Genomic DNA, 72,089 nt, shown 5'->3' with positions numbered 1-72,089 from the left:
GATTTCACATGTCACGAAGTTTGATAGGTAATATGTGTTGAAACACCTTTCCACATGATTTTAATTTGACAAAATTATTTAAGTTAATCCATGATTAAGACAATTAAATTTATGTGCTTTGATTTAATTGTACTAATGTGTTTGTTCAATGTTGAGTATAATTATAAATGAGTATAGAAATAAAAAGTAAGAAAGGACAAAGTCAGCATGAGACACAACACAAGCTGAGTAGAACACAACTCAGCATTAAAGAAGATAAGTCTTCCTCAGAACAAACGCTTGTAGACAAAGCTGACCGAAGACGCTGAGTGAAACGTTAGTCAGTCTCCGATAGAAATAAAGAATAGAGGCAACGTCAATAAAGTCAAGTTGAGTGCTCGTCAGGACAGTGCGAATGATCCGTTTGCTAAAAGACAAGATCCGACAACTATCTACGCCAATACAGAAGCTTTGGAATTACGCCCAAAGACCTTTTCGAGATACATGGGTCAACTGGCATCTGGGTAAAGGACGAAACTGGCGCTAGAAGACGAACCTGGAGGAAGAAGACAAGTCTGACGCCTGCCAATTTCAGACGACAGGATTGGCCTACAAAATCTGTATGGTAACTAGTGAATGACGCAAAATGACCGTTTGGATTCAACGGATAGATCCGAATTCAAATGATTAAGCCATCAGATTTCACTATAAGAGGACAAGTTCATCTATTGGATCCTTTGCCGAAGTACAAAAGAAAAAGAGCATACATACAAAGCACATTCAAACAAGAAAAGAAAATCTTACACCAAATTCCTATCTCTGTGTAAAGTTCTAGATTGAATTTGTATTCATCTAAAGTGTTCTTCATCTAGAAAGAACAAATTTGTATCAATTGTAGAAATTGAGAGAGTGGTGCTGAGTACTCGGTTTTAGTACTCAGCGGTAGAGAAAATCTAAGTGTTCGGTTATAGCGCTTAGTGGGGTTGAGTAGACGAATAGAGGACGGTACGCTTGCATACTCAATTGCTCTGTAAACGGTTTGTGCTCTACCTTTAAAGAGCTCATTATTGGATTGAAAAAGCCCAGAAGGATTCTGGGGACTAGACGTAGGCGGTGAGGCCGAACCAGGATAAGTCTGCTGAGTAATTTCTAACCCTTTCTCTCAATATATATATATATATATATATGTGTGTTGCTTGCTTAAATTACTCAGGATATAAATTGTTTAAGCTGACACTGAGTAATCAGAGTGCGGAGTTGGAAGCTGCGGAGTTGGAAGCTAACCTAAATGTTAATTCCCAACTTGCAAGTAAAACGGTTCTAGTCAGCCTCTGACTAAAGCTGCCTTACATCTCTCTCGGCCGTGCTGACCAAAACTGAGTTAAGTAATTTAAAGAATTGAATAAGTCAGTATAATTAAGCGAAAAAGTTACATTAGTTCCTAACCCTCCCCCCCTTGGAACTAATTACACGGGACCAACAAGTGGTATTAGAGCTTAAAAGCTCACTAATCAAAGATAAAACTATCTTGAGCTGATCCCTGTAAATGGATGAGAACAACACTCGTTTCCTTCCAGGAAATCAGACAACACAGATACTCCCTGAGGGATTATCAATTATTCGGCCTCCCTTGTTCTTCGGATCAAACTATACATTCTGGAAGAACATGATGAAAAATTTTATTCAAGCCACAAACATGAGTGCATGGCTTGCAATAGTCCAAGGCCCGTTTGTGCCTTTCAAAATGGTAAACAACGAGAAAGCGTTAAGAGTGAAACTGAGTGGTCAGAGGATGACCTTAGAAAACTACAAAATAATGCTTCGACTATCAATATGCTTCACTGTGCGTTAGATGCTATAGAGTACAACAAAATTTCAGGTTGTGAGTCAGCATAGGAAATATGGAAGAAGCTGGAAGTGACCTATGAAGGTACAAGCAAGGTCAAGGAATCAAATGTGAACCAACACATGAGATTATACGAGCTGTTCGAGATGAATGACAATGAGGACATCTCTGAAATGAACGCTAGATTCACCAACATCATAAATGAGCTGAAAAGACTCGGCAAGAACTTCACAGAGGAAGAGCAGGTGAAGAAAATCTTGACAAATCTACCCAAGAGCTGGCAAGCTAAGAAGACAGCTGTGGAAGAGGCTCAGGACCTGACCACATACAAATATGACGAGCTGATCGGATCTCTGCTGACCCATGAGATCTCAATGAAGAACTTTGAAGCTAAAGAAAAGTCAGAGGACAAGAAGCAAAAATCACTTGTCATGAAAGCTGACTCAACAGAAGCTGACTCATCAGATGATGAGGAGATGGCCATTTTCACAAGAAAGATGAAGAAGCTGTTCAGAAAGAATGACAAGAACAGCAAAAGGCCATTCAGAAAAAGAGATAAGTACAAAGCTGAGTCCAGTGATAGCAGATACAAAAAGGACAGCTCGAAACCTGTCACATGCTTTGAATGCCATCAAACTGGGCACATTAAATCAAGTTGCCCCACACTGAAGAAAGATAAGAAAGGTAGCAGAAAAGCTATGGTGGCAATGTGGAGCGATAGTGATGAGTCAACCTCATCAAAAGCTGATGCCACTGAGTCGGCGAACATATGTTTCATGGCTGACGAAGCTGCTGACCTATGCCAATCTAAGCAAGCTAACCCCTCAGATGGTTCTGACCAAGAGGAACACTCCAACGAGGTAACATCTCTTCTCTTGCTTAGAAATGAAATGGTTAACGCCCTGAGTGATCTATATACACTGACTAAAAAGTGTAACAAGAAAATTAAGGCACTCAGCAGGCGATGTGATAAGATTGAAGAGGTCAAACTGAGTGACCTCCGACATCTTCTCTAAGACAACACCAGGCAAGATGAAAACCTAAAAATCATGCATCGGTTTGTCTCGGAAGTCCAATCAGACTCTAAGAAGCTGAGAAAGGACATCACAACTATACAGAACCAGCTGAGTACATTGGCTAAGAAAAGGTTCTATCCTCATGCTGAGTATCAAGGTACTGGTCAGCATCAACAGTACACTCAGTAGAACAGTCAGTGTGACTATTATGGAAAGAAAGGACACTGTAAAAGTGTGTTGGTATGCTCAGCACCATCGTGCTGACCAAAAGAGGAAATACCCTCAAAGGGTAGTGTTTTGTGACTATTGTGGTAAAGATGGTCACACCATAAATGTATGTCGTCACAAAATAAACTATGATGCTTCACATGTTCATGCTAACCAACGAGGACCCAAAAAGAATTGGGTACCTAAAGATGAATAGTTTAAAATGCAGGTGAGCCTGAGGTGCACGGAGAAGTCAAAGCTTTGGTATATTGACAGCGCATGCTCGAGGCATATGACTGGTGATGAAACTCAATTCATCACACTTGAGCATAAACGAGGTGGAAGTGTAAGCTTCGGAGGCAACAAAAAGGGTAAGATAGTAGGTTCAGGTACTATCGGAGGTAACCCTACTATTGAGTCAGTCTCCTTAGTCAGGGGTCTCAAGTATAACCTATTGAGCGTGGCTCAACTGTGTGACAGCGGTAGAAAGGTTGTATTTGATGCCACTGAGTGTCGGATACTCGAGGGAAAAACAAACGATTTGATTTTAACTGCCCCTCGTGTTGACAATGTCTACATGTTGAGTTTAGAAAAGAATTTTTCGAAAAATATATGCTTAGTATCAAAGGAAGATAATTCCTGGCTATGGCATAAGAGACTTGGTCATGTAAGCATGGACCTCATTGCCAAATTAGCAAGAAAGCAATTAGTTCAGGGTCTGCCCAAACTTAAATTTGAGAAAGATCAATTATGTAATGCTTGTCAGCAAGGTAAACAAACCAAAAAGTCTTTTCAAAGTAAAAACATTGTCTCAACCAAACGTCCATTGGAATTACTACACTTGGATCTTTTCAGACCTGTCCAGCCACTCAGCTTGGGCGGTAAGAGATTTTCCTTGGTCATTGTAGACGATTTCTCTCGGTACACTTGGGTCATCTTGCTGAGTAGCAAGGATGAAGCTTTTGAGACGTTCTCAACACTGATCAGAAAACTTGAAAATGATAAAGATTTAAAATTAGCTCACATCCGTAGTGATAATGGTGGAGAATTCAAAAACCAACAGTTTGATGAATTCTGTGAAGTTGGCGACATTGACCATAATTTTTCTGCTCCTAGAACTCCTCAACAAAATGGGGTTGTTGAAAGGAAGAACAGAACACTAGTTGAAATAGCTAGGACAGTGTTGAGTGAGAATAGGCTTCCAAAGTATTTCTAGGGAGAAGCTGTCAACACAGCATGCTATATACTCAATAGGGCTTTAGTTAGACCTATTCTTAAGAAAACCCCCTATGAACTTTGGAAAGGACGAAAGCCCAATATTGGATACTTTCGTGCTTTTGGTTGTAAATGCTTTATACTCAATACGAAAGACAACCTTGCCAAATTTGATTCTAAAGCTAACGAAGCGATCTTTCTAGGGTACTCAACTAACAGTAAAGCATATAGGGTGTTCAATAAACGAACTCAAGTCGTAGAAGAGTCTGTTCATATCAAGTTCGATGAAACTGACCCTACAGGTAAGTCAAGTCAGTCTGGCGAAGATGACCCAGGCTCAGCTTCCGTTGACCAAAATGGAGCCGCTGAGTCATTACCACACGGGCTGACCAAAGGTAAAAATGAACCTGAAATTAACTTTGCTGACCAATCTAAAACTGTAGAGATTATTGAAACACCTGCCGCTGACAACTCAACATTACCCAAAGAGATCAAAATTCCAAGAGGACACTCGGAGAAGTCCATTCTTGATGCTGCTGAGAACAACCTGATGACAAGAAATCAACTCAGGAGATATCTTAGCAATGTTGTGTTCGTCTCAGTCCATGAACCAAAGAATTTCACTGAAGCTGAGCACGACGAATTCTGGATCAATGTTATGCAAGAAGAGCTTGATCAATTCAAGAGAAATGAGGTATGGAATTTAGTACCAAAACCTAGGAATCAAAAGACCATAGGAACTAAGTGGGTCTTTAGAAACAAACTAGATGAGCAAGGCAATGTAGTCAGGAACAAAGCCCGACTTGTAGCCCAAGGCTATAGTCAGCAATAGGGCATTGACTATGGTGAGACCTTTGCTCCCGTTGCTAGGTTAGAGGCTATACGAATATTATGTGCATATGCTAGTTTCATGAACTTCAAACTATATCAAATGGATGTCAAAAGTGCTTTTCTTAATGGACTTATAAACGAAGAGGTATATGTTAGTCAGCCTCTAGGGTTTGAAGACCCAAAATTTCCAAACCACGTTTATAAACTCAAGAAGGCCCTGTACAGCCTGAAACAAGCACCACGTGCTTGGTACGAGAGGTTGACCAGTTTCCTGCTGATCAGGAACTATGTCAGAGGCAAAGCTGACACAACTTTATTCATTAAGAAAAAGGGTAAAAATACACTGCTGGCACAAATTTACGTAGATGATATAATCTTTGGTGCTACTGATTAAACTATGTGCAAAGAATTTAGTAAACAGATGCAAACTGAGTTCGAGATGTCAATGATGGGGGAACTCAACTTCTTCCTTGGACTAAAAATTAAGCAAGGGAAGAGAGGCATCTTCATCAGTCAGTCTAAGTATGCCAAAGAAATGTTAAAGAAATTCGATATGGAAGAATGTAAGCCCATATTTACCCCAATGGGTACTGATATTGTCCTTTGCGCTGATGAGAAAGGTAAGTCAGTAGACAGTAAGTTGTACCGAGGTATGATTGGCTCTCTACTTTATCTTACTGGTAGTAGGCCTGACATTCAGTACTCAGTATGTTATTGTGCAAGATACCAAGCTGATCCTAGGGAATCTCACCTTATTGCTGTAAAAAGAATTTTTAGATATTTGTAGAGCTCAGTTAATGCAGGTTTATGGTATCCAAATACAAATGATTTCACACTCATTGGATACACTGACGCTGACTATGGACGAGATAAGCTCGAGCGTAAGAGTACTTTAGGAGGGTGTCACTTCCTTGGAAGCTGTCTAGTATCTTGGTTCAGCAAGAAGCAATCGTCACTGGCCCTGTCAACAACTGAAGCTGAGTACATTGCTGCTGGAAGCTGTGCGGCATAAGTCCTATGGATTAAGCAACAACTGGAGGATTATGGAGTAAAAACTGAAACAATCGAAGTCAAATGCGACGACAAGAGTGCCATTGACTTATCCAAGAATCCAATCCAACACAGCAGGATGAAGCATGTCAGCATTCGACATCACTTCATTAGAGACCATGTACTCAAAGGAGAGATCAACCTGACGTACGTACCAACCGATGAACAGCTTACGGATATCTTTATGAAGCCTCTGGCTCGTGAGCAATTTAACATACTAAGGGAAGCTATTGGTATGTCTAATCCTCTTCAATAAAATTCTATGTTTAAATGAATGTTGAGTGATTACCATGCTGAGTGATTTGTGCAAAATTAGTAACTATTGCATGCTGAGCTAATATGAATTACATAAAATCACCTTATGCTGAGTAGACATACACACTGAGTGGTTATCATAAGCTGAGTTACTAAGCATACAAATACTTCCTCTACGTTAAATGGTGCACTCAGAATGACAAAACACTTAGTATTCTAGACACTGAGTAAAACCAGTTGCACAATAAATGCTAGCACGCACATTAAGTAGCCACCTAGGATGATGTAAGCGCAATAATTAGAAAACACATGCGCCGAATGTGTCATAAATGCCAGGGATAACTGTCGATTGATCATCTCGAGGTCAAACCGCCATTCCGACGTATCAGATCAACTCGGCATCTCTATAAATAGTGGACGATTCCCCACTAAACTCCCTTTACGCTTGAAATCTTTGGCATTCAATCTCTCAAATCCCAAAAATCCTCTCAAATTCTTTCAAAGAATCATGTCTAACGATTCTCAGAATAACTTCGACCGTGATTACGATGAGAATAACTCCGATCTAAACCCTCCGTCTCCTGCTCAGCAGGACTATGAGGAGACTTCAACTGAGTCTCAAGGACATGGTCAGCATGACCAATCTAAGGTCAGCACTTCCGGTAAAAACCCTCAAGCTGAACAAGCAACTCCATCAAAGAAACAAAAGAAGGAGAAGAAGCCTAAGGAGAAGGTATTCCTCCCTGTATACAACAGCATTAAGGGTTGTGAGGTACTCCACTGTCGTTGGTTCTCTAAAGGGTTCGTAGAGGCTGAGAAACCCTTATGTGAATGGATCTCCAAAAACGGCTGGTTTGAACTCTTCTCTCTCCCCGGAAAGACATATCCACAGTTAGTAAGGGAATTTTACACAAACCTCAGGGTTAACGAGGAAAATGTTGACCACTTATTGACCAGGGTCAAGGGCAAGGACATCACGATCACTCCATCCTATCTCGTAACTCTGCTAAAGCTACCGGCCAAAGGTACAGAATTCAGGACCACAAACGACCACGCCAAAATTGACTATCCTGTTGAGTTCTATAAGCTAAAAACCCACAAAGGAGAAATAGCCAGCACGTGCATGGGTCAGCCTCAGAAAATGGCTCATTACATCCTCACCAACTTTCTATTCCCAAAGGTCAACTCCTCCTCATCGGCCTCAAACTTTGAGCAGTGCTTCATCTGGCACATGCTAACCTACAAACCACTCAACATGCCTGTATTATCGGCGCACTCCAACGGAGCATTGGGAAACTCAGGATGGGCTCCCTCATCACAAAAATTCTCCAGGACCATAAAGTAAGCACGGTCGAAGAAGTTGAGACTTGGGGAACAGAAATTACAGCGGCACTGCTATTTGGGTAGCCTATAACCAGCCGATTAAATCCAAGAAAGGGAAAGGTGCAGAAGAAAATGAAGAAGGGGATAATATGGTTAAAGAAGCACAGGATGTGCCAACCAAGAAAGGAAAGAAGGTAATGGTTGAACCCGCTGACCGAACTAGACATGATAAGAAGCAGAAAGCTGACCAATCCGCAAGGGATGTCAACACAGCTCCCAGGAAGCTGAGAATAATATCTAGTGGAAAAAAAGCTGCTGCTGAGCAAAATCAAGGGGAATCTAAGTCAGCGGAGAAACTAAAAAAGCTAGTTGAGCCTGAGGAAGAAAGTGAGGAAACCCCTGAGCAACCTCTGAAAAAGAAGAAGAAGACTTCTGGGTTGAAACCAATTGATGCACCTCCTCTTGACTTTGTAGTCTCTGAAGACTCACCTTTTGTGAGAAGTCAAGAAATTGATCTTGAGAAAACTCCTACTAACCAAGGAGAAGAACTGGGTAATATTGAAGGTCAGCTTTATGCTGACAAGACGGGCTCTATTGAGCCAAGTGAGAAAGTTGCTGCTGAGCAAAATAAAACAGTTGATGCTGAGCAGACTGAGAATCAAACTGAGTGACAAGTAAAGGACAAGGTTGTGGATGGCCTTGATACTGACCTTGGTCCTATCTCTGCCTCTGAGTCACTTGACTCTATTGCTGCTGACCCCCCTTCTCAAACCAAAAAGGACAGCACAGGCAAACGACTCAAACGAGAGGCTCAGAAATCTCCAGTCATCGACCTTCTGGACGATTCTCCACTAAAGGAACCAATCACTGACCTCACCAAACTCCAGTTTCAATTCTTCTCCACTATCATTGAGCCAACTCCAGACCAACTCAAGGAAAAGCAAGCCTCTATTTCTCAAGCAGAGGAACAAGCCGATCCCAAAGCTCCTCAAGGTCCAATTTCTGCCGAGCAAGTGCTCGAAGTCCATGCTGCTCAAGACAACGAGCTAGCAAAGGACACTCCTGTTCAATTCAGCTCTGAATTACCTAAACCTTCACATTCCACTAAACTTCAGACTGATACTGAGCATGTCAATATTTCTGCTGATCCTCCTCTTCATAGTCCTTCAATGCAGAATGACAACCAGCCAGTTCCTGCTAGTAACCTGAATAAAAGTCCACCACACTGGCACATCTGTTTCTGGACAGCACCAAACACCTCCTCCATCCGGTGCTACTCATATTCCGGCATCTGAACCACAAAATGATGAATCCTATGCTTACTTACATGCTACTGAGTCTGGACGAAGAATCATTAACTCAGCTCAAGCCTTACTTCGGGATATTCATCAAACTAATGCCGATGCTACTGGGTCTGTTAATGTTGAGCCCACACAACTCTCTTCTGTCACTCAACTTTTAACAGAAATCAAGGGTCTCAAGGACTTAATGAGTGTCATGACATCTTTTGCCTCTCAACAGTCCAAGCAAGAATCAATAGTGAAGCTGGCTGAACTCCAGCTGATGATGGTGAACCATATGAACTCCATCCAGGGTCAACTTCATACCTTATCAGCTGCGAACTTAACCTATGCAACCTCTGCTGAGGTCAATCAACTCTTCACCCAGCTAACCTCTGAGCTGACCAGGGCTTGTGAACTAATCTCCTCCTCCTCTCAATGCTCCATCGAACAAATTGGTGAAGCCATTCGCCTACTCAACCTGAGCAAAGAGGAAATGGACACTGACCAGGTAAAGACAAATGAGATTCTGAAGTACACTCAGTCCACATTTGGGCAAGTTCGGAATACCAATGCTCAATGTCAGTTCTATGATGCTGCATTGCTCAAAATGTATCATCAATCATATGCCAAGCTGACAGAATCTATAACTTAGATCGAGAAATCCCAAGAGTTTCTCTTAAGTATGCTCAGTGCCAACATTAGGATCCTTGCTTCCACTATGTCCGATGGGATGGAAGTCTTCAACGGTCTTCGGGAAAGTACGAGTCAACTCCAGACGTACTCAACCAAACTGACTCATGCTATTCTTCAAGGGACATTTACTCCTCCTTCATCTCATGCTGCTGGCAAAACGGGGGAGAAAGAAAAGCAAGCTGCTGGAACTCAGCAGAAAATGGGTGAGGCATCTGGTTCTGGAACTCAGCTGAAGCCTAGCTCAACTTCGGCTATCCCGGGAAATCAGGGTCAGCAACAAAGAACTGCCAAAGGCAAAGGGTAAGCTAACCTAGCTCAAGTCAACATGAAGAAATAGTTTAGCTAGTTCTAGTTCTTGACTTGTAACTTTATCTGGTGTGTTCTATTTTGTTAAAGCTGACCATCTATATATATATATATATATATATATATATGCATCTTTGTCTCAAACTGACCTTACATATGCGATGCTTACCAAATGTGGTTATATGCTGATCTGTCATACTCATTGAACAACAAATTAAAATCTTGTGAACATAAGGAACAAACAAGTAAAATATACTCAGCACACATAACTCTGTACCTATATGATAACTCTGATATCAATGTGCAACTCTGAGTAACTATTATATGTTCCAAGCATTGAACTCTTCTGAAAGCAGACCTAGGCTCATCTGAATTAGATCTTGGAAGGTCTAGAATTGAACTAAGTCAGTAAATGCATGTCTTAACTTCACTCGATTAAATCTTAGAAGGTTTAAAGTTAATTTAAGTCAATAAGATGCAACCCTTACGGGGGAGTAACTTCAGAAGTATAAAAGGAATTTCAATCATGGGGAATCTCAATGTTGAGTTCCATAATTAAATATTTTTGCTAACATCAAAATGGGGGAGTTTGTTGAAACACATTTCCACATGATTTTGATTTGACAAAATTATTTAAGTTAATCCATGATTAAGACAATTAAATTTATGTGCTTTGATTTAATTGTACTAATGTGTTTGTTCAATGTTGAGTATAATTATAAATGAGTATAGAAATAAAAAAGTAAGAAAGGACGAAGTCAGCATGAGACATAGCACAAGCTGAGTAGAACACAACTCAACATTAAAGAAGATAAGTCTTCCTCAGAACAAACGCTTGTAGACAAAGCTGACCGAAGACGCTGAGTGAAACGTTACTCAGTCTCCGATAGAAATAAAGAATAGAGGCAACGTCGATAAAGTCAAGCTGAGTGCTCGTCAGGATATCGCGAATGATCCGTTTGCTAAAAGATAAGATCTGACAACTGTCTGCGCCAATAAAGAAGCTTTGGAATTACGCCCAAAGACCTTTTCGAGATACATGGGTCAACTGGCATCTAGGTAAAGGACGAAACTGGCGCTAGAAGATGAAATTGGAGGAAGAAGACGAACCTGACGCCTGCCAATTTCAGACGACAGGATTGGCCTACAAAATCTGTATGCTAACTAGTGAATGACGCAAAATGACCGTTTGGATTCAACGGATAGATCCGAATTCAAATGATTAAGCCATCAGATTTCACTATAAAAGGACAAGTTCATCTCTTGGATCCTTTGCCGAAGTACAAAAGAAAAAGAGCATACGTACAAAGCACATTCAAACAAGAAAAGAAAATCTTACACCAAATTCCCATCTCTGTGTAAAAGTCTAGATTGAATTTGTATTCATCTAAAGTGTTCTTCATCTAGAAAGAATAAATTTGTATCAATTGTAGAAATTGAGAGAGTGGTGCTGAGTACTCGGTTTTAGTACTCAGCGGTAGAGAAAATCTAAGTGTTCGGTTATAGCGCTTAGTGGGGTTGAGTAGAAGAATAGAGGACGGTACGCTTGCATACTTAATTGCTCTGTAAACGGTTTGTGCTCTACCTTTAAAGAGCTCAGTATTGGATTGAAAAAGCCCGGAAGGATTCTGGGGACTAGACGTAGGCGGTGAGGCCGAACCAGGATAAGTCTGCTGAGTAATTTCTAACCATTTCTCTCAATATATATATGTATGTGTTGCTTGCTTAAATTACTCAGGATATAAATTGTTTAAGCTGACACTGAGTAATCAAAGTGCGGAGTTGGAAGCTGACCTAAGTGTTAATTCTCAACTCGCAAGTAAAACGGTTCTAGTCAGCCTCTGACTAAACCTGTCTTACATCTCTCTCGGCCGTGCTGACCAAAACTGAGTTAAGTAATTTAAAGAATTGATTAAGTCAGCATAATTAAGCGAAAAAGTTACATTAGTTCCTAACCCCCCCTTGGAACTAATTACACAGGATCAACAATATGGTTCACTACAATTTCAAACTTACCATATGTTTTTTTTTTTTTTGAAATTAGCTCTAGAAACATTTATATTAATACATTTAAAGATGGTATACGCATTTACTAATTAATAAAATATGAATTATAAAAATTCACTCTTCAAAAAGAGATAATATTTTAATCTTTAGTTTGAGAAATACATAAAGTTTGATAATTTCATCCTAAAAGAAAATAAAAATTAATAATAAAGGTATACTCAATTTTTCCCTTATTTGTCTTTTCTCTTTAGAGAAAGAGAGTGGAGAATTTAGGTATTTAGTTATAGGGAATTCGTGTTGGCCAAAGTAGCATTTTGTAAACAAACGTCTAACTCATCCCAAAAGGTACTTTAACGGGTATGGATTGTCTCACATATTTAAGGAGCCATATAGCTTCCTCATTTAGCAACGTGAGATGTTTAACACATTTTCTAAAAAGAGAAAAGACCTATTTTTCCAACAAAGTTAAACAACAACAACAAGTAAATCATATTACCTATCAAACTTCGTGACATATGAAATCAAGGAGTCAATTGTAGTGAAGCGGAAGCAGAGTCGTTCCTAACCTTTTAGAGGCTCGGGGTGAGATGATAAACTTGGACCCCTTTATATATACATTCTTTTTTTTTTTAAGTTGAAGGCTAGATGACTTTTTTTTATTACAAGTGATAAGGTACAAATTTAGCCATATGGTTAATTAGCATCAACGCAGAAAATAGCGCAATTTTAAACCTAACGTTTCTAGTAAGAATAGTTTCAAGCTAAATTGACGATAATGATATTTTTTTATGTCTAATTTCATGTTTTATCCTCGCTCCGACCGCCACCGTTTTGGTCATTCAATATGGCTTGAAGTTGTGAACTTGTCAACATCCTTTGTTGTCAATCTTAGTGTTAAAATTACACTATTTTAAACATTAAGGGTAAAATTGCTACTGACCGCTAACGTTAGAGGTATTATTGCACCCTATCCGTTTAAGAATCCAAGCTCTTATTTGAGAGGAAGTTAATGGAAGTAAATGAGAGTAATTGAATGTTAAATATCCTATTAATTTTGTTTGAGAGTTGTTTTGGAGAGTTAATGGAGGTTAATGGAAGTTAAATATTTACTTCCTTTAACCTCCAAACTTTAATTTCCAAATCATGGGTTACTAGAAGTAACAGAAAGTTCGTTAAGAAATTTATGTCTTCGGAGTAAAATGAACCTTTCTTCCGTTCCCTATAAATGTCCAAACAAAGTTAAACTTTATACCTAATTTACATTCTATAAACTTTGAGACATTCTATAAGCTCTCAAAAGAAGGTTTAAAATTAAACTTGTGTTGGCTCTAATCTAACTCCTATTTCACAAAGGCCAGTTATTTTAGAAATTAAACTGGAATCAGGATTCAGATCAGTCGGCAATCCAAGTCAGTTTCCGATTACAAGAAAAAGAAAAACCTATCAATATTTGATCATCAGATTTCAGTTTTTCAATGGAGGAAAAACCAGTAATCATACGAGAGGTTTGGGCAGAAAACTTGGAATTTGAATTTTCACTAATTGAAAATGCAATTCCTCACCATCCTCTAGTTTCTTTGGATACTGAATTTCCAGGTACTATTTTCAAATCCATTCTCACCTCTTCAGCCTCTCCTCATTACATCTACTCTCTCGTGAAACTCAACCTGGATGTCTTGAAAATCGTCCAACTCGGTCTCACTCTTTCTGATCGAGACGAAAACCTCCCCAATTTCGGCACAAAATACTCCTATATCTGGCAGTTCAACTTCTGAGATTTCGACATCAACCAAGATCCATGCGATGAAGAGTCAATCAAACTGCTTAAGAAACAAGGGATCGACTTCAACAAGAACAGAGAAAAAGGAATTGATTCTCAGGTTTTTGGTGCTAGATGGGTTTGGAGTTTAGCCATGAGTCGTTACAAATCTTCATCGACATGGATAACATTCCACGGGGCTTATGATATAGCTTTCTTGATCAAGATTTTAACGGGACAAAACTTACCGTCTCGGCTGGAGTGGTTTCTGAAACTGGTAGAGTTTTACTTTGGATATCAAGTTTATGATATCAAATGCATGAGCTATAACCGTGGATTGCATGGTGGATTGGAGAAATTGGCCAACAGTTTAGGTGTTCATAGAATTTGTGGAAATAGTCATGAAGCGGGTTCAGATAGTTTATTAACTCTCCAAACATTCATCAGATTTGTGCATTTTTATGTTCATCTTTTCAATTTCAATGTTTGCCGAAGAAAGTTGTATGGACTTGTCTTCAAGACAAGATTTCCACATCCTTTACATATCAAATTCTATGCCAATCTCTCTAGGACTTCCGCTCAGGACTAGCCCTGGGTGATGATTTGAGGATGACTGTCCAGAGCTTGTAAAAATAAGGGATTCAGAAAAAAAAAAATAAGTAAAATTTCAGTCATTTTTCAAATTTTCTCTTTTACTTTCTTACTTTTTCTTTTCTTGTTTGTTTGTTGTACTTTAGTTTGATAGTGTTAAAATCAATTAGTGAATTTTGTAATTATAGAAACATTAAAAACTTCGATTGAATTTTTCATTTTTTGTGGTATATATCTATATACGTTTTTATACTTTTAGCCTAGTTATGCAAAAAGACCAATAATTATGATTTATTTTTTAAGCCTTGTAGTATAAATTTAGCATTATGAGTTTTTGAGGAGAATGAATTTATCTTTTATGTAGAAACATTGCATTTTTAAACATCACTTATCGTCAATTAAACTTGAAACTATTCCAACTGAGAAACATTATGTTTAACGGTGAATTTGCTCATTCACCGTTAGATATAGGCTTATTAAATCTAAGCCTCAAGATGCTTTGAATCTCCATCTTAGGATTCTAATAAGCCTAGATCTAACGGTGAATGAGCAAATTCTACGTGCTCATTAAGGTGCATGTGATCAAGACTGTTTGTTTAATATTGCACTATTTTATACTAATTACTCTCTCATAATAACTATATGGCTAAATTTTTTACCTTATCTCTTAATAAAAAAAAAAATTCATCTAGCATCCATCCAAGTTTAGGAATTTATTCGAGACCCTTTAAAAGTTTAGATGATAAATCAAGATTTATAGACAGGTTCGAGCACAAATTATTACATATAATTAAAAGAGAACGCTGAAATTAGATTGGATTTCAATTGCAAAATTTTCCTTTAACCATTTTGCCCTAATATACTTGCAATTATCACAGCCAACAATTCCACAAAACGGCGCAGTATTAATCAGTGAGACTTTCACAGTGCAATGGAAATCAATTTCAGTTTCACGTTGAATTCAAACATCTCATTTTTTTTTTTTTTTACAAAACATCTCATGAACATTCTGGTGTTTGATTTTATATTGGCAAAAAAATATTATTAAACCCTCAACTTTTATTTTTTGGTTCATTAAGCTCTTGATCTTTTATTTGTATACATTAAATCTCTAATCATTTATTTTTTGTCTTATTAAACTCTTGATGATAAAAAAAATAATAATTTTGAACATAAAATTTGGTTAATAGACGGTTATTCATTCCACCTGCATTCGAAATTTATATTTTTTCATTGTTTAAAAACAGTTTTTGATGTGTAATGTGGCTATAGAAAAACTATAAAAGCTTTATTTCAAACTTTAAAAAATATATTTTTTAATAATTTCAAAAACAGATGAAGTTAATAACGCATTTTTAACAGAATTAGATGTTCATCGCTTGCTAATTTGGTTATATATTTCCTTATTTTGAATTTTCTTTCTTTTTGTTGACGTGGGCTCACCTTTGCAACTTTTTAAGATTTTGAGTACTATGTTCTTTGTTTTTCATATATTGGTGATTGTTTGAAGACTTTTTTTTTTCTTTTTTTTGTTGATTGGTTCCACTGATCAAGAGTAATTTGGAGAAAGGGTATTGAGATTTGTTTTTTTAGGATGAATTGTTCTTTCAATTCAGTGAACTGATATCTTATTGGATGAATAGGTGATTGAGATATGTATATATGTTCAATGTTAACTATTAGATTTGTTAAGGGCACCTGAACACCTCTATATTCTTTTCGGTTTGTGTTTTTAACTATTAAAATTAGATTATTCATTATTTATTGTTTTAAAATTGGTATTTTTTTTGTTTCGGATTAAAATTATGTTTGCGGTTAGAACTTTCAGATTGGGTTGCTTGAAAATGCATGAGTTGATAATTCAGTTGTGCTATTAGCTATGTTGGAAGAGCTAAATAACGAGAATTTGTTGTTCGTAATAGAATTTAAGTTGTGTGTTGTTTGCATCAAATCTGTCTGGAAAATGTTGTCATTTGGATAGAAGAAGCATTTTTTGTATTTAGAAAAGGGTTAATACACATATTTGCCCCTGTGTTTTCGCGGAAAAATAGATTTATCCTTAAATCAAATAAACCCACAAAACTATCCCTGAATTTTCCATAAACCTGCAATTATACCCTAATCTGACGGAGCTGCTAAACGACGATGACATCAAACTTCTTGTCTTCAAAAAAATTGGATGACGACAATCAAAATTCATTTGGTTTCTTATTGTTTTCTATTGCTATTGCTTTTGGATTAATTAGGAGGTTTAGACGCCATTTTATTAGGTTGATTGAGCTTTTATGAAAATGAATTTTGATCAATCTGTTCTTCTAACTTGCTTTTAATTGAAATTGAATGTGCATATTTTTTTCTGTTTGTGATTGGTTGTTCTTTTCTGAAGTTTTTCTGGAGATAAGAAGGTTTGATGTCATCGTCGTTTAGCAGCTTCGTCAGATTATGGTATAATTGCAGGTTTATGAAAAATTCAGAGATAGTTTTGTGGGTTTATTTGATTTAAGGACAAATCTGTTTTTTCGAGAAAACACAAGGAGAAATATGTGTATTAACCCTTTAGAAAACATCTTCCAAATAATTTGGTTAGGAGTTATGACCGGCACTTTACATTATGGGAATTAGGTTCAATCTTTATATTTTTTTTTGTTTTATAGTTGTGGCTATTTCCTTCCAATTGATTAGTTTCAGTTGCTTCTACTTAAGATGAATCACAGTTCATCTGTAAAGATTGGTGAGGATGAGTAAGCATAACGATCCAACAAGGGATTTAAGCACGGATGATATTGATTTGTCAAATTTGTTCTGATTGAATCAATTGGATTAAAATAAGTGTACAATAAGTTAAAGATGTGATAAAAATGATTGATTGCTTTCCAATTTAACATGGCTAACTATGGTGAAAGATTAATTTATTTCTATTTGTTATTCAAATTTGAAGTTTATCTACTCTCTGGCCATATTACGAATTGAATATTCTTCTTATTGAGTTATGTTTGTAGCTTAAAAAGGTATCTAACGCATCATCTCATCTTGTGCATAAGACTTTTAAAAGTGTCTTCAAATGAAACTATATATTATGTTTAAGGCCTAATACATAAATAACCCCTTGAACTTGTCCAAATGTTGCAACTGCCCCCTCCAATTTTAAATTGTAACAACTTACCCCTCAAACTTGTCCAATTGTAACAACTTACCCCTTAAACTTGTGCAATTGTAAAACACAACCCCAAATTGCTGACATGGATTCCAATTGAAGAAACACGTGAAATACAAAATCTGCAATGCTCGTGGAGTATGATAATCAGATATTTGGCATGATACGAATCCGGGAAAACTTTTTTACGGTTGCTTCAAATACGGGATAAAAAAATTTCCAATTTGGGGTTATGTTTTACAATTGGACAAGTTTAAGGGGTAAGTTGTTACAATTGAAAGTTGAGGGGGACAGTTGCAACATTTGGACAAATTCAAGAGGTTATTTATGTATTAGGCCTAAGTTTAATGATAACTTTCGCAACTATTATATTCAGCCATCATGTTTCTTAATTTTTTAACATGATATATTCCTATATAATTCTTTAAATTATATTATGTTATTATTATTTTTATTCCACTTATTAATTTTGTTCTAAATGTAAATTATCTCTTTTAAATACCCGAAGCAACGCAAAAGAATAGTCATAGTGATATATTAATCCTAAATACTAACTAGAATGTATTTATTGATACCTATGACATATTAATTTATTTGCATATTACCAATCCGGACGGGGCGGAGTTGGGGTATGGGAGGGTCTCTACGACCACTTGGTCCTATATTCGAATCTCCCTCTCTTAGAATATTTTTCCAATTATGATCAAATTTACTCTTATATTATCAGAAATTTGAAAATTTTGATTTGACTATTATGATTCAAAGCTTTAAGTCGTTATTAAGAAAAAAAAAATCTTCATATAATGAAGCCCCTCCGAACTTTGAGCTCTGGCTCCGCCACTTTATCCGGATCAACTTGAGCCATTTAGAATAAATTTATTCCCATTTGGAATAACTTGTCTATCACTAACAAACAAGTAGGTAAAAATGACAACTAGAGCCAAAAGTCAACGCTTGTTGACCTCCATCCCTCCAAAAAAATTAGCTGTAGTTATACTTGCAATTGCTCAGTTCAATTCTTTTGCAATTTAAAATGTCAGTGGTGGGATTTGATTCCCTGCTGAATCAAGCTTGGAACATGATCATGGAAAGATCATCAGGATCAATTGCCATTTTAGGCGACGGAGGAACGGGAAAAACTACGCTCATGAGACTGCTTTACAACAAATTACTAGCCACGAAAAAATTCGAAACTGTGATATGGGTCACTGTATCATCAAATTTAACAATCGAAAAAATTCAAGACGATATCTCCAGATCCATGAAGCTTTTTGATGCCAAATGGGTCAGGAAAAGCGCAGGTGAAAAATCTAAACTCATTCGATCTGAATTAGCTGCGAAGAAGTCTGTATTATTGTGTTTAGATGATGTATGGGATAAACTCGTTCTTTCTGGAGTCGGGCACGATGAGGCCAGGGGAAATTGGGGATCCAATTGCACGCTCATTTTCACAACGCGGTCACGGAAAATCGCAGAATCAGCTCGCCGCGTCTTGTTCATAGATGAGCTTCTAATGGAGGATGCTTTGCGATTGTTCCGGCGAAAGGTTGGGGAAGAATGGATAGAGAGTGATCGGAGAATTTCTGATATGGCTCGGATTTTGGTGAGAAAATGTGAGGGTTTGCCGATTATTCTCTGCACCGTTGGTCGCGCCATGGCTCGCCGGAGAACCTATGAAAATTGGATTTGTGCTTTTGATGAGATTGAAAGGAATGATCGGGAATTAGGTATGGAAATTCAACCTAATTACTTGTTGCAATTCTGTTTTGATAGTTTGCCCAATCGTAGAATTAAGTCATGTCTGTTATACTTCAGTTTGTTCCCAGAGGATTTTACTATTTTTAGGAATGATTTGATAGATTTTTGGATCTGTGAACAACTTTTAGATGATTACGATGCTCTGAATTTGGGGTATGATGCCATAGATGAATTGATGGACGCAGGTTTACTAGAACAAGAACATCATAATGTGAATATGCTAGATATGATTCGGGAATTCTGTTTGTTTTTAGTAATCAAATCTCAAATGTTCAAGCATGCTCGTTTAATTGAACCAACAGATTCAGAAAAACTTGAAACTGTAGGGTGGATTTCACCAATGGGAAGTTTCATTCGGAATCTCGGAAATGTTGTTCCAGAGATTCTTTTCACCTTTTTGCTTAATCATAATCCATTTGTTATGATCAGAGGTGAATTTTCTGAGTTCATGGATGCTCTCACAGTTCTAGATTTATCAAACAGTGGGGTAGAAGAAGTACCCCTAGAAATTTCAAGGCTAATTTCTCTACAATATCTTAATCTGTCACACACTTGGATAGAACAACTACCTATTGAGTTAAGAATGCTGAAAAATTTGAGATGCTTGAGCTTGGAACACGACGACCAATTGCGTGTGATTCCTAAGCAAATTCTATACGGTTTATCGTCTTCGTTGCGAGTCCTGAAAATGTTCCGGTGTGGATATTCTGTGGAGGAAGTTAGAGATAATATTCTCTCTGCTACAAAAATGGATGTAGATCCATTGCTGTGCTTAAAACATCTGCAAGTACTAAGCATCACAATAACATGCGCATCTGCTCTTGACAAATTGTATAACAATCCCAAACTGTTAAGCTGTATCCAGTCTCTGTCACTTGAAGTTTTTTGGGATTCAAAGTCGCTGAACATTTCGCGTTTAGCAAGTATGAATAGCCTGCTTACATTAGAGATCCGTCAAGCTGAAAACTTGAGAGAGTTCAGTCTCGAACACTCATTACAGGAGAGAAATTTCAGAAGGCTTGAAGAAGTGACTATAGAAAAATGCTCAAGTTTGGAGGAATTGACATGGATTATTACAATCCCGAATCTCAGAACACTGCGAATCAAAAGTTGCGAGCAATTGAAAGAGGTTATCGACACTACACAATATGGTGAAATATGGAAGAGATTAGGTGAAGAGGTTCAACCGATCTTTGCAAAACTCGAAATTCTTGTACTAGAGAGCTTACCAGAATTGAAGAGCATATATTGGCAAACACTGTGTTTTCCATGTCTGAAGAGAATGGAAATCATGGAGTGCTCCCAACTTAAAAGGCTTCCATTAGACTCGAACAGCGCCAAGAGAGACGAGGTGATAATAGAAGCGGAGGAAGATTGGTGGAAAGATGTTACATTGAAAGATGCTGCTGCTAAAGCTGCTTTTCTTCCATGTTTCAAGCCACTGCTTGTTTGAAATTGGATTGTAATGTTCATATTCTTGTGTAAATTGAAGAGAATATATTAACAAACAATGTCTTGTTTGAATTTTGATTGTAATGCTCATATTGTTTTATATATTCGTGAACAAGTTTTATAGTTTAGAATAAGATGTGATGTTAATTTCCTCATAAATTTTCTCGAGATATTATTTTACGAAGTTTTGTTATAGCATCTATAACCGCTTCTCGTTTCGGTGCTTAAGACTAAGTAAGTTTTGTGGGGGGGTGGAACATGTGAACTTGGTAAGAGGATATTATGATGCAGGAGCTCATGTGAAGTTTGTGCTTCCAATGACATTTCCAGTAACAATGTTAGCTTGGGAAGCTGTTGATTTCAGGAAGGAGATCACTTAGATCAAATGGATCATACTTTGTGGGCTATTATATAGGTATAAAGCATTTGAGGCCCCAATCTTTTCCAATTTGGTGGATTGAGTGCCTGGTTACTTTGAAAGAGAGTTTATTTGTCCCCTATTGACAAATAAATAAAGACAAATTCTAAGAAAGATGAATTGATCATTTAAAATTTGGAGGAATAAGGTTGGAAGGGAGTGTAATTAATTGCATGCTACGTGTAATAACTAACTGTTTGTTCATTTTGTTTATCTTTTGTACATATCAATTGAGTCAAGCATAAGTCAATCGAGTCAACTAAGTCATACCATTTAGAGAGTCGCATGCTAAATTGTTTTGGCAGCCATTCTAGGTTTTAATAGACATTTGGACATATTTTCAATTTCGTCCAAAAATATGAGAAAGAGTCGATCCAGTTTTCGTCATATGCACCAATCAGGAGGCATACCACATATATTGACGTATTTCGTATATCTTTACCTTATATCACATATCACTCAGGAGGCATACAACATACGTCATAACGTATTCTGTACGTCTTTATCGTGTCACACTTGTGAGTAATACCTTTTATGTTATTTACCCTTTTTGAAGCACATCCCGAGTGTCTTTAATATTGTCAAACCATATCAAGACATACCAAGTATGTTTTTGGTTTCTCAAATATATTAACCATTGACACATACCCCCGTATATCATCCTTTGTGTTTTAACTACACCTCAAGCCAAATCAAGATGTACCACATATGTCGCTCCATGTCATAATGCTCGTGTTTCCAAAAAATACATCATGTTTCAAGTTCAAGTTAACCTTTGGCATATACAATATATATCGTCACTTGTGTCTTACCTTGCATCTCGAATTGGTAGTTATACCAATTATGTCGTAACATCCACATAATATATCAGTTTTTGTGTATTGAGTTCAAGTTAGCCTTTAACACATACCTCGTATGTCATGGTCATGTCCTATTTGCATCTCAACTATTTGTAGGACATATCAAATATGTCATCCCGTTCTGCATAATGTGTCATATTTTAGAAAATACATTGTTATGCCATTCACCTTTCGAATATAAGTCAACTTTTGACACATACCTTGTATGTCATCACATGCATTTTACTTATATTGTGAGTCACATTTTGACATATCTTATATGTCGTCTTTCACATATGTCACTATTCCCTAAGTATATCGACATATAGATGAAGAAATCCTCCTGTCTAAGGAAGAAGATTTTTAATTCAAATGTATGTTCTTATTTTCTGCTAAAAAGAAGAAGTAAAAAATGGTCTCTTCATTAAGTCTTCTAATGCAATGAATATCAATTTAGTTATTTGGGCAATGTATCTGACAATAGCTTGATACATGAATGATCTTTACATTGACATTAATCTTGGTACACAATATAACCCTAATAAACCTCTTTCTACATCGAGAGATTCAATCTCTAAAAGAAAGAAAATAAAGAAAAACTGGGGTCTTCATCTTAATCATATGAAGATATGACGGAACAAGTCAGGAAAAGGCAGAACATCAACTTAATCTGAACTTCAAAAGAGCCAAACAAGAGTTTCAACTCAGTCCAAAATATGAAGCATTAATAAAGAATGAGATAATAGGCAGTTGAAAGCCAAGTTCCTTGAAGACATTCGAAACATGATGGTCTCCACATGAATGGGATCGCTATATCAAGAAGTAGCCCTTTCATTACGGGCATAATTTTCCAGACAAGTTCCGAAACTATTGAGTGGACAAAAAATGTTGCAATTCAACATGGTTTTGAGCTGATTATTGCTTCACACAAACACGGAGGAAAGCATAAGCTTTTGAGATTCTCACGTGGTGAATGGTATAGAGGAGTTTTGAAAAGTTTAGACGGGTTTAAGAAGGAAAAGTAAGACTAAAGCGTGCAATTGTAAATTCCAGCTTAAAGTCGTATAATTGCAAGACTATACCTTATAACAACCCAAATGTATTTTTTCTAGAATAAGGAATAAGGGATATCAATATAAATAATGGTGAGCCGTTATTCCTTCTAGATGAAGGATTAATGACAATTAATAACGATTAACACATGATTAATATAGAATTAATGATAATTAATGAGAGGATTAATGCAGGGGTGAATATACAATAATGAAGTAAAAGGAAGGAGTATCTAGGCATTAACATTCGTTTCATCTTACGAGTGAACATTGTCATCTCTTCATCATCAGTAATGCTTTCTTCTGAGGAAGCAGCTTTAAGCACTATTGACTTCTGTTTCTTATCTTCGGATGTTTATTTGACTTCGAAATTCTTCATTGATATTTCGTTAGTCAGAAGGGATCCAATTAGCTCATCATACTTATATTTCGTTAAATCTTGAGCTTCTTCAATAGTTGTCTTCTTTGCCTGCCAATTTTCGGAAGGCTTCTAAGAATCTTCTTAACTTGCTCCTCCTCTAAGAAGACTTTTCCAATCCTCTTAAGCTCATTTATGATGTTGGTGAATCTAGTATTCATCTCGAAGATGCCTTCACCTTCCTTCATCTCAAAGAGTTCATAGAGCCTCATATTCTTATTGACCTTTGACAGGAGGCGCAGGAGGCAGGAGGCAACCTCTTCTTATGTTATGTTGTGATTGTTGGTCCCGTGTGATTAATTCCAAAGGGGGGGTTAGGAACTAATGTAACTTTTTCGCTTTAATTACGCCGACTTAATTCAATTCTTTGAGTTTCACAACTCAGCTTTGGTCAGCGCGGCCGAGTGAGGCGTAAGACGGCTTTAGTCAGATACTGACTAGAACTGTTTTTCTTGTGAGTTGGGAAATGACACTTTTATGGTCAGCTTCTAACTCAGCACTCTGATTTACTCAGTGTCAGCTTAAACAATTTATATACTGAGTAAATATAGCAAGCAACACATACAGATATATATTCAAAGAGAGTTAGAAATTACTCAGCACGACTTATCCTGGTTCGGCCTCTCCGCCTACGTCCAGTCCCCAGAATCCCTCCGGGATTTTTAAATCCAATACTGAGCTCTTTAAAGGTAGAGCGCAAACCGTTTACAAGGCAGTTGAATATGCAAGAGTACCGTCCTCTATTCGTCTACTCAACTCCTACTAAGTGTTATAACCGAACACCTAGATTTTTCTACCACTGAGTACTTAAAACCGAGTACTCATCACACTCTCTCAATTTTACAATTGATACAGAATTTGTTCTTTTTCAGACAAAGAACACTTTAGACGATTACAAAAATCACTCTAGCTTTTACACAGAAATAGAAGTTTGGTGTAAGATCTTTCTCTTGTTTTGAGGTGCTTTGTATGTATGCTTTTTGTTCTCTTGGCAATCGGCAAAGGATTCAAGAAGTATACTTGTCCTTTTATATTTGAAACCTGAAAGCTCAATCATTTGAATCCGGAATTATCCGTTGGATTCAAACGGCTCCTTCCGGCGACATGTTCTGGTTAGCTTCAGATTTGCAGGCCAATCCTGTCGTCTGAATTCCACAGTCATCAGGTTTGTCTTTTTATCGCAGGTTTTGTCTTCTTGCGCCAGTTCGTCTTTTAGCTAACGAACAGTTGACCCATGCATCTCGAAATTGTATCCATGCATAATTCCAAAACTTCTGAATTGGTGCAGACAGTTGTCGCATCTTGTCTTTTAGCAAACGGATCATTCGCGTTGTCATGAAGATCACTCAGCTTGACTTTAATAGCCGTTGTCTATGATTGTTGCCAATTGTGATACTGAGTTCTCTTTTACTCATCTTCCATGGTCAGCTTCGTTCTGCAAGATATAGTTCCCAAGAAGACTTCTCTACTTTTGATATTGAGTTGCGTTTCACTCAGCTTCATTGATTAGCTTGATCTTTAAGCTTCTGTTCAGAAGGTGACTTATCTTCTATTATGCTGAGTTGCACTTCACTCAGTTTGTGATGTGTTCTCATACTGACTTCGTCCTGTCTTACTTTTTATTTCTATTTTCATTTATATTTATGCTCAACATTAAACAAACATATTAGTACAATTAAATCAAAGCACTTAAATTTAATTGGCCCTTAATCATGGATTAACTTAAAAGATTTTGTCAAATCAAAATCATGTGGAAAGGTGTTTCAACAAACTCCCCCATTTTGATGTTGGCAAAATATTTAATTGATGGAACTCAGCATTAAGATTCCCCATGATTGAAATTCTTTTTATGCTTCTGAAATTACTCCCCCGTAAGGGTTGCATCTATTGACTTAACTCTATACCTTCTAAGATTTAATTGAGTAAAATTAAGACATGCTTATATTGACTTAGTTCAATTCTAGACCTTCCAAGATCTAATTCAGATGAGCCTAGGTCAGCTTTCAGAAGAGGTCAATATGTGGAATATGTTTTACTCAGTTTTGATGCATGGTCAGTTTGATATCAGAGTTATGGGAAAAGATTATCAGAGCAGATGTATCAAGTCTAATGTGTACTGAGTATATTCCTTATTTTTTCTTTCGTTTGTTTGTTCAATTAAGACAGATCAGCATAAATCACAATACGTAAGTAAGCATCACATAAGATTAGTCAATTTGAATAAGAGATGCATAAGTTTATATTGATGGTCAGCAGGACAAAATACGCAAGATAAGAAAAATTACAAGTCAAGAAATTAGCAAATCTAGCCAAACTATTTCTTTCTGTTGACTTGGGCAGGATTAACTTTGCCTTTTCCCTTTTGTTTCTGCTGACTACCAGATGCTTCTCCTGTTTCCCTTAAGTGGTGCTGAGTTCTATCAGCTTGTTCTTTCTCCCCCGTTTTTCCAGCATCGGGCGGAGGAGGAATGAAAGTGTCGTTGAGAGCAGCACGAGTTAACCTCACGGAATACGCTTTAAGCTTTTTCGTGCTTTCCCTTAGGCCATCAAAAATGGGAACATCATCATCTAAGACAGAACGGGGAATCCTGATAGAGGCACTGATCATACTCAGAATATATTCTTGAGATTTCCCAACCCATATGATAGTGTCAGTCAGCATGGCATAAGCTTGATGATACATCTTGAGCAAAGCCGAATCGTAGAACTGGCGTTGAGCATTCGTGTGGCGCACATGTTTGAAGGTGGCTTGGGAGTATTGCAAAAGTTCATTCGTCTTGACTTGGTCAGTTTCCATTTCTTCTTTACTCAAGTTGAGTAGGCGGAAAGCCTCACTTATTTGCTCAATGGAACACTGGGAAGAAGAGGAGATTAACTCACGAGTTCTTGTCTGCTCAGTATTTAGCTGGGTGAAAAGTTGATGAACCTCAGCAGAGGTTGCATACATTGAGTTCACAGCTGACAAGTTGTTGAGTTGACCCTGGAGAGAGTTTATATGGTTTACCATTGTCAGCTGGAGTTCAGCCAGCTTTACTATAGATTCCTACTTGGGTTGTTGAGATTGGAGAGATGTCATGACACTCAGAAGATCCTTGAGACCTTTGATTTCAGTCAAGAGCTGAGTGACAGAGGAAAGTTGAGTTGGCTCAACATGAACAGACCCAGCGGTTTCGATATTGGATTGATGAATATCCTAAAGTAGGGCTTGAGCTGAGTCGATGATTTGGCGTCCAAACTCAGTAGCATGCAAGTACACGTAGGTTTCATCATTTTATGGCCCAGATGCCGGAATATGAGTAGCACCGGATGGGGGAGGTGTTTGGTGCTGTCTAGAAGCAGATGTGCCATTGAGGTCAGCGGCTGGACTTTTATTCAGATTACCAGCAAGAACTGACTGGTTAGCGTTCTGCGTTGAAGGATTTGGAAGAGGATGATCGGCAGAGTTATTGACTGGCTCAGTGTCAGCTGGAATTGGAGTTGGAGATGGAGGAATTTTAAAGCTGACTCGAGCAAACTTTTCTTGCGCTGACTCAGTGGTTTGACCAGCAGGAACTTCAAGCACTTGCTTGGTAAGGATTGGATTTTCTAGAGTCTTGGGATCGGCATGTTCCTTAGCTTGAGAAACAGAGGCTTGCTTTTTCGGGAGTTTCCTTGGAGAAGTCTCAGTGGTATTGGAGAAGAATTTGAATTGCATTGTAGTAAGGTCAGAAATGGGATCCCGTAGAGGAGAATCATCCAGAAGGTCAATAACTGGAGATTTATGAGCCTTTTTCTTGAGCCGTTTGAATTTCTTAGCCTTTGGAGGAGAGGGATCGACAGGAATAGAGTCAAGAGACTCAGAGGATGAATTTAGCCCTAGGTCAGCATGGGCGTTCGCTATTGGCTCAGTTTGTTCTTCAACCTGCTCAGCGTTAACTGTCTGTACATGCTCAGCAGCTATTGTCTCCTCAACATCAAACTGACCTCCGAGATTACCCAACCCTTCTTCATCTTGGTCAGTAGGGGTTTTCTCGAGATCAATCTCTTGGCTTCTCACAAAGTGTGAGTCTTCAGATATTACAGAGGCTATAGGGGGTGCATCAATAGGGTTTAACCTAGAGGAGATCTTCTTTTTCTTTCTCAGAGGCTGCTCGGGAGTATCCTCTTTTTCCTCCCCAGGCTCAACTTGCCTTTTGAGGTTTTCTGCTGACTTGGGTCCATCCTGGCCTTGCTCAACTTCAGTCTTCTTTCCTTTGGACACAATCCGAATCTTTTTCGGGGTAGCATCAATGTCTTTGGAAGAGGTTTGAATAGCTTTCCTATTTTTCTCTTGCTTATCAGCGCGAGCTTGCTTTACTTTCTTCCCCTCTCTGGTCAGCATGCCCTGTGTTTCCTTAGTTGCGGCCCCCTTACCTTTCTTGGGTACGATGGGTTGGTCGTAGGCCAAGCCGAACAGTATTCCAGCTGAAATTTCCGTACCCCAGACGTTGATTTCCTCTACTAGGCTCACTTGGTAGTCTTGGAGGATTTTGGTGATGAGGGAGCCTAACCTAAGAGTGCCAGTGCTTCGTTGGAAAGCACCGATGACAAAAACCGGCATGTTGAGTGGCTTGTAGGTCAGCATATGCTAGATAAAGCATTGCTCAAAATTTGACACTGAGGATGTGGAGTTGACTTTGGGGAAAAGAAAGTTCATCAGGATGTAGTGGGCCATCTTTTGATTCTGACCCATGGAAGTGCTAGCGATTTGCCCTACATGACCGACGGGTTTGCAAAACTCAGTGGGATATTCAATTTTAGTGTAGTCATTTTTTGTTCTGAGTTTGGTTCCGCTATTGGTCAACTTGAGCAATTTGGCGAGATAAGGAGGATTGACGAAGATTTCCTTTCCCTTGACCTTGGTGACCATATAGTCCCTGTCATCATCAGCAGCTCGCAAATTTGCATATAATTCCTTTACCAGTTCTGGGTAGGTGGCTTCTCGAATAGAAAATAGCTCGCCCCAGCCATTTTTAGAGATCCATTCGTAGAACGGTTTCTCAGCGTCTACAAATCCCTTAGAAAACCATCGGGAGTGATCAACCTTGTATCCCCTGACACTGTTGTAGACTAGAGAGTAGGTACGTTCCATTGGTTTTTTCCCCTTATCCTTTTTCTGTTTCTTTTTCGATGAAGTTGCAAGGTCAGCGTGAGGGCTCTTGCTTGGAGTTTGGTCATGTTGACCGTGTTCTTGAGACTTAGTGGGAGTCTCGCTGTATTCCTGCTGAGCAGGAGATTGAGGGTTTTCATCGGAGCGGTTGTCGTCGTAACCGGCACCGAAGATATTTTGTGAATCGTTAGACATGATTCTTAGAGTTTTTGAGAAGTTTTGGGTTTCGAGAGAGAGAGAGAGGGATTGAATGCCAGAATTTCTATGTGTAAAGAGACACAAGTGGGAATTCGTCCACTATTTATAGAGGTGTCGAGTTGATCTGAATCGTTGAAATGACGGTTTGACCTCGAGATAATCAACCGACAATGATTCTGGCATTTATGACACAATCGGCGCATGTGTTTTCTAATTATTGCGCTTACGTCATCCTAGGTGGCTATTTAATTCGCGTGCTAGCATTAATTGTGCAACGGATCTTTACTCAGCGTTAGGAATTTTAAACGTTTGAAAGTCTGAGTAGACAGTTTTACGTAGAGACTTATTCGTGTGCTTAGTAACTCAGCTTAAGATAATCACTCAGTATGTAAGTTTAGTCAGCATAAAGTGATTTTATGATATTCGTATTAGCTCAGTTTGAGTAAGTTACTTAGTATGTAATAGCTACTAATTTAGCACAAATTACTCAGCATGGTAATCATTCATCATTCAATTTAAACATAGAATTTCATTGAAGAGGATTAGACATACCAATAGCTTCCCTTAGTATGTTGAATTGCTCACGAGCCAGAGGCTTCGTAAAGATATCCGCAAGCTGTTCATCTGTTGGAACATAAGTCAGCTTGATCTCACCCTTGAGTACGTGATCTCTGATGAAGTGATGCCTTATGCTGACATGCTTCATCCTGTTGTGTTGGATTGGATTTTTGGATAGGTCAATGGCACTCTTGTTGTCACATTTGACCTCTATTGTTTCCGTTTTGACTTCATAATCCTCTAGTTGTTGCTTAATCCATAGTACCTGGGCCACACAACTTCCAGCAGAAATATACTCAGCTTCAGTTGTAGACAGGGCCACTGACGATTGCTTCTTACTAAACCAAGATACTAGACAGCTTCCTAGGAAGTGACATCCTCCTGAAGTGCTCTTGCGTTCTAGCTTATCTCGTCCATAGTCAGCGTCAGTGTATCCAATGAGTGTGAAGTCATTTGTATTTGGATACCATAAACCTGCATTAACCGAGCTCTACAAATATCTAAAAATTCTTTTTACATCTATAAGATGAGATTCTCTGGGGTCAGCTTGATATCTTGCACAATAACATATTGAGTACTGAATGTCAGGTCTACTAGCAGTAAGATAAAGTAGAGAGCCTATCATACCTAGATATAACTTGCTGTCTACTGACTTACCTTTCTCATCAGAACAAAGGACAGTGTCAGTACCCATTGGGGTTGATATGGGCTTGCATTCTTCCATATCGAATTTCTTTAACATTTCTTTGGCGTACTTAGACTGACTAATGAAGATGTCGTTCTTCCCTTGCTTGATTTGTAAACCAAGTAAGAAGTTGAGTTCGCCCATCATAGACATCTCGAACTCAGTTTGTATCTGTTTACTAAATTCTTTGCACATAGATTCATCAGTAGCACTAAAGATTATGTCATCTACGTAAATTTGTGCCAACAGGGTATTCTTACCCTTTTTCTTAATGAATAAGGTTGTGTCAGCTATGCCTCTGACATAGTTCCTGGTCAGCAGGAAATTGGTCAACCTTTCGTACCAAGCACGTGGTGCTTGTTTTAGGCCGTATAGGGCCTTCTTGAGTTTATAAACGTGGTTTGGAAGTTTTGGATCTTCAAACCCTGGAGGCTGACTAACATAAACCTCTTCATTTATAAATCCATTAAGAAAAGCACTTTTGACATCCATTTGATATAGTTTAAAGTTCATATAGCTAGCATATGCACACAATATTCGTATAGCCTCTAGCCTAGCAACGGGAACAAAGGTTTCACCGTAGTCAATGCCTTCTTCCTGACTATAGCCTTGGGCTACAAGTCGGGCTTTGTTTCTGACCATATTGCCTTGCTCATCTAGTTTATTGCTAAAGACCCACTTAGTTCCTATGGTCTTTTGATTCCTAGGTTTTGGTACTAAATCCCATACCTCATTTCTTTTGAATTGATCAAGCTCCTCTTGCATAGCATTAATCCAATGTTCGTCATGCTCAGCTTCTGAGAAGTTCTTTGGCTCATGTACTGAGACGAATGCAACATTGCCGAGATACTTTCTAAGCTGGTCTCTTGTCATTAGCTTGTTGTCAGCGGCATCAAGAATGGACTTCTTCGAATGTCCTCTTGGAATTTTTATTTCTTTAGGTAATGTTGAGTTGTCTGGAATAGGTGTTTCTACAATGTCTGCAGGAGTAGATTGGTCAGCAAAGGTAATTTCGGTTTCGTTTTTACCTTTGGTCAACCCTTGTACTGATGACTCAGCGGCTCCTGTTTTGTCAGCGGAAGCTGAGCTTGGGTCATCTTCGGCGGACTGAGTTATCTTTCCTGCAGGGTCAGTTTCATCGAACTCGATATGGACATACTCTTCTACAACTTGAGTTCGTTTGTTATACACCCTATATGCTTTACTGTTAGTTAAGTACCCTAAAAAGATCGCTTCGTCAGCTTTAGCATCAAATTTAGCAAGGTTATCTTTTGTATTGAGTATAAAGCATTTACACCCAAAGGCACGAAAGTAGCCAATGTTGGGCTTTCGTCCTTTCCAAAGTTCATAAGGGGTTTTCTTGAGTATAGGTCTACCTAAAGCCCTATTCAGTATGTAGCATGATGTGTGGACAGCTTCACCCCAGAAATACTTTGGAAGCCTATTTTCGCTCAGCATTGTCCTAGCAATTTCAACTATGGTTCTGTTCTTCCTTTCAACAACCCCATTTTGTTGAGGTGTCCTAGGAGCAGAAAAGTTATGGTCAATGCCGCTGACTTCACAGAATTCATCAAACTGTTGGTTTTTGAATTCTCCGCCATTGTCACTTATAATATGAGCTACTCTTAGGTCTTTGTCATTTTCAAGCTTCTTAATCAATGTTGTGAACATCTCAAAAGTTTCATCCTTGCTACTCAGCAAGATGATCCAAGTATACCGAGAGAAATCGTCTACAATGACTAAGGAGAATTTCTTACCGCCCAAGCTGAGTGGCTGGACAGGTCCGAAAAGGTCCAAATGTAGTAATTCCAATGGTCTCTTGGTTGAGACAATGTTTTTACTTTGAAAAGACTTTTTCGTTTATTTACCTTGCTGACAAGCATTACATAATTGATCTTTTTCAAATTTCAATTTGGGCAATCCCTCAACTAATTGCTTTCTAGCTAATTTGGCAAGGAGGTCCATGTTTACATGACCAAGTCTCCTATGCCATAGCCAGGAGTTATCCTCTTTAGATACTAAGTATATATTTTTTGAACATTGTTTTTCTAAACTCAACATATATACGTTGTCAACATGAGGGGCAGTTAAAATCAATTTGTTTGTTTTTCCCTCGAGTATTCAACACTGAGTAGCATCAAATATAACATGCCTACCGCTGTCACACAGCTGAGCTACACTCAATAGGTTATATTTGAGACCCTTAACTAAGGAGACTGACTCAATAGTGGGGTTACCTCTGATAGTACCTGACCCTACTATCTTACCCTTCTTATTGTCTCCAAAGCTTACGTTACCTTCTCATTTAAGCTCAAGTGTGATGAACTGAGTTTCATCACCAGTCATATGCCTTGAGCATGTGCTGTCAATATACCAAAGCTTTGACTTCTCCACGCACCTTAGGCTCACCTGCATTTTGAATCATTCATCTTTAGGTACCCAATTCTTTTTGGGTCCTCGTTTGTTAGCATAGACAAGTGCAAAGTCATGTTTTAATTTGTGACGGCATACTTTTATGGTGTGGCCTTGTTTACCACAGAAGTCACAATGAGTTACCCTTTTAGGGTGACTTTGTTTTTGGTCAGCACCATTGTGCTGAGCATGCCAACATACCTTAGTGGTATGTCCTTTCTTTCCGCAGAAGTCACATTGGACAATCCGCTTGTTATACCAACACACATCTGTTGTGTGTCCCTTTTTCCCACAACAGTCACACTGAGTGAACTGTCTGCGCTGACCAGTACCTGAGTACTCAGCATGAGATTTGTTTGAACCTTTTATTTGGTTCTGTAGGTTTGTGACATCCTTTCTCAGTTTCTTTGAATCTGATTGGACTTCCGAGACAAACTTGTGCAAAATGTCCATGTTGCTATGCAAAGTTGAGTTGTCTTGGAGAAGATATCGAAGGTCACTAAGTTGGACCTCTTCAATCTCATCACACCGCCTGCTGAGTGCCTTTATTTTCTTGTTACACTTTTTAGTCAGTGTATATAAATCACTCAGGGCGTTAATCATTTCATTTCTAAGCAAGTGTAAGGATGTTACCTCATTTGAGTACTCCTCCTGTTCAGATTCTTCAGAGAGGTCAGCTTGCTCAGATTGAGTGTGGTCAGCAGCGTCATCGGCCATGAAGCATATGTTTGCTGACTCGGTGGCATCAGCTTCAGATGATGTTGACTCATCGCTGTCACTCCATGTGGCCACCATTGCCTTTTTGCTTCCCTTATTTTCTTTCTTCAGATTAGGGCAGCTTGACTTAATGTGCCTAGTTTGATGGCACTCAAAGCACGTGACAGGCTTGAAGCTGTCCTTTTTGTATTTGTCACTAGACTCAGCTTTGTACCTCTCGCCTCTTCTGAATGGCCTCTTACTGTTCTTTTCATTTTTTCTGAACAGCTTCTTCATCTTCCTCGTGAAAATGGCCATTTCCTCATCATCCGATGAGTCAGCTTCGGTTGAGTCAGCTTTCATGACAAGTGATTTTTGTTTCTTGTCTTCTGACTTTTCTTTTACTTCGAAATTTTTCATAGAGATCTCATGAGTCAGCAGAGATCCGATCAGCTCGTCGTATTTATATGTTGTCAAGTCTTGAGCTTCCTCCACGGCCGTTTTCTTAGCTTGCCAGCTCTTCGGTAAGCTTCTTAAGATTTTCTTCACCTGCTCTTCTTCAGTGAAGTTCTTGCCGAGTCTCTTTAGCTCATTTATGATGTTGGTGAATCTAGCGTTCATTCCAGAGATGTCCTCATTGTCGTTCATCTCGAACAGCTCGTATAATCTCATATGTTGGTTCACCTTTGATTCCTTAACCTTGCTTGTACCTTCATAGGTTACTTCAAGCTTTTTCTAAATCTCCTGTGCAGACTCGCAACCTGAAATCTTATTGTATTCTGCAGCATCTAGCGCACAGTGAAGCATATTGATAGCCGAAGCATTATTTTGTAATTTTTTAAGGTCATCTTCTGACCACTCAGTTTCACTCTTAACAACTTTCTCATTGTTAACAGTTTTATAAGGCACATATGGGCCTTGAACTATTGCAAGCCATGCACTCATGTTTGTGGCTTGAATAAAGTTCTTCATCTATTCTTCCAGAATGTATAATTAGATCCAAAGAATAGGGGAGGTCGACTGATTGATAATCCCTCAGGGAGTATCTGTGTTGTTTAGTTCCCGGGAAGGAATCGAGTGCTGTTCTCAGCCATTTATCGGGATCAGCTCAATATTGTTAAATCTTTGAGTAGTGAGCTATTAAGCTCTGATACCACTTGTTGGTCCCGTGTGATTAGTTCCAAAGGGGGGGTTAGGAACTAATGTAACTTTTTCGCTTTAATTACACTGACTTAATTCAATTCTTTGAGTTTCACAACTCAGCTTTGGTCAGCGCGGCCGAGTGAGGCGTAAGACGGCATTAGTCAAATACTAACTAGAACTGTTTTCCTTATGAGTTGGGAAATGACACTTTTATGGTCAGCTTCCAACTCAGCACTCTGATTTACTCAGTGTCAGCTTAAACAATTTATATACTGAGTAAATATAGCAAGCAACACATACAGATATATATTGAAAAAGAGTTAGAAATTACTCAGCACGACTTATCCTGGTTCGACCTCTCCGCCTATGTCTAGTCCCCAGAATCCCTCCGGGCTTTTTAAATCCAATATTGAGCTCTTTAAAGGTAGATCGCAAACCGTTTACAAGGCAGTTGAATATGCAAGAGTACCGTCCTCTATTCGTCTACTCAACTCCTACTAAGTGTTATAACCGAACACCTAGATTTTTCTACCACTGAGTACTTAAAACCGAGTGCTCAGCACACTCTCTCAATTTTACAATTGATACATAATTTGTTCTTTTTCAGACAAAGAACACTTTAGACGATTACAAAAATCACTCTAGATTTTACATAGAAATAGAAGTTTGGTGTAAGATCTTTCTCTTGTTTTGAGGTGCTTTGTATGTATGCTTTTTGTTCTCTTGGCAATCGGCAAAGGATTCAAGAAGTATACTTGTCCTTTTAAAGTTGAAACCTGAAAGCTCAATCATTTGAATCCGGAATTATTCGTTGGATTCAAACGGCTCCTTCCGGCGACATGTTCTGGTCAGCTTCAGATTTGCAGGCCAATCCTGTCGTCTGAATTCCACAGTCGTCAGGTTTGTCTTTTTATCGCAGGTTTCGTCTTCTTGCGCCAGTTCGTCTTTTAGCTAACGAACAGTTGACCCATGCATCTCAAAATTATATCCATACATAATTCCAAAGCTTCTGAATTGGTGCAGACAATTGTCGGATCTTGTCTTTTAGCAAACGGATCATTCGCGCTGTCCTGAAGATCACTCAGCTTGACTTTGATAGCCGTTGTCTGTGATTGTTGCTAATTCTGATACTGAGTTCTCTTTTACTCAGCTTCCATGGTCAGCTTCGTTCTGCAAGATATAGTTCCCAAGAAGACTTCTCTACTTTTGATATTGAGTTGCGTTTCACTCAGCTTCATTGATTAGCTTAATCTTTAAGCTTCTGTTCAGAAGGTGACTTATCTTCTATTACGCTGAGTTGCACTTCATTCAGCTTGTGCTGTGTTCTCATGCTGACTTCGTCCTGTCTTACTTTTTATTTCTATTTTCATTTATATTTATGCTCAACATTGAACAAACATATTAGTACAATTAAATCAAAGCACTTAAATTTAATTGCCCCTTAATCATGGATTAACTTAAAAGATTTTGTCAAATCAAAATCATGTGGAAAGGTGTTTCAACAGTGATTAGGGTTAAGCCTATTTATAGAAAGCTAAAACTCTAATCCTCTATCTCTTAAGATGGGCTTGACCCGTTCCGTTTCGGGCGAGTCGGACTAATTGGATCCATACACAATTAATTCTAAGAATTCTAAAAGAAGATAAAAGGAAGGAGTATCTAGCATGGTTTCGAGCTGATTATTGCTTCGCACAAAAAAATGTTGTGGAGACTTTTATCTTGGTTTTGCTGACGGAGCAAACAGTATGGTTATTTTTTGGAAAAAAAACTCATTTATATGAATCTGCAAATTCATGAAACCATATGGATTTTTTAATTAGCTCTAGAAACAATGATATTAATACATTTAAAAATGGTATACACATTTGATTATAAAAATTCACTCTTTTTGAAGACACAATATTTTAATATTTAGTTTGAGAAACACATAAAATTTGATACTTTCATTTTTGAAGGAATTAACGACAATTAATCCATTTGAGATATACGAGTTCAAGCGTACCTTATTGAATAGCAGAACTTGTAGATCTCTCAGAGTAGTGGAAGCGGTAGCGGAAGCAGATCTTAGCACCACGATCTTGTACCACCGGTAACAGGCAACCACACAGCGTTAGCCAGGGAAGACTAAATTATCCACAGACTAAGAAGAAGAAGAAGAAGAAGAAGAAGAAGAAGAAGAAGAAGAAGAAGAAGAAGAAGAAGAAGAAGAAGAAGAAGAAGAGAGAGAGAGAGGAGGCGCATGAGGCAGGAGGCAACCTCTTCTTATGTTATGTTGTGATTAGGGTTAAGCCTATTTATATAAAACTAAAACTCTAATCCTCTATCTCTTAAGATGGGCTTGACCCGTTCCGTTTCGGGCGAGTCGGACTAATTGGATCCATACACAATTAATTCTAACAATTCTATAAGAAAATAAAAATAATAATAAAGGTATACTCAATTTTTTACCAATTTGTCTTTTCTTTTAAAAAAACAGAGCAGGTAATTTGGATATTTAGTTAGGAAACTAGTAATTGGCAAAGTAGCATTTTCTAAAAAGAGAAAGACCTATTTTTCCAACAAAATTAAAGAGCAACAACAAGTAAACCATATTACCTATAAAACTCCGTGACATTTGAAATCAAGGAGTCAATTGTAGTGAAGTAGAAGCAGAATCGTTCCTGACCTTTTAGAGGCTCGGGGTGAGATGATAAACTTAGGCCCGTTCTATTTTTTTTAAGTTGGAGGCTAGATGAATTTTTTTTTTATTACAAGGGATAAGGTATAAATTTAACCATATGGTTATTAGGAGAGAGTAATTAGCATCAACGCACAAAATAACGCAATGTTAAACCTAACGTTTCCAGTTGGAATAGTTTCAAGCTGAATTGACGATAATGATGTTTTATTATGTCTAATTTCATGTTTTATCCTCGCTCCAACCGCCACCGTTTTGGTCGCTCAATATGGCTTGAAGTTGCGAACTTGTTAATGTTAGGGTAAAATTATCCTTTGTTATTAATCTTAGAGCCAAAATTACACTATTTTAAACATTCAGGGTAAAATTGCTATTGACCGCTAACGTTAGAGGTATTTTACACCCTATGGGTTTAAGAAACTAAGCTCTTGTTTTAAAGGAAGTTAATGGAAGTAAATGAGAGTAATTGAAGGTTAAATATCACATTAAATTTGTTTGAGAGTTGTTTTTGGAGAGTTAATGGAGGTTAATGGAAGTTAAATGTTTACTTTTTTTAACCTCCAAACTCTAACCTTCAAACTTTAACATTCAAATTTTAAATTTCTAATTAGGGGTTACTAGAAGTAACAGAAAGTTCATTAAAAAATTTATATTTATAGAGTAAAATTAACTTTTCTTTTCTTCCATATAAACTCCCAAACTAAGTTAAACTTCATACTTAATTTACATTCTAAAAACTCACATTCTATAAGCTCTCAAAACAAGTTTTAAAATTAGCATCTGTTTCCATTTTCATAAACGAACCCAATTGGAATCAGGATTCAGAGCAGCCGGTTTCCAATTACAAGAAAAAGAAAAAACTGTAAATATCTGATTATTAGATTTCAGTTTTTCAATGGAGGAAAAACCAGTAATCATACGAGAGGTTTGGGCAGAAAATCTGGAATTTGAATTTTCACTAATTGAAAATGCAATTCCTTACCATCCTCTAGTTTCTTTGGTTACTGAATATCCTGGTACTATTTTCAAATCCATTCACACCTCTTCAGCCTCTCCTCATTACATCTACTCTCTCATGAAACTCAACCTGGATGTCTTGAAAATAGTTCAACTTGGTCTCACTATTTCGGATCCAGAAGGAAACCTCCCAAGTTTCGGCACAAAATACTCATACATCTGGCAGTTCAATTTCCGAGATTTCGATATCCACCAGGATCCCTGCGATAAAGAGTCAATCAAGCTGCTTGAGAAACAAGGGATTGACTTCAACAAGAATAGAGAAAAGGGAATTGATTCTAGGGTTTTTGGTGCCAGATGGGTTTGGAGTTTAGCCATGAGTCGTTACAAATCTTCATCGACATGGATAACATTCCATGGGGCTTATGATATAGCTTTCTTGATCAAGATTTTAACGGGACAAAACTTACGGTCTCTGCTGGAGTGGTTTCTGAAACTGGTAGAGTTTTACTTTGGATATCAAATTTATGATATCAAATACATGAGCTATAACCATGGATTGCATGGTGGATTGGAAAAATTGGCAAACAAGATGAGCGTTTATAGAGTCTGCGGAAATAGCCATGAAGCGGGTTCAGATAGTTTATTAACTCTTCAGACTTTCATCAGATTTGTGCATCTTTATATTCATCATTTCAATTTCAATGCTTGCCGAGGAAAGTTGTATGGAATTTGCTTTAAGACAAGATTTCCACATCCTTTACAGATCCAATTCTATGCCAATACTTCTAGGACTTCCGCTCTGTGCCGGCCCTGGGTGATGATTTGAGAGATGCCTGTCCAGGGCTTGTAAAAATAAGGGATTCAGACAAAATAAATATGTAAAATTTCAGTCATTTTCAATTTTTCTGTTTTACTTTCTTACTTTTTTTTTCTTGTTTGTTGTGCTTTAGCTTGATAGTGTTAAAATCAATCGGTGAATTTTGTAATTATAGAAACATTAAAAACTTGAAATTTTCATTTTTTGTGGTATATATATCTATAAGCGCTTTTTTATACTTTTAGCCTTGTTATGCAAAAAGACCAATAATTATGATTTATCTTTTAAGCCTTATAGTATAAATTTAACATTATGCGTTTTGGAGGCGATTGAATTTAGTGTTTATGTAGAAAACATTGCATTCTTGAACATCACGTTTACGAGTTGGTCCAATTTCAAGCCTAGTTGACTAAAAATGAATTTTTATCCATTAACATAAAATGTGCAAGTTCAAACCATATTGAGTGACTAAAACGGTGGAGTTTGGAGCATGGATAAAACATGATATTAGACATAGAAAAACATCATTATCTTCAATTAAACTTGAAACTATTCAAACTGAGAAACGTTAGGTTTAAGATTGCACTATTTTATACGTGGATACTAATTACTTTTTCCTGATAACCATGTTGCTAAATTTGTAAATTACCTCTCGTAATAAATCCAAGTTTAGGGATTTATTCACACACTTTGAAAGTTCAGATTACCAATCAGCTTTATAGACAGGTTCAGGAACAAATGATATATTAAGCCTTAATAATACTAACTAACTTGCATATTACAGAACAGTAATTTTCACCTGGTCAGTGACTGACCAAGTGATTTTAGTCGGTCACCGTTAGATTTAAGCTTATTAAAATCCTATTGTGGAGATTAAAATTATCGTAAGGCTTATATTCGCGCTTGGTCAGTCACTGACCAGGTGAAAACCACCGCACCAATCAACTTTGAGCACAATCATGATAATAAATTTATTCCCATTTGGAATAACTTGTCTATCACTAACAAACAAGTAGGTAAACAAGTTACTTTACAACAAATTACTCTGCACCAAAAAATTCGAAACTGTGTTATGGGTCACTGTATCATCAAATTTCACTATCGAAAAAATTCAAGACGACATCTCCAGATCCATGGACCTTTTTGATGCCAAATGGGTCAGAAAAAGCTCAGGTGAAAAATCTAAACTCATTCGATCTGAATTACTGCGAAGAAGTCTGTATGGAAGAAACTCGTTCTTTCTGGAGTCAGCTCGTCGCGTCTTGTTCATAGATGAGGCCAGGGGAAATTGCGGATCTAATTGCAGGCATAATCAGCTCGTCGCGTCTTGTTCATAGATGAGTTTGTAATGGAAGATGCTTTGCGATTGTTCGGGCGGAAGGTTGGGGAAGAATGGATAGAGAGTGATAGGAGAATTTCCGATATGGCTCGGATCTTGGTGAGGAAATGTGAGGGTTTGCCGATTATTCTCTGCACTGTTGGTCGCGCCATGGCTAGTAGGAGAACATATGAAGATTGGATTTGTGCTTTTGATGAGATTGAAAGGAATGATCGGGAATTAGGTATGGAAATTCAACCTAATTACTTGTTGCAATTCTGTTTTGATAGTTTGCCCAATCGTAGAATTAAATATTGTCTCTTATAATTCAGTTTGTTCCCGGAGGATTTCACCATTTTTAGGAATGATTTGATAAATTATTGGATCTGTGAACAACTTTTAGATGATTAGGATGCTTTGAATTTGGGTTATGACGCCATAGATGAACTGATAATGTGAATATGCTAGATATGATTGGGAATTCTGTTTGTTTTTAGTAATCAAATCTCAAATATTCAAGCATGCTCGTTTAATTGAACCAACAGATTCAGAAAAACTTGAAACTGTAGGGTGGATTTCACCTATGGGAAGTTTCATATTAAAATTACGCTATTTTAAACATTGAGAGTAAAATTGCTATTGACGGCTAACGTTAGATGTATTTTTGCACCCTATCCGTTTAAGAAACTAAGCTGATGTTTGAGAGGAAGTTAATGGAGGTAAATGAGAGTAATTGAAGGTTGAATATCATATTAATTTTGTTTGGGAGTTGTATTTGGAGAGTAAATGGAGGTTAATGGAAGTTAAATATTTACTTCCTTTAACCTCTAAACTCTAACCTTCAAACTTTAATATCCAAATCAGGGGTTACTAGAAGTAACAGAAAGTTCGTTAAAAAATTTATGTCTCCAGAGTAAAATTAACCTTTCTTCCCTTCTCTATAAATTTCCAAACTACAAGTTAAACTTTATACCTAATTTACATTCTATAAACTTTGAGACATTCTATAAGCTCTCAAAACAAGTTTTAAAATTAAACTTATGTTGGCTCTAATCTAACTCCTATTTCACCAAAGCGAGTTATTTTAGACATCCAAGTCAGTTTCCGATTACAAGAAAAAGAAAAACCTATCAATATCTGATCATCAGATTTCAGTTTTTCAATGGAGGAAAAACCAGTAATCATACGAGAGGTTTGGGCAGAAAATCTGGAATTTGAATTTTCACTAATTGAAAAAGCAATTCCTCACCATCCTCTAGTTTCTTTGGATACTGAATTTCCTGGTACTATTTTCAAATCCATTCTCACCTCTTCAGCCTTTCCTCATTACATCTACTCTCTCATGAAACTCAACCTGGATTTCATAAAAATCATCCAACTCGGTCTCACTCTTTCGGATCGAGACGGAAACCTCCCCAATTTCGGCACAAAATACTCCTATATTTGGCAGTTCAATTTCAGAGATTTCAATATCCACCAGGATCCCTACAATGAAGAGTCTATCAAGCTGCTTAAGAAACAAGGGATCGATTTCAACAAGAACACAGAAAAAGGAATTGATTCAAGGGTTTTTGGTGCCAGATGGGTTTGGAGTTTAGTAATGAGTCGTTACAAATCTTCATCGACATGGATAACATTCCATGGGGCTTATGATATAGCTTTCTTGATCAAGATTTTAACGGGACAAAACTTACCGTCTCGGCTGGAGTGGTTTCTGAAACTGGTAGAGTTTTATTTTGGATATCAAGTTTATGATATCAAATGCATGAGCTATACCGTGGATTGCATGGTGGATTGGAGAAATTGGCCAACAGTTTGGGTGTTCACAGAATTTGTGGAAATAGTCATGAAGCGGGTTCAGATAGTTTATTAACTCTCCAAACGTTCATCAGATTTGTGCATCTTAATCTTCATCATTTCAATTTCAATAATTGCCGAGGAAAGTTGTACGGACTTTACTTCAAAACAAGATTTCCACATTCTTTACAGATCAAATTCTATGCCAATACCTCTAGGACTTCCCCTCAGAGCCGGCCCTGGGTGATGATTTGAGAGGTGCCTGTCCAGGGCTTGTTAAATTAAGGGATTCAGAAAACATAAATATGTAGTCATTTTTCAATTTTTCTGTTTTACTTTCTTACTTTTTCTTTTCCTGTTTGTTGTGCTTTATCTTGATAGTGTTAAAATCAATTGGTGAATTTTGTAATTAAAGCTTGTTGTGCTTTGTACTTTTAGCCTCGTTATGACCAATAATTATGATTTATCTTTTAAGCTTTATAGTATAAATTTAGCATCATGAGTTTTGGAGGAGAATGAATTTATTTTTTATATAGTAAACATTGCTTTCTTGAACATCACGTTTACGAGTTGGTGCAATTTCAAGCCTAGTTGACTAAAAATGAATCTTTTTTCCATTAACATAAAATCTGTAACTTCAAACCATATTTAGTGACCAAAACAATGAAGGTTTGAACGAAGATAAAACATTAAATTAGACATAGAAAAACATCATTATCGTCAATTAAACTTGAAACTATTCCAACTGAGAAACGTTAGGTTTATTCCCAATCCGGATCAACTTGAGACATTTAGCACAATCATGATAATAAATTTATTCCCATTTGGAATAACTTGTCTATTAGTAACAAACAAGTAGCTAAAAATGACAACTAGAGCCAAAACTCAACGCTTGTTCACCTCCATCCCTCTACAAAAATTAGCTGTAGTTATAGTCTGCCAAATTTTATACTTGCAATTGCTCAGTTCAATTCTTTTGCCATTTAAAATGTCAGTGGTGGGATTTGATTCCCTGCTGAATCAAGCTTGGAGCTTGATCATGGAAAGATCATCAGGATCAATTGCCATATTAGGCAATGGAGGAACGGGAAAAACTACGCTCATGAGATGACATCTCCAGATCCATGAAGCTTTTTGGTGCCAAATGGGTCAGAAAAAGCTCAGGTGAAAAATCTAAACTCATTCGATTTGAATTAGCTGCGAAGAAGTCTGTATTATTGTGTTATGATGTATGGAACAAACTCGTTCTTTGCGATTGTTCCGGCGGAAGGTTGGGGAAGAATGGATAGTGAGCGATCGGAGAATTTCCGATATGGCTCGGATATTGGTGAGGAAATGTGAGGGTTTGCCGATTATTCTCTGCACTCTGCACTGTTGGTCGTGCCATGGCTCGCCGGAGAACATATGAAGATTGGATTTGTGCTTTTGATGAGATTGAAAGGAATGATCGGGAATCGGGAATTAGGTATGGAAATTCAACCTAATTACTTGTTGCAATGCTGTTTTGATAGTTTGCCCAATCTTGATAGATTAAATCTAGAATTAAATCTTGTCTCTTATACTTCAGTTTGTTCCCGGAGGATTTCACTATTTTTAGGAATGATTTGATAGATTATTGGATCTGTGAACAACTGTTAGATGATTATGATGCTCTGAATTTGGTGTATGATGCCATATAGATGAATTGATAGACGCAGGTTTACAAGAACATCATAATGTGAATATGCTAGATATGATTCGGGAATTCTGTTTGTTTTTTAGTAATCAAATCTCTAATGTTCAAGCATGCTCATTTAGTTGGACCAACAGATTCAGAAAAACTTGAAACTGTAGGGTGGATTTCACCAATGGGAAGTTTGATTCGGAATCTCGGAAATGTTGTTCCAGAGATTCTTTTAACCTTTTTGCTGAATCATAATCCATTTGTTATGATCAGAGGTGAATTTTCTGAGTTCATGGATGCTCTCACAGTACTAGATTTATCAAACAGTGGGGTAGAAGAAGTACCCCTAGAAATTTCAAGGCTAATTTCTCTACAATATCTTAATCTGTCACACACCTGGATAAACAACTACCTATTGAGTTAAGAATGCTGAAAAATTTGAGATGCTTGAGCTTGGAACACGACGACCAATTGCGTGTGATTCCTAAGCAAATTCTATACGGTTTATCGTCTTCCTTGCAAGTCCTGAAAATGTTCCGGTGTGGATATCCTGATAATATTCTCTCTGTTACAATAACATGCGCATCCGCTCTTGACAAATTGTATAACAATCCCAAACTGTTAAGCTGTATCCAGTCTCTGTCACTTGAAGTTTTTTGGGATTCAATATTTCGCGTTGAGCAAGTATGAATAGCCTGCTTACATTGGAGATCCATCAAGCTGAAAACTTGAAAGAGTTCAGTCTCGAATGCTAGTTACAGGAGAGAAATTTCAGAAGGCTTGAAGAAGTGACTATTGAAAAATGCTCAAGTTTGCAGGAATTGACATGGATTATTACAATCCCGAACCTCAGAACACTGTGAATCAAAAGTTGCGAGCAATTGAAAGAGGTTATCGGCACTACACAATACATTGAAATATGGAAGAGATTAGGTGAAGAGGTTCAACCGATCTTTGCGAAACTCGAAATTCTTGAACTAGAGAGCTTACCAGAATTGAAGAGCATATATTGGCAAACACTGTGTTTTCCATGTCTGAAGAGAATGGAAATCATGGAGTGCTCCCAACTTAAAAGGCTTCCATTAGACTCGAATAGTGCCAAGAGAAACGAGGTGATAATTGAAGCGGAGGAAGATTGGTGGAAAGATGTTAAATTGAAAGATGCTGCTCCTAAAGCTGCTTTTCTTCCATGTTTTAAGCCACTGCTTGTTTGAATTTGGATTGTAATGTTCATATTCTTGTATAAATTCAAGAGTATATATTGGTAAGCACTGTCTTGTTTGAATTTTGATTGTAATGCTCATATTGTTTTATATATTCGTGAACAAGTTTCGTAATTTAGATTGAGATATTGTTAATTTGAATATTTTATTTATTATGCATTAGATATTTATGTTTTAGTTATTTTGTGGGCTGGAAAGAAACTGTATTCAATCCAAATTTAGTATAGCTATCAGCTATCGCTGGTGCGTCAATGCTATCAGTGTTACTGTAGCCCAGTTAGCGACAAAGACCATCCAGTCCCTAAGTTTAGCAACCAACGTTTGTGATCAACTGTTTAAGGGTGTTGCTATTTTGCGAATGTTTAAGGATGTTGCTATTTTGCGAATGTTTAAGGGTGTTGCTATTCACCGTCTCCCAATTTACTTATCACCGCCTTCTATTTTGACAATTTCGTTCTTCTCATTTTTTTACCAAAAACTGAAAATTATTTCTCTCTCCTGAGCAAAACCGAAATCCTAAAAAGAGGACCTGAGAACTCCGGAAATGGATGATTTCAAAGACGAGATAAAAAATAGATCCGAGAACTCCGAAAATAATGAACTATTTAGATTTTTTTTATACTCGTACTTGGTTTGGGCGGGAGAAAATCATGCCTACTCTTTAGGCAGGTGGGATTTTCATCCGCCCCCCTTATGGGGAGGCTGAAACCCAACTTTTCTTTTATATTTTTGTTTTTAATGCGTTTGAAGTGTATTTTTAATTATCTTTTATGAATTTCATTTATTTTCAGGTGTCATTAGAAGATTGGATTGGTGACGGTATCGATTACAGTAGCCCTTTCATTACGGGCATAATTTTCCACACAAGTTCTAAAACAATTGTAAATGTACATGGTTTGGAGCTGATTATTGCTTCGCACAAACACGGAGGAAACCATAAGCTTTTGAGATGCTCACGTGGTGAATGGTATAGAGGAGTTTTGAAAAGTTTAGACAGGCTTTAAGAAGGAAAAGTAAGTCTAAAGCGTGCAATTGTAAATTCCTGCTTAAAGTCATACAATTGCAAGACTATACATGTTAACAACCCAAATGTATTTTTCTAGAAAAGGGATTAATGACAATTAATAACGATTAACACATGATTTATATAGAATTAATGATAATTAATGAAAGGATTAATGCATGAGTGAATATGCAATAGTGAAGAAAAATGAAGGAGTCTCTAGCATTAACATTCGTTTCATCTTACGAGTGAACATTGTCATCTCTTCATCATCAGTAGTGCTTTCTTCTGAGGAATCAGCTTTAGGCACTATTGACTTCTGTTTCTTATCTTCAGATGTTTCTTTGGCTTCGAAATGCTTCATTGATATTTCATGGGTAAGAAGGGGTCCAATTAGCTCATCATATTTATATTTCGTTAAATCTTGAGCTTCTTCAATAGTTGTCTTCTTTGCCTTCCAACCTTTCGGAAACCTTCTAAGAATACTCTTAACTTGCTCCTCCTATGAGAAGACTTTTCCAAGTCTTTTAAGCTCATTTATAATGTTGGTGAATCTAGCATTCATCTCGAAGATGCCTTCACCTTCCTTCATCTCAAAGAGTTCATAGAGCCTCATATTCTTATTGACTTTTGACTCATTGACCTTACTAATTCCCTCATAGGTGACTTCCAGCTTGTTCCATATCTTTTGTGCTGACTTGCATTCTAGAGCACAGTGAAGCATATTGATAGCCGAAGTGTTATTCTGGATCTTCTTCAAGTCATCCTCTAACCACTTATCTTCAGTTTTCACGGTTTTAACTCCTTCAACTGTTTCATAAGGTTCATATGGGCCTTTCATTATTGCTAACCAGACACTCATGTTTTGTGCTTGGATGAAGTTCTTCATTATATTTTTCCAGAATGTATGATCCAAAGAACAGAGGAGATCTGGTCATTGATAATCCTTCTGGGAAGATTTGAGTTCTCTCATTTCCCGGAAGGAAATGTGTGCTATTGGATGCCATTAGGGATCTGCCTCAAGATAGTTTTATCTTAATAAACAGAGCTTTAGGCTCTGATACCAGATATGATATGTTGAATGAAAGATACGAGGTGCCTTAATAACTTCAAAGTATTTTATTGGAGTTGTATGATTAAGAAAAAAAGTGGAGGTGAGAGAAGTGAGAGAAACAAAATAAAAATATATATAAAAATTAATTTTATCTTGTGAAATATTTTTTTTATTTATAAAATTGCTCATTGGCATGTCAACAATTTAATGTTGTGGGACTTTTATCTTGGTTTTGCTGACGGAACAAACATTATGGTTATTTTTTTGGAAAAAAACTCATAGATATGAATATGCAAATTCATGAAACTATATGGTTTTTTTAATTAGCTATAGAAACAATTATATTAATACATTTAAAGATAGTATACACATTCATTGATTATAAAAATTCACTCTTTTTGAAGAGACAATATTTTAATCTTTAATTTGAGAAACACATAAAATCTGAGACTTTCATTATAGAAGGGATTAACGACAATTAATCCATTTGAGATATACGGGTTCAGGCGTACCTTATTAAACAGCAGAACCTGTAGATCTCTCAGAGTAGCGGAAGCGGATCTTAGCACCACGATCTTGTACCACCAGTAATAGGCAACCATAACGTTAGCCATAGAAGACTGAATAATCTACAGACTAAAGTGAAAAAGAAGAAGAAGAGAGAGGGAGAGAGAGAGAGGGGAGGCACAAAGAGGCAACCTCTTCTTTTGTTATGTTGTGATTAGGGTTAAGCATATTTATAGGAAGCTAAAACCCTAATTCTCCATCTCTTAAAATGGGCTTGGCCCATTCTATTTTGGGCGGATCGGATTAATTAGATACATACACAATCAATCCTAACAATTCTAAAAGAAAATAAAGAATAATAATAAAGCTATATTCATTTTTTTTCCCAATTTTTCTTTTCTTTTAAAAAAAGAGAGTAAGGAATTTGGATATTTAGTTAGGGAACTAGTGTTTGGCAAAGTAGCATTTTCTAAAAAGAGAAAGACATATTTTTCTAACAAAATTAAACAACAACAACAAGTGAACCATATTACCTATAAAACTTTCGTGACATGTGAAATCAAGGAGTCAATTGTAGTGAAACGGAAGCAGAATCGTTCTTGACCTTTTAGAGGCTCGACGTGAGATGGTAAATTTGGGCCTCTTTATATATAAGTTCTATTTTTTTAAGTTGGAGGCTAGATGATTTTTTTTTATTACAAGAGATAAGGTATAAATTTAGCCATATGTTATTAGGAGAGATCATCAATGCACAAAATAACGCAATTTTAAACCTAACGTTTCTAGTTGGAATAGTATCAAGCTGAATTAACCATAATGATGTTTTTATGTCTAATTTCATGTTTTATCCTCGCTCCAACCTCCACCGTTTTGGTCACTCAATATGGCTTGAAATTGCAAACTTATCAACGTTAGGGTAAAATTATCCTTTGTTGTCAATCTTAGAGGTAAAATTATACTATTTTAAATATTAAGGGTAAAATTACAATTGATGCTAACGTTAGAAGTATTTTTGCATCCTATCCGTTTAAGAAACTAATAAGCTGTTGTTTGAGAGGAAGTTAATGGAGGTAAATGAGAGCAATTGAAGGTTAAATATCATATTAATTTTGTTTGAGAGTTGTTTTTGGAGAGTAAATGGAGGTTAATAGAAATTAAATATTTACTTCCAACCTTCAAACTTTAACCTCCAAATTAGGGGGTTACTAGAAGTAACAGAAAGTTCGTTAAAAATTTTATATCTGTGCAGAATAAAATTAACTTTTCTTCCCCTCTATATAAACTTTTAAACCTCATTTACATTCTAAAAACTCTACACATTCTGTAAGCTCTCAAAACAAGATTTAAAATTAAACTTATGTTGGCTCTAATCTAACTCCTATTTCACCAAGTCAGTTTCCGTTTTAGAAATTGGAATTAGCCTCTGTTTCCATTTTCATAAAGGAAACCAATTGGAATCAGGATTCAGATCAGTCGGCAATCCAAGCCAGTTTCTGATTACAAGAAAAAGAAAAACCTGAAAATATCTGATCATCAGATTTCAGTTTTTTAATGGAGGAAAAACCAGTAATCATACGAGAGGTTTGGGGAGAAAACCTGGAATTTGAATTTTCACTAATTGAAAATGCAATTCCTCACCATCCTCTAGTTTCTTTGGATACTGAATTTCCTGGAACTATTTTCAAATCCATTCTCACCTCTTCAGCCTCTCCTCATTACATCTACTCTCTCATGACACTCAACCCGGATTTCATAAAAATCATCCAACTCGGTCTCACTCTTTCGGATCGGGCCGGAAACCTCCCCAATTTCGGCACAAAATACTCCTATATCTCGCAGTTCAATTTTTGAGATTTCAATATCCACCAGGATCCCTGCGATGATGAGTCTATCAAGCTGCTTAAGAAACAAAGGATCGATTTCAAAAAGAACACAGAAAAAGGAATTGATTCTAGGGTTTTTGGTGTCAGATGGGTTTGGAGTTTAGTGATGAGTCGTTACAAATCTTCATCGACATGGATAACATTCCATGGGGCTTATGATATAGCTTTCTTGATCAAGATTTTAACGGGATAAAACTTACGGTCTCGGCTGGAGTGGTTTCTGTAATTGGTAGAGTTTTATTTTGGATATCAAGTTTATGATATCAAATATATGAGCTATAACCATGGATTGCATGGTGGATTGGAAAAATTGGCAAACAAGATGGGTGTTCATAGAGTCTGCGGAAATAGCCATAAAGCAGGTTCAGATAGTTTATTAACTCTTCAAACATTCATCAGATTTGTGCATCTTTATCTTCATCATTTCAATTTCAATGTTTGTTGAGGAAAGTTGTATGGAATTGTCTTCAAGACAAGATTTCCACATCATTTACCTATCAAATTATATGCTAATATCTCTAGGACTTCCGCTCAGGGCCGAGCCTGGGTGATGATTTGAGAGATGCCTGTAAAGGGTCAGTAAAAATAAGGGATTCAGAAAAAATAAATAAGTAAAATTTCAGTCATTTTTCAAATTTTCTCTTTTACTTTATTACTTTTTCTTTTCTTGTTTGTTGTGCTTTAGTTTGATAGTAAAATCAATTGCTGAATTTTTGTAATTATAGAAATATTAGAAACGTAGATTGGATTTTTCATTTTTTTTGTGTGGTATATATCTATAAACGTTTTTATACTTTTAGTCTCGTTATGCAAAAACACCAACAATTATGATTTATCTTTTAAGCCTTGTAGTGTAAAATTTAGCATTATGAGTTTTGGAGGAGAATGAATTTATCTTTTACGTAGTAAACATTGCATTCTTAAACATCACGTTTGCGAGTTGGTGCAATTTCAAGCCTAGTTGACTAAAAATGAATTTGTCTCCATTAACATAAAATGTGCAACTTCAAACCATATTGAATGACCAAAACGGTGGAGGTTAGAGCGAGGATAAAACATGAAATTAGACATAGAAAAACATCATTATCATCAATTAAACTTGAAACTATTCCAACTGAGAAACGTTAGGTTTAAGATCGCACTATTTTGGGTGTGGATACTAATTAATCTCTCCTAGTAACCATATACCTAAATTTGTACCTTATCCATTATAATAAAACAAATCATCTAGCCTCCAACTTAAAAAAAAAAATAGAATGTATATATAAAAAAGTCCAAGTTTATTATCTCGTCCCGAGCCTCTAAAAGGTCAGGAACGACTATACTTCCACTTCACTACAATTGACCCATTGATTTCACATGTCACGAAGTTTTATGGGTAATTTGGTTTACTTGTTGTTGTTGTTTAAGTTTGTTGGAAAAATAGGTTTTTCTCTTTTTAGAAAATGCTACTTTACGAAACATTAGTTCTCTAATTCCCCGCTCTCCCTTTTTTTTAAAAGAAAAGACAAATAAGGGAGAAAATTGAGTATACCTTTATTATTATTCTTTCTTTTCTTTTAGAATAAAGTATCAAATTTTATGTGTTTCTCAACCTCAAGTTTAAAACATTCTCTCCAAAAAAGAGTGAATTTTTATAATTCATATTTTATTAATTAGCAAATGTGTATATAATCTCTAAATGTATTAATCTGGAGTTAATTTAAAAAAAAACATATTAAAAAGCATGGGACAAATTTTATATGTTTGGCTAACATTTATGGGAGATTGTTGGAAGTAATTACACAACACATTCGACGGAACAAAATGACCTTAAAAAGTAGAAGGTCAAGTGCGGTAAAGTTATGTATGCTTTATCAATTTCGATATAGGACGATTTGTTGCAACGCCTCAAGGATGCCAAAACCCCCAAAGAAGCATGGGACACTCTTGCCAGATTATTTGCAAGGATGAATGATGCTAAGCTCGAACAACTCGAGAACGAGTTACTATCGATCTTGCAAAATGGCATGACAGTGAGTCAGTACATTATTAAAGCTAAAACTTTATGTAAATAAATTTCAAAATTGGGTCCAGAAAATAAAATTACTGAAGCAAAAATTAGAAGAATTATAGTCCATTGGTTGCGTCTATAATATAATGCGCTTGTCACAACAACTTGTGGATGGGCTAAAGAGCCATGTTTAAACGAATTAGAAAATACCTTGCATAATCAAGAGGCTTTAGACAAGCAAGTGTCTAAAGTCTCGATCAAGAATGAAGATAAAACTTCTTTTAGGAATAAAAAAAATTAAGGATCCAAAAATTGCGAGATCAAAAAACAGCGGAAGATTCAAATAAGGATGGTAGAAAAAGCAAGAATGAGTGAGTTGACAACAAGGAGGAACTCACCAAAACCAAATCAACCAGATGAGAAGGCACAACATGTCAAGGATAATCAATGTTATAATTGTGGCAAAAGAGGTCATTATGTTCGAGATTGTCGATACAAGAAAGTAGAAGCAAATGATGCAACATCCACACACTATCAAGATGAAAGATAGGAAGATTGGGACTTCGATGCTTCGTGTGCCATATTATAGAGCCAATAGCATATGATACAGTCATGCCCTCCAAATCAGATGCACAGAAACAGCTAGCACTTACCACTGTAAGTAATAAATTAATCAATTAAAATGATGGTTGGATAGTGGATTCTGGATGCTCTAACCATATGACTAGAGATAAGGAAAAATTATCGAGCAGGATAGAGTATAAAGGGGAATGAGTTGTTGTCACAGTAAACAATTCAAAACTATAAATCACATATGTTATAACTCTAAGGAAGTGCAACTAGAGAATGTATTACATGTACCCGGTATGAAAAAGAACTTGATATCAGTGTCACAACTTACATCTGCAAGCAACTACATTGTATTTGGTCCTAATGATGTGAAGGTCTACCAAAGTTTGAGGTTGAAGAGCACACCGCTTATACATGGATGAAAACTTGAATTTGTTTACGTAATGTCAGCACAAACAACTTATGTAGACAAGGATGACATCAGATTTATGGCATGCATGGTTGGGACACATGAGCTATCATAAGTTGAAGGTGATGATGATGATGAAATCAATTTTTAAGGGACTTACACAACTTGATGTTCGAAATGAGATAGTATGCCAGATGCTAGTTTGGGAAAGCACACCAATTCCCGTGTGAAGATTCTCAGTATCGAGCAAAGCAGCCGCTTGAGTTGGTGCACTCTAGTGTATTTGATCGTATGAAGCAGCCATCAGTTAGTGGTCATCAATAAATGATAACTTTTATTGATGGTTTCTCCAGGTACGTGTGGGTGTACTTTATGAAAAACAAATCAGAAGAATTTAGCAAGTTCCAAGAGTTCAAAGAGAAGGTGATATGTGTGTTTTATCCCTATCTTTATACATAGTTTTTAGAGTCTTTTGGATTAATTTAATCTATTTTTATTACTTTTGAAGTCAGATGTATTGGTGTTCTGTTTAGGAAGCTAGAACTCATTGAGTATGTGTATGAATGTTCATCGAGCATGTTTCAAGCATGTAGCTGATTAGGTATGCTCTTATGCTTTGAATGTTCATTGTGATTGGCCATACTCTTATACCTCTTATACTATATATATGCTCTTATGTTTGATGTTATGTTTAGGAAGTTAGAACTGACTATGAGTATGTGTATAAAGCATGATCTTGTTTATATTTGATGTTCTGTTTAGGAAGCTAGAACTCACTGAGTATGTGTATGAATGTTCATTGAGCATGTTTCAAACATGTAGTTGATTAGGCATGCTCTTATGCTTTGAATTTTCATTGAGATTTGCCATGCTCTTATAGCTACAAGTTATATTGTGATTGTTCATACACTTATACCTCTTATACTATATATATGATCTTATACCTACTTATTAGCCATGCTCTTATAGTACTATATATGTTCATTGAGTATGTGTATAAAGCATGATACTACGAGTTATACTGCTAAAACTGACTATGGGTATGAAGCATGATCATGTTTATGATTGAATATATATTTATGACGTTCCTTTTCACTTGGCTTGTTATAGTAAACAAAAAGCATTCAGCATGGTGATAGGTTTATGATGCACTCAGCACAAAGAGAGTCCCTTGTGGTAACAGCATCAAAAACTTCATTACCATGTTCATTGTTCAACGAGTATCCAAGTGGTAGGAACATTGTAAAAAGGTCATTGAGCATGTAGTAAAGGGTCAATTTAGGCTACTTGTATGTTCTGATATGACTTGCAAACGATAAGATGTCTTTTCATGTGACTTGAATATACATATATATATGAACTGAATAACATGCTTTATGTTATATTAAAAAAGGGGGGGGGGGGAGGGGATGAGTGTTGCCATTTGTTATCATTGAAATTCCAAATCTCCTTTACTACGTGATAGTAAAGGAGATTTGGAATTTCAAAGAGAACCACATTTGAAGCTCATATCCACATTGCATGCTCCTCAGTCCATCTCCAGGCGAGCCTTTTATAATCCGCCCTGTTGCTGAGGTATTGCTCAGCAACTTCTTCTTGCTCAGGAAATGGCTCCTCAGTGAGGGGTTGTATTAGTAAATCATATATATGCCACAACATCTACAAAATGCATAGACTAATTAGATCACAAACATGATTAAATGTTTATCAAATGAACTAGATAAATTATGGCAGATCTATACCGTGGTAGTGGGATAGGCAGGGTGAGAAAGGAGATGGGGAAGAGAAATCATCCCCTGAGGAGCTACATTAAGATGATAGATCCTAGTCCTGAAGCGAAACTGAGAATAAGAGGATACATTGATTAGTGTATGTGTATAATGCAATGTCATGTAGGTTCATATATCTTAATAAGAGAAGTTAATATTACTATTGTAGGTCTGTTTGGGAACTCCAAAGGGTAGCAGATTCGGATTTGAAATACACCCGTTTCATATGGGGTGTATTGGGGGCCTCTTATTTTGACCGCCCATTGTAACAAGTTATCATCCAAAGGACCTATTATCATCAAAGATCAGAAGAATCATTACAAGTAGAAAAATGAAAACATGAAGAGTTAAAGAAGAAAATATGGATTGACAGTGTAATACCTTCGATGGCCAGAAGGCACCTTGGGTTCTCCATGTACAATCTCCATAGGTCCAACAAGACCTTTTCCTGAATACTTGCAAGGTTATCCATTATATGTAAGTTTTTTGGGTTGAATGTATGGAACTGAACGATTGAAAAGCTTATTATTTATACTGGTATGAGAGTGGCTAAGTGAAAAGGGAAAGGTCATTAGTGCGTTTAGAGTTTTATGTAATGATGTTAGTGTATTAATGACTTGGTTTTGGTTTTGCAGATATCAAGATTTGGGGATTATAGGCCTAATAATGACTTCAAGATATGCAGATACATCAAAATCGATTTTGTTTCAGAAATTGGATATGTATTGCTTATGTTTTGAGTTCTAATTCAAAAATTTATTTGTACAAAACGATTATGAGCATTGGTCTCCAAAAAAATTAAAACCATTGATATATAGAATTTCATGTTCATTTGAGTGTGTTTTATTATTCAGGTAAAAACCAGAAATTCATTCGAAGAAGAAGGTTAAGAGTGACATTTTATTTTAAAAAAATGTCATCTAAACAACAATACGAAGACATTGAAATAAACGAGTCTGTATCTGAAAATAAATCCATTGACATGATTGATTAAGACCTATACCATCTGAAATAAGCTAGAACAACAGAAATTATTATACAAACTGTCATCGCACATACCAATATGCCAGTTTTTCATATATATATATACTTGACGTTTTTAATTATTAGGATGTCATGAAATAACATTAAAGGTGATGATAATAATAAATAAGTTTTCATTGTAACACGAGCAACATGACAACACACAAATAGGCTTATATCATTGACGTGCCTTCACATGACAGAACCCAACCGTCATCTGAAGGTCCATCAGACGGCAGCGAGCCCCGTGACAGTTTTTTCTCTTGCGGGACGATAGTTTTTAACCGTTATCTGAGAGGCTAATTGGTAATGAGAAGAGTATGATACAGATTTTTGACGAACGATTTAGTTTTGATCGTAAACTAACAAAGAGGTTCTTATCTAGCTAAACTAGAAGGAGTGAATCCCAATATTCACGAGCTAAACACATAGGAATCAAGGATCCTCGTCGATAAGAGGGATGAACCCTAATACTTCTGAAAGAGAAAGATGTAATATTGATTTATAAAAAGTTAATCAATTACAAAGAAATAGATGAATTTATATCATTTCAAACCTAATAAAGATGAAATTACAATAAAGGGAAAACATACGTAACTAAATAAATAAAGCTTAAATGGGTAAAATGGGATAGAGATAAATGGATGAAAAAGCTTGTAAATAAGCTTGGGGGTATGAGATGTAAATAAGAAGTGACAAACTTGTAATAAGGAGAAAGTTAGAGAAAAAGAGTGCTTGGTAATTAGGTAAGTCCACACATAGTGTGGAAAAGCGAAACATCGTGTGGATTAAATCAAAGACATCATTAGTTGTTCTCTTCAGGCCACATGCCATGTGGGAAATCGACACGTCGTGCAAGTGTTTTGGTTGACACTACTCTTTGTTTCTTTTAGGGTCACATGTCATGTGTCTATTTGACACGTCGTGTGAGCACCGTTCTTCATGTGGCTTGTCATTCCTTTTTCGAGACGTGTTGTCCCTTGGCTCGACTTCTCTCACTACCCGTCTCCTCATACGTTGTCGACTGGATGCCCACATCATTCACTCCCTCTTTAAAAAGAACTTGACCTCAAGTTACTTATTGAGTATGGAAGAAGCTCGTTGATCTTGAACAGAATCAAAGCTCTCAAATCGAACCAAGGTGTGATTCGAAATGAATTCATGAACCCCATTCCACAAGCTTTCGGATTCACCTGATAGTGGTAACTGACAAATCCTCATGAAATTAAGAATATGTACGGCTTCTGATAAATTATGCTTCTCCAATTCTTCCTCTATCGCCCATGAAGTCCATTTTTCTTTAAAGAATGTGTGTGTAATCTTTACCAATGAAAGTCCTTGAAGCTTACAACTTATACCAGATTCTTCATACAAATCCTTAAGGATAAAGAAGGGGATTTGATTCTCAAGCAATAACATGTCATAACGAACATCATTTTCCATCCATGGTTTATGGAATATACGATCATTGTTGCTTCGGAGATGTTTAAAACTACATTTGAGTAACATCATAATGACAAAGGTCGCATATCCACTAATATCATCTTCACAAACTCGTCGCTATATAATTCGATATTTTCAGCATAACAATTGCGTAATCTTGTTTCGTTGTCTATTGAAGCAACAGACATGAACACAAGCCATCAAGTTCTTGGTTGTTGAAGAAATACAAAAAATAAAGAAGCCATAGGAAGAAGATGAAGGAGAGCCCTTTGGGTTTCTCTCGGAGATCAGGAGAAGAATGAAGAGTTTGGAGTTCCAAATACTCAAGTACCGAAGACGTAAGTGTGATTAATATCCAAGCAAGAGACCTTTCACTTACCAAGGGCAGCTTGGTCTTTTCGCAGCTCTTGGGGGCTTTTTAGTCATTTCCGCACCAATGGATTATTCCAAAAGATGTTCACTCATTGTGTCATGCACCCTACCACACCATAGCCTTCACTCAATGAATCAACACCATCCATCATAAGGGTATATGATCAATGTGATCTTGACACTTGTAATTCCTTGTTTGCTCATCACACCTAGCATTTATATAAAAATGTAATAGTTAGACTTTAATCCTAATGAGAAATTAATGAAGTTTTTGTGAACTTTACCTCAAACTTAACTATGCGAGCATATTTCTTCACATTTGCATTACTCAAGTCAAGAAAATCTTGGAGATATCTTCTCTTATGTTCCTCCATGTTTTTGAGCTCTGGTTTGCCATGGTGAATTGGACCGATAGATACTATTTGAGGCGTGAAAGAAACTCCATTCATCTGAAAAGTTGATGTAGGAACTCTGTATATACAACATTGATCTGATAATGGATTCAAATTTAGCTCTTCTTCAATTGAAGTTGTTATGTTATCCACATTGATTATATGGTCGCCAAAAATTTCCATTTGGTCACTAAATCGCATCAAGATCAACCATATTTTAGTGACGAAACAAATGATTCATAAGATTTCATAATTAATATTTCATTGATTTACCACATCAATTTTTTTTTTCCAACTCATGAATTGACTTGCATATGTATATTAATTTTGCAGTACTTCAATTATTTTAGGGTTAATTCCAAAAAAAATGTGGTTATACTGTTTTGCGGATAGAGGTCTCTGATATATTTTTTTTCAAAACGAAAACTGCGTTCATCAACATTTGCAAATCGATAAACTTTTCGGTTAACAGCCACTGTTAACGACCTCAAAATGAAAATTTTCAAGAATTAAAGTTGTTTGGTATCACATTTAAGAACCACATTTGTTATTTTTCAAAATCATTATTCTTGGAGATTTCTCCCTCTGAACATTAACTTTCTCTCATCACCAAACAATATTTAAATGAACTCAAAACTAAAACGTTGAAAAATTAAAGTTGCTTAAAGTATTACTAAATTCTTGAAAATTTTCGTTTTGAGGTTATTAACAGCCAAATTTGACAATGTCAATCTAAAAAGTCATTGATTTGCAAATATCGACAAACTCTGAATTCATTTTGATAAAAAAAAAAAAAAAAAAAAAAAAAAAAAAAAAGAGGATATTGAAATAATTAAGAATAAAAAGAAAGAAATCAAAATATAATACATAACAATACTTACACATGAAAATTCTGATCGTACTCTTGATTAAACAAAGCCAATCATGCAAAATGATATGAAGTTGTGCACTTTTATAGCAATTCTATAATTTTATAATATTCATTTCTCGCCACATAATTCAAGTATTGATGCTATGGGGTCCTTTTTTTATATAATAATTGTTCTTTTCTTCCTACAAAATTTTGGTCCAATTCGTGACTGAATTTAAATTGTGTGTGAAAACATGGAGTAAATACGAGTTTTGGAAAATTTTCTTGATAAGCTTTATTTTATTCTGATGGGGAAGGGTTAGGCTATGTTTACTTTGTTTTTAACAAAGTAAGCCTTATTTTGTTTTTATCACCATTGGATGAACTTACTTTGTTAAAGTCCACCATCATCCAATAGTGAAAAAAACAAAGTAAGCTTTACTTTGTAAAAAACAAAGTAACCACAGAAGACATCGATGAAGTATTAAATAGTAAAATTCTACTCTCAAATATTTTCGGAGAAATGTAGATCTTATCTCATGAAGTATGAAATACATGAGTAAGATCAATTTTGCCATTGTCTAATGGTAAATTTGAATGGGTCGTTTTGAACATTATTTGTGTTATATTGGATCTTTCAAACAACTTTATCGATAAAATAAAGCAATTTCGTGCATTTTTATAGATAGTTTATGATTTTTTTAAGAAAAGTCAGGAATGTCGACTGAAGTAAAGACCACCGGACATTCCGGCTATGTACGAAGTTTTTTGTGATTAAGTTATTGACATTTTGAGAGATTTTTTGTAACTATATTAGTATCACCGTAAACATTTTAGATATAATTGATATTTGGAAGATCCAATTTAAGTTAAACAGTAGGTCGCATAATAGCAATTCAGCCGTATGTTCAATTTTGTTTTTTAGATAATGGTAAACTTAATTTTCTCAAGGACAAAATTTGTTAGTAATATTCAACTTTTTTTTATGTGACTCAATTAAAGTTTGTTAGTATTTTGCCTTAGCTGCAATGCATTTGTGACTCAATCAATATTTATAATATATTTTAAAGTTTAATGGGTTAAAATGATCGACACGATTAACCCACGAGTTGACCCGGTAGTAGTGTCTTGTTTATGGCTTGAACCTATTAAATCGTAATCCTAATTCGTTTAATTCCGAATTACACGAATTAGTTATTGGATTATAACCCATTTTAACAGCCCTACATGAGTTTGAGCTTATATATTGCTTGCTTTTATTATTATACAAAGATACTTGAGGTATGATAGAGAAAATGAAAAAAAAAAATCAAATTTACTGATACGGATGAGTCGTCAAGTGAGGATTTTAATCTTAAATCTACAACGAATGTTTCTTCTTAAGACTAATTTAAAGGAGTGAATCCTAAGTCTTGAAGACGAACTCTTAATAATGGAGGCTAAATTTGATTAATTCATAAAAACTATCGAGGCTTTGTAACTGGCTGTTTTGCACATCCACTTCCGAATTCAAATTCTCATTCAGCTGAGTTGCAAGCAATTATTTTAGCGGTTAATGCTGCCTGGGAGAGGAACTGGAGAAACCTAAGATTGAATCTGACTCCACATATGCTGTCAAGCTTCTGAACAGCTTATCCTGGGAGTGCAACACATATATTTAGAGAAGGAAACTAAGCAGCGGATCGCCTTGCAAGTATTGGACAATCAGCAAATACTTTGCTTTGGTGGTCTCAGGCTCCGGACTCTTGCCAGAGTTTCGTTTTTTATGACAACTACAACGTAGCACATATTCGTTTTCTCTAGTCTTGTTTTGTTTCTATTTTTCTGTTATCATTTTTTATTTTTTGACTCTCCCTCTGTATTCTTTTTTTATTTTTTTTAATAAATTCTGGGTTGTTGGCTGTGCCGGGGGTGCCAACCTAGTTGGGATGTCCGGCCTGCCTTCGCGTCCCAACTTTCATTCAAAAAATTCATAAAAAGTTTATTTCATTATAAATAAAGAGGTTTATATACTGTTAGAGATTGATATAAGATATATTATTGGGTCTTAACTATCATCTTGAGTTGTTGGTTCATTCGGTTCCATAAGATCTATGATTTTGTCGCTTCAACTCTTCCCATCGAGTCCGTGTTGGAGATGTCAGCATCATTTACTAATAGAAACTTCATCATTATCATCTAATTTTATTACATTTTTTTATATAAATATTTAAACCTAAAATATAACAATACATATCCAAACTTAAAAATGTAATATATATATTATAATAATAATAATAAAAGGTTCGGTTAACCGAAACCGTCAGTTTTTTAAAATGCAAAACCTAAACCGTTAATCGTTAACGTTATAATCAACATATATAAACCTAAGTCGATCGTGTCCATCAATTCGATTGACCGGTTTGTCGGTTTGGGTTTTAGGTTAACGGTTTGGGTAATGATTTGGTTGGGTCTTTTTAATCATTTAAATTGAATTGATGTTTGATTTGACAAATTAAATTGGTAAAGCGATTTAAACAAGAATTTTTACTTTCAGATTTGGGAACATGCATACAGCATGAGCAGAAATGATAGTGAACTTGCACTTCTCTCTTTGTTGATTAAGTTAAGTAGCTTTGGCTTAAGGTATCTTTCACGAAAATCAGTTAAGTTATGTGTCTCTTGTTCCCAACATTCTTTAAAAACAATTAAAATAAGCATTTAATTGAGAAATCATTTAACTGAGAAATTAAAACCCTTAACATATAATTATTTATGTTTCCATTTCATAATTGTACGTGCTTAATGAAATTTCAGTTTCACAATTAGAATCTCCTCGTAATTGTTCCACTAAGGTAATAGGTTAGCTACACCTACTTTAACGTTAATTAATCACTAAATAGCCACGCTAATTATACTTAATGATTAAGAGGGAAGTAAACCTGCCTCTTTACCTATTTCTGCACAACTGAGTACCTGTATTATAAATTACTCACCCATGATTGAATGAAGTAAAACCAAATAAGAAGGAAGAAACAAACAATGCATTCAAATAACTAGAAACAAAATTACACACTAAAAGTTCAGATGTAAAATCTGAATGCTTCAAAACATAAAAGAAAGCTCTTTAAATAGTCTAAGGGTCAGCAAAATAATTGTTTAAGATTGCTTAAAATATTCAAAATATGGTTCTGGCTAAGTTGAATTGATTTAAAATTAAAGAAGATATATTTGCAAAGTATAAAAAGACAAGGAAGTTAATTGATTTAAAACTTTGAAAGCTCCTGTGGTTTTTGAGAAAACGGGATTGGAAATAGGATGAAAAATATTACTCCCTCCATTCCTCAATACATGTCTTTCTAGAGAAGTTTTTTTGTTTCACAATACATGATATTTTGCTTCAATCTATACATATTAATTTACTTTTACCAAATATACTCATATTTAAGTTGACTTTTTACTTTGGGAATAGATAAAGTTACTAGTGGATGCAATTAATACAAGGGTAACAAAGTTTTTTACTTAAAATTAATACATTTCTTAATTAGTATGCATTAACCTTAAAAGACATGTATTGTGGAACACATGGAGTACAATAAAATGGATCAAAATTGTTATTAATTTTAATTTTATTATGTTCCATTAATTAAAAAAGCTTTATTTTAATTTCATTTTGTTTCATTAAACCAAAACGGCCCGCCTCGTCTTAGCTGTTAAAAAGAAAAATTAGGGAGCGACCCTTCTTCAACCTTTACCTAATAATATTTGAGGAAAAGTACAAAAATAAACCTTGTGGTTTGGCCCATTTTCGAACTGCACCCTGTGGTTTAAAAGTTTGCAAGTTGGTACCATGAACTTCATTCCGTTAGCAAACATATACCAAATTGACTAACGGTGTTAAAAGTCAAAGGGAAAAGAGTTAATTTGGTCCTTATATTTATTTATTTTATAAATTAACCACTATTATTATCTAATTATCACAAACAAACACCAAAATTAAAAATAAGAATCAATTATACCATCTTCTCATCTCTTTAATTTTTTTTTTCTTCTTTCTCTCTTTTCTCTCTTAATTTTTCTCTCTCTAAATTGATGCCCTCCAATTATAATAGAAGTTGTTGGATTTAAACCTCCATCAACCTTTGATGCACGGACACTTCGGAATCATCACGTATCGCGTGTCCGATACGTTTCCGACACTGCTACGGCCGGACACTCCAGGGACACCGTGTCGGGGCCGTGTCTGTAATTTCGGAAAGTTGGACACTCGTATCAGTGAAGGATACGCGTGTCCCAGGTAAAAAACCCTAATTCTTCAAAACCGAAAAATCCTTTCCGATTCCGATTACATCCTTTCCTATTCCGTTCATCTCCTTCAATAACCGATTACATCCTTTCCTATTCCGTTCATCTCCTTCAAAACCGAAAAATCCTTTCCGATTCCGTTCATCTCCTTCAATAACCGATTGATTCTTATTCCATTGGAGAGTTAGAAACTCCAAAGGACAGGGACAGGGAGAATTAATATGCCATTAATACAAAAACTCTCAAACTTCTCCATCCATCTATATAAATAGGGCTGCTAACATTCTAAATTCTTACGTTCGTGTTCCTACTCAAATTTCTAATTGTTTTGCTTGGAGATTGGATATATTTTTAATATTTATAAATTTGCCCCAATATTTTTAATATTTACACGTGTTCCCCAAGTATCCGTGTCCTGTGTTTTATAGAAATGACGTTTCCCGTGTCCGTGTCCGTGTCGGATACCGTATCCGTGTCCGTGTCCGTGCAACATAGCCATCAACAAATCCAAGACAAATCACATCTTCTTTAACTTGTACCATTGAATTTGCACCAAAAATCCTCCAAAAAACACTGCTACTCTGCAACACCAGATCAATCTGAGGAACTGCAGGCCCGACTCGAGTGCTGCGTATGAAGGTTGAATTAAAACAAGCACCAAAAGGAGCCACAGCTGAAACTCAGCTAACTCTTTGACGAACACTTTTATAACAGCTTGGTAAATTGAGGTTTCCATGACAGTGTAAGGATTAACAGTACTAATCTTGGTCCCTCCAACTCCTTCTTTGTTAATTTTCAACAACGTCTTGTTTAACGGAACATTAATATTTCCATTAATCTTAATAGATTTAACCCTGATGAAATTTCTTCAAAAAAAAAATACCCCGATGAAATAATCAGAAGAAGCATCACCTGGGTAATAAGTTGGGGCAGTGCTTACTGGGTTAAGAATTAATGGAGTGTGAATCTTCAATTCAGCAATGGAATCATTGACGACAACCTGGTGAGTTATCAGATTGATAATGTCGCAACTCGCCAGAGATCTCGCGCTGCAAATTACCGGTTTCTCTGAACTATGTCTCTTGCTTCCCGTGCCATGGATAATCTCTCTGAGATTCGACACAGATCTTGAACACACAAAACCGCATGATTTTCTCGCCTGAGTTTGACTGTTTACCCAATTGAACACCGCTCTTGGAATTGAAGGGTTTAGTGGCAGCGCCGGTGGCCGCCGGTGACTGATTATTTAGCGAAGATATCTTTTTTGAACCTTACAATAAAGAAGAAGAGTTGAATTTATTCATTACTCATAGTTTTGTCGTTAAATTGTTCCACCTCATGTTGGTTGAGATTAAACTTTTGTTTGTAAGCTAGACTTTTATGTTTAATTAATTTTAGAGAGATAAAAATTAATAAAAGTAGAGAGAGAAAGAGAGAAAAAAATAAGAAATTAAAAGGAGAAGAAGAAGATGTTGTATTTGATTCTTATTTTTAATTTTGGGGTTTGTTTGTGATAATTAGATAATAACAGTAGTTAATTTATAAAATAAATAAATATAAGGACCAAATTAACTCTTTTCTCTTTGATTTTTAACACCGTTAGTCAATTTGGTATATGTTTGCTAACGGAATGAAGTTCATGGTACCAACTTGCAAACTTTTAACCACAGGGGTGCAGTTCGAAAATGGGCCAAACCACAAGGTTTATTTTTGTACTTTTCCCTAATATTTGTACAGAGTAGATTTTTGCTCACCCACGCAATCAGAATAAATATAGGGGGCTCTCAAATTTTCTACCACCATTTTCTGGCAGCCACCCGGGGCTCCAGCCATGGCCTGGTTATGCCACTGCCTAAAGGTATTGGCATAAAATTTCATCGTTAAAAGATGTGGAAAACATGTTTTGAAGCAAAGTCTATACAACAATCCTCGGGAAGCTTTGAAATTGAAATGATGAAGGTAAAGATGCAGAAATCTGATGAATGTTTAGAGTTAACAAGCTATCTGAGCCTGCTTCATGCATATTTCCACAGACTCTATAAACACCCATATTGTTAACAAAAATAACATGTTTAAATTAACAGAAGTGTTTTAGACCCAATATCATATTCTACTAGTCCCCGACAACGGTACCAAAAACTTGATGCTCGGAAAAACATAACATTATTCCTAGAGAGCAAGTGCACTCTATCACATCTTCTAATATAGTTCGGAAGAATCCATCAATTCCACAGAGACTAGAATGTGAGTACTAACTCTTAATCAAATTTCTTATTATTTAAGCGGATGAATATCTGAGATGGTGGTTGAAATTGAAAACTTAAATTGTAAAGTGAAATTGCTTGGCAAGATTTGAAAGCGAGAAATAAGATAAAGCTTTAATTGGATAAAAGAAAACCTAAATTGAAATAACTTAAAAACGATAAAGTACTTGGAAATAAAAGTGTGGTAGATGAAATCTAACCAAGCTCTCCTTCTAATTCCAAGGAGAAAGCTGTTTTTATAGAAGAACAATATTAACTCCTATTAAATAGGATCATGCTTCATACACATACTCATAGTCAGTTCTAGCTTCCTAAATAAAACATCAAACATAAGAGCATATATATAGTATAAGAGGTATAAGAGTATGGTCAATCACAATGAACATTCGAAGCATAAGAGCATGCCTAATCAGCTACATGCTTGAAACATGCTCGATGAACATTCATACACATACTCAATGAGTTCTAGCTTCCTAAACAAAACATCAAACATAAACAGGATCATGCTTCATACATATACTCATAGTCAGTTCTAGCTTCCTAAATAGTTCTATCCAACCAATCAGTTCCTACCAACCATTTCATAGCAATATAACTCACATTCATGTATGGTTAAGGTATTCAACCAATCACTTAATAGCAATACATATACACAACCCTTTACGATGTACCTGCAACTTGGATTGTACTCGTTGAAAAGTGAGTATGGTAATGAAGTTTGCGATGCTATCACCACAAGTTCAAAACTTGTGCTGGTAGCATCGAAAACCTATCACCATTCTCAATGCTTTCAATCAGATGACAAGCCAAGTGGAAGATATATCGTAAACTATCTTAACATCACCCACAACAACATCATACATGCAACCAATCAGTTCAAAACCAACATAACAATATACATACTCAATAAGTTAAAGAAATCTTCCCATATGCTAAAGGCATGAACTGATTGACAATCTCTTCAGTCAGCCTTCCCATGTGCTTAAGCATTCTTACTATCCCTGCAAATATTATGTTCAAATAAAAAGGAATCAGATGAGTTCATAACATTTTTAGCATTATGCACTATATTGCCCTAGGTTAAAAAAGATAAAGACCCAAGCTTTTCATTAGTGAATCTAACAATGAATACAATAAAATCAGTGTATCTAAGCGAGAGATCTAACATTTTCAGTGATAGGTCTAAAAATATGGCTTACTATTACCGTATCTCGATATCAGTCCCAGTGATTGCATGTAGATAGCAACTGGAGATAGAGAGGGATGAGAGAGATGAAGCCTTAGCCAAAGAGAGCGAAACCTAAAATGGTATTTGGGATGAGAGATGAGTTTATATATGAGCTGTGAAATTGCAGTCAAACAATTGAGCGCCTAAATTTGGTATATGTTTTAGTTGGCCACGTAAGTGAAATTTCATTTGTCGTTTTTTTTCCGCATACAATGACAGTCATTTATCACAAGTGTCATCTGATGAGTAAGTAAATTTTAACTAAAACACGCGTTTTCTTTAGATGACAGACTTGTGTCATCGGAATGCCACATGTGAACTAAGATGGTTCACATTTATGCTTTCAGATGACATACTTTTAATATATTGTCACGAAAAACAATCAGACGACACGAAAATAAATGTATGTCATGTATCTTGTGTCATGTGAAATGGAAAATAGCATAGTCTCTCGTTTCACATCTCGCTAAAATTCCCATTTTTATTTTTCTTGTTTTTATTTTCAATATTAATAGAAACTATTTTTCAGACAAGAATTACAAAGAGACAAATTAAAAGTATAACAACCTAAACTTGCATCACAGAACAAACAGTTTGTATGACAGTAAGTATGAGAAGAACAAAAGCAGCAAGAACAGAAATGCCAGACCACGGAGTATTAAAATAGTCTTGCTCAAGAGTTGCCTTCCACTTGCGCCAAGAACTCCCACAATGCATATTCAAATCCTCCACAATATCTGAATAATAGAATCTAACACGAGACACAAGTTTTTCTTGAGCAAGGTCATTAAAAAGTGTCGCTAATCGCGCATTACTCCGAAGCCAATTCTGTATAATTCCACTTCCAACCACAATTTCCACATCCTTTTCAGTCTCCACAAGCATAGTGATGAAAGCAATATAGTCATTTATATACTTGTCATGGCAATGACACTGCTCAAATGCCTGGAGATTTCGCAACGTAATTTCTTTCCCCGGGGTTATTTTCAACGTAGGAAAATACAATATTCCATCCTTGAATTCGATATCGAGTTTGCTTGTGCTGAGCCCGACCTTGAACTTGACTCCAGCCCGTTTCAGCTCCGTCGCACTAGGTGCACACCATGCTATTGAATTTTTACTTTTGGAAGATTTTCTAGTATATGATTTTGATAGTGGCAACTGACAAATCCTCATGAAATCAAGAATATGTACGGCTTCTGATAAACTCTGCTTCTCCAAGGCTTCATCGGTTGCCCACGAATTCCATTTTTCTTTGAAGAATGTGTGTGTAATCTTTACCAATGAAAGTCCTTGAAGCTTAGTACTAATTTCAGATGCTTCATACAAATCCTTAAGGATAAAGAAGGGGATTTGATTCTCAAACAATAACATGTCATAACGAACATCATTTTCCATCCACGGTCTATGGAATATACGATCATTGTTGCTTCGGAGATGTTTAAAACTACATTTGAGTAACATCATAATGACAAAGGCTGCATCCACTAATATCATCTTCACAAACTCGTCGCTAAATAATTCGATGTTTTCAGCATAACAATTGCGTAATCTTGTTTCGTTTTGCTTAACTATGCTAGCATATTTCTTCACATTTGCATTACTCAAGTCAAGAAAATCTTGGAGATATCTTCTCTTGTGTTCTTCCATGTTTTTGAGCTCTGGTTTGCCATGGTGAAATGGACCGATAGATACTATTTGAGGCGTGAAAGAAACTTCATTCATCCGAAAAGTTGATGTGGCAACTCTGTATATACAACATTGATCCGACAATGGATGCAAATTCAGCTCTTCTTCAATTGAAGTTGTTATGTTATCCACATCGATTATATGGTCGCCAAACATTCCCATTTTGTCACTCAATCGTATCAAGATAAGCCATATTTTAGCGACGAAACAAATCATTCATAAGATTTCATAACTAATATTCATGATTTACCATATCTTCAGAAACAATAGAACTCACATAAAAAAAAGATAAAGTTCATCAAAAAAGTTTCCAATTCATGAATTGACTTGGATATATGTATATCAATTTTGCAAATGGAGGAATGTGATATTTTTTTGGCTTAATATATATTTACACCCTTAAACTTGGCATGTTTTGCCTATTGGCACCCTGAACTTTTAAAATAACCTATCACATACTTATACTTGGCTCATTCGGATCTCTTGCACACAAAATCGTTGATATCTCATCTTTTGACAGTTGAGGTGGCATGCGTACTATAAGAAAAAAAGAAAAGCGCGTGAGTTCGTTTTGTATGCCGCCTCATCTGTCAGGATGACAAATCAACGATTTTGTATGCAGGAGGTCCGAATGAACCAACTATAGGTGTGTGATAGGTTTTTAACTATAAGTGTGTGATAGGTTATTTTAAAGGGTAATTAATTTATTAGTCCCTATATTTTGACAAAACACACTGTTTAGTCCCTGTATTTTAAAAAACACATGGTAAGGTCCCTAACCTTTTTCTCAGTGAACTATTTAGTCCTTCCGTCTGTTTGTTAGTTTTTTTTTTACCATTTATGACTTCGGAAATGACTAAATTACCTTTACTATTTACCTTCAAACTTTAGAAGAGGAAATCCAATTTAGAAGAAGAAGCTATTTGTATGGAGAACAAGAAAAAGAACAGACCTAATGTTTACGAATTTGAACGATTAAGAAGAAAATCAAGAAAAAGAACACTCAAAGTTGATTTCAGATGCATTAGAGTTTAAAGGAAAGGAAAATAAAGGAAAAGAAGAACGCAAATCCAAATGGACTAATAAAATCTTCATGAGAGTCTAATGACAGGGACTAAACAGCTCACCGAAAAAGACGTTAGGGACTAAACAGTTCATCGAGAAAAATGTTAGGGACTTTATCATGTGTTTTTGAAAATACAGGGACTAAACAGTATGTTTTATCAAAATATAGGGACTAATAAATTAATTACCCTATTTTAAAAGTTGAGGTTGCCAATAGACAAAATGTGTCAAGTTTAAGGGTGTAAATATGCATTAAGCCTTTTTTTTCAAAACGAGAACTTTGTTTGTCTAATTTGTAAATTGATAATCTTTTCCAAATTTAGCCGTTAAGGACCTTAAATAAAAAAATTTCAAGAATTAAAGCTGTTTGGTATCACATTTACTATTGAATCACATTTTTTAATTTTTCAAAATCATTATTTTTTTTTTATATTTGTTTCTCTAAACATTAACTTTTTTATTTCCTCACCAAACAATACATAAATAATCTCAAAACTAAAACGTTGAAGAATTAAATCATTACATTCTCGAAAATTTAATTTTGAAATTGTTAACAGCCAAATTTAACAATATCAATATAAAAGTTGTTGATTTGCAAAAATCGACAAACATATAACTCATTTTGATATAAAGAAAAATTACGACCGTCCTCCATCTGTAATTTATTCCTTTTGAAATTAACCCTTATCTTAATGAGGATATTTAAATAATTAAAAAAAAAGAAATCAAAATATAATACATAACCACACTTACACATGAAAATTCTGAATATACTCTTGATTAAACAAAGCCAATCATCTGTCTATCTGCAAAATGATATGAAGTTGTGCACTTTTATAGCAATTCTAAACTTTTCTAATATTCATTTCTCGCCACATAATTCAAGTATTGATGCTATGGGGTCCTTTTTTCTTATAATAATTGTTCTTTTCTTCCTATAAAATTTTGGTCCAATTCGTGACTAAATTTAAAATGTGTGTGAAAACTTGGAGTAAATAGGAGTTTTGGGAAAATTTATCGATAAGTTTTAATTTATTCTAATCGTTTTTGGAGAAATGCAGATTTTACCCATGAAGTATTAAATAGTAAAATCCTACCCCAAATATTTTCAAATAAGATCAATTTTACCCTTACCTAATAGTAAATTTGACCGGGTTGTTTTGATCATTATTTGTGTTACATTGGATCTCTCAAACAAGTTTATTGATAAAATAAAACACTTTTGTACAATTTTTTTATATAGATAGTTTGTGATTTTTTAAGAAAAGGAAGAATCAAGGCCGAAATAAAGACCACCGGACATTCCCACAAGTGATAAGGATTGAAATCGAAGTGAGAATTTTGATCTTAAATTCACAAAAAAGTTTCTTTATAAGCCAAAGCTTGAAGGAGTAAATCCTAAGAACAAAAAGGTCTCAACAATGGAGGCCGATTTTCATATTTAAATACCTCTCTCAAAAACAAGATTAAAGACTTAAGGATAAGGTTAAAGAAAAGATAAGTGGTATGTTGGTAATTAAACCAATATGGTAAAACAGAAAATTCAGAATGGCAAAAACAGTCAATTCATAAATCACTCAAAAAATGTCAGGTGAGAGAAAACTGGTCAGAATGCAGTCATAGGCTTGCCACACGGCGTGTGGAAGCCTTAGACGGCGTGTGGGAAAATGCCTCCCAGCCCACACGCCTGTGTACTAAAGAGAAAAATGGTGCAGAGACTTTGAAGGCTACTCAACACGGCGTGTGGCCATCCCACACGACGTGTGGAGCAGCAGTTCAACAACTCCTTGCTTCTTTGTGACTGGTGTCTTCGGCTACGGCAGATTCTGCTCTCTTGGACGGGCCCGTGTTGAGGATGCCAACTAGGTATGAAGTTTTTTGTGATTAAGTTATTGACATTTTGATAGATTAGTTGTAATTTATTAGTATCGTCTTAACATTTTAGATATAATTGATACTTGGAACAACTAATTTAAGTTAAATAGCAGGTCACATAATAGTAATTCACAATGTTGAATTTTTTTTTTTTTTTTGTTAGATAATAGTAAATTTAATTTTCTTTCATAATATTATAGAGAAAAATATTCAACTTTTCTTATGTGGAAAATAGACATAGTCGGCTACACTAGATTGAACATTTTTTATATTATAGGTTAATTTATATATTTCAAATTGCAGAATACATCAATCAACTTCTTATATTATAGGTTAATTTATAATTCATTTGGTTTTCAAATTCTGACATGTCCATACTTTGCTGTTCTTGAGCTATTTTATTATTATTATCTTATTTTATTACACATTTGCTGGTTTTTATCCTACAAAGTGCTTGTTAACATTTTGATTTTGGAATCAGGAATAACTGATTGATTCCTTTTGAGCTGCAGTCAGTGGCAAATATAGGATTACTCGGTTGGGAGTCCGATTTTATACGTGCGTTAGAAAAAAAATTGTTAAATGGAACTTACTCATTTTTTTTTTTTTGTATATAGACGTGTTATATGAATGGTCAAGAACCAATTTCTAAATATTAATGTACAATTTCTCAAAATTAAATTAGATTTCGTTTAAGAGTCTTAACATGTAAAAAAAAATTGGATTTAGAGAGGGCTAAACATATAAAAAAATTTAAAATTTTTTATTTGAGAGGGTCTACTAGGCCAAAAAAATTAATAATTTGGATTTAGTGATGACCTAACAGGCCAAAAAATTAGAAATTTGGATTTAGAGAGTAGTAATAGGTCCAAAATATTAAAATTTTAAATTTTAGACAAACCTAACACTTAATGTGCCATATTGGAAGGCTAATTCAACACCCGATAAAAAAAATTGAGATAAGGGAACCGAAACTATCCGGGATCAAGGTGGTTCCGGTGGCCGGAGGGGCCCGGCCCCTGTCTACCCCTGGCTGCAATATTTGAGTATTTTGTAGCCTTTGGATGCAAGTTTGAGAATTTACGTTGTATTTGGCCCCTTTTTTAATCCATAATTGCTTAAATTGCAGTAATCATGAATTTTCAATTTGGAATATTTGTGGAAATTGATTTTTGGTCGTTAAGAAGATGGGCTTTGAAGTAAGAAATTTATTCTCTAATCTGATAAAATTGATTCCTTAATTTGAGAATACATGTTGGGCAAATTGATTAGTTTAGGTATTCTTGTGACCTTTAGTTGATTAGATATTGGATTTTGAGATACGTTAATGTAATTTTTTTGGGGGTATTGATTGAAATGTCGATTATATGAATTGAGTTCTAGTTTGCTTTAAAATCTGGAAATTGATTAATATCAAAATTCTAAATAAAATTATTGTGCTTTTACTTTTTGTTACTGTTATTTAAAAAAAATTATCCAAACAGAAACTGAGGTTTTCGCTTGCGACTAGGAGATGGCTGTGGTTTTTCACTTTACTAAAAAAATAAGGAGCTCAAAATTAAAATGAGCGTTGATATCCTAAAAATTAAAAAATTTAAAGACTTGATGGTATTTTAAGAAATTTTATTTCTTCAACTTTTTAATTTTGAGGTCATTTAGTTGTTTTTAGTAAGGAGGGAGAAAGCGGAT

At 36.0% G+C, this 72,089-nt stretch overlaps 2 protein-coding genes, 1 long non-coding RNA gene and 2 pseudogenes across 3 annotated transcripts; 3 read left to right on the top strand and 2 right to left on the bottom strand.

The window, feature by feature from the left end:
* The first annotated feature begins 18,436 nt into the window (after positions 1 to 18,436).
* LOC136222655 (putative disease resistance protein At4g10780) lies at positions 18,437 to 20,827 on the top strand. The gene is made up of 2 exons (XM_066010390.1): positions 18,437 to 19,242; positions 19,459 to 20,827. Exons 1-2 carry the CDS (start codon positions 18,549 to 18,551, stop codon positions 20,724 to 20,726), a joined length of 1,962 nt encoding a protein of 653 aa, XP_065866462.1. The 5' UTR covers positions 18,437 to 18,548; the 3' UTR covers positions 20,727 to 20,827.
* An 18,919-nt stretch (positions 20,828 to 39,746) lies between these two features.
* On the top strand, positions 39,747 to 45,844 carry LOC136222669 (uncharacterized). The gene is made up of 3 exons (XR_010685688.1): positions 39,747 to 40,288; positions 42,837 to 44,768; positions 45,519 to 45,844. It is a non-coding gene; the product is annotated as an uncharacterized lncRNA (long non-coding RNA).
* Positions 40,284 to 42,820, top strand: LOC136222663 (probable CCR4-associated factor 1 homolog 11; annotated as a pseudogene).
* A 9,682-nt stretch (positions 45,845 to 55,526) lies between the features above and the next one.
* LOC136217029 (UPF0481 protein At3g47200-like) lies at positions 55,527 to 57,328 on the bottom strand (annotated as a pseudogene).
* Positions 57,329 to 66,232: 8,904 nt separating this feature from the next.
* LOC136217899 (UPF0481 protein At3g47200-like) lies at positions 66,233 to 69,250 on the bottom strand. Its single transcript, XM_066004632.1, has one exon. The coding sequence runs from the start codon at positions 67,674 to 67,676 to the stop codon at positions 66,339 to 66,341; it is 1,338 nt and encodes a 445-aa protein (XP_065860704.1). The 5' UTR covers positions 67,677 to 69,250; the 3' UTR covers positions 66,233 to 66,338.
* Between the last annotated feature and the right edge of the window lie 2,839 nt (positions 69,251 to 72,089).

The sequence above is a fragment of the Euphorbia lathyris genome, chromosome 1, assembly GCF_963576675.1.
Source record: "Euphorbia lathyris chromosome 1, ddEupLath1.1, whole genome shotgun sequence".
NCBI lineage: Eukaryota > Viridiplantae > Streptophyta > Magnoliopsida > Malpighiales > Euphorbiaceae > Euphorbia > Euphorbia lathyris.
Note: the sequence above shows the minus strand (reverse complement) of the source record. Positions and strands in the feature narration are given on the sequence as shown.

Excerpts from the sequence above, each read along its gene's own strand:
- LOC136222655 (XM_066010390.1), top strand. The coding sequence starts at position 18,549 with ATGTCAGTGGTGGGATTTGATTCCCTGCTGAATCAAGCTTGGAACATG. Across the intron at positions 19,243-19,458 it reads AAGGAATGATCGGGAATTAG|GTTTACTAGAACAAGAACAT; the intron begins GTATGGAAATTC and ends TGATGGACGCAG.
- LOC136217899 (XM_066004632.1), bottom strand. The coding sequence starts at position 67,676 with ATGATTTGTTTCGTCGCTAAAATATGGCTTATCTTGATACGATTGAGT.